Raw genomic sequence first — 72,089 nt, forward strand, 5'->3', positions numbered from 1 at the left:
AAATATGCATCTAAGAGAGGTTTATCCTCAATATTATAGAAGAATGGCAGTCTCATTAAATCTTTCTCAGGAGGAGGAATTGCGGATAAGAGATGGCTAGCTCCTCCTCCGTGTTACGGACACACCCATCACTATATACTCCCCACTTTTCAAGCCGGTGTATTATTAGTGAATTTCATGTCCCCTGGGTCCATGTTTCCATGTCCCTGGTGTGGCTTAATCTTACATTTTATTAAATCTTTAAAAATCTTCTTAACCCACCACGAAAATTATAAAAAAAAAAATTCCCCTTTCTTCTACATTTCTTACCTCAAGATGAGGTAAAGTAATTAAATTGCATAAATTCTTATTTTAATTCTGGACATTTAGTAATATACTGACTTTATGACTATAACGAGTAATGAGTAATAAATCTTTTTCAAAATATTATTTTTTAGCTCACCTGAGCCGAAGGCTCAAGTGAGTTTTTCTGATTGAAATTTTTCCGTTGTTTTTCGTCGTTGTCGTAGTCGTTGTTGTAGTCGTCGTTGTCGTAAACTTTTCACATTTTCATCTTCTTCTCAAGAACCACTGGGCCAATTTCAACCAAACTTGCCACAAAGTATTCTTGGGTAAAGGGGATTCAAATTTGTTCAAATTAAGGCCCACGCCTTCTTCCAAGGGGAGATAATTATGAATTCATGAAAAATTAATGGCATCATTTAAAAATCTTCTTCTCAAAAACCACTGTGCTTGAAAATATGAAACTTATATGCAAGCATCCTCAGGTAGTGTAGATTCAAGTTTGTTCAAATCATGACCCCCGGGGGTAGAGTAGGGCCACAATCAGGGATGGGGTCAATTACATAGGAAAGTAATTAATTAAATTATAATTACTTGCCCAAAACCTTCAATTAAATTACCATTACCATTACAAGGATTTCGAAATGTAATTAATTAAATTACAATTACTTTGCAAATGTAATTAATTAAATTACAAATTACATTAAGAAAAAACATATAAAAATAAACAATGATAAATAGTCATGAACGTTCATTCATATTCATACAGATTCAGTTAATACTTTTTTTTACATTAAGTAAACATTGTTTAGATGTTAATGAAATTTTAAAATATTGTGTCCCCAAACCTACATCTATCAGGTTTAAAGATTTTTCTGCCACAATGAAGATATTTTACACTGGAGCATTTGTGACAGGAATGAATAATTACTGACTAATATAGCAAGTTTCAGGGCTTAATTGACCCTTTTTGGTACAGGGCCCTGTACCCTTCTAATTGTGAATTTTTAATCGAAAAAGTGGCAGAATTGGGAAATGTTGTTGACTTATATTTATTTATTGATTAAAGAGTTAAATAGTGGACTTGTTCCCCATATACACATGATATATATCTTTAAAAATGATTAAAATTTCAAAACATGTTATTTCTCTATATAAACAGCATCAAAAATTGAATTTGGTCATCAGTTGGGAATTGTTACCTGAATTTTGGGAAAAAAGAGCCAATTTTCAACTGGGACATGGTCCTTTTACAGGACCTGGATGCTGTTTTCCATTAATTCATGATTCCGTTTTTAAGCTTTCTGATATATTTATAAATACAAAACAATGGATGCGCTTTGCCTTGTTTCCTGCTTTTTCATCATCCTAAGCTATACATCTCAAAATGTTATAGTATTTGACATATTGTGTGTTAAACTACTGTCTTCCCACAATTTTCTTTTTAAATAGAAAAATTGGTGTTATAACACCAAATTATTTATTTTAAAAAAGATTTGAGGGAAGACGTAGTCAATGTATGTGTATAAAACTATCAATAAGTAAAGTCAAAATGTGTGTAAAATCTTTATTTAAGTTAAGTGTCAATATGTACATAACCCTAAGGCACTAATTAGCACCTGTTAATCACTTCTTACACAAGCTGTAGGTATGGCAAACAAAGGATTAGAAGCCATTTGACTAGATATTTTAAGTGTCAATTCATAAACAACTTAATTGAAATTATAGATTTTATTTAATGTGATTCGAACCTGTCGTGAAATAATTGGAAAATTAAAAGATAGGTACCCTCAGATAGAGGACAAGTTTGTGGTTTAGGAATCATCAAATTTGATATATGCTAATGCGTTCGTTTCCATGGCAACAACCTCTGAATATGCCCTTGTTTAAAATTCAAAAAGCTGTGAAAAAAATCCCATTGCCATTAAAGAAAATAACAAAAAACTCAAAAATTATTATCAGAATTCATTTACTTGGAAATATATAATAGGGTAGCAGATTAACTTCATTTTGTCATTCTTTATACATAGATATTACAATCAAACAGCACTCTACGGCAGTCTGAATTTCCCCTGTCTTCTTAAAAATTGTCCATTTTTTCTTCACCTTGACAACAAAAACGGTTATAAAATCCCACTAAAAATAATTGGATATTTTTTTTTACTCCATTTTAGAAAAGACATGTATAGCTAAGTAACAAAGGGGAAAAATTGGTATGTTCATGAGTCAGATAAAAAGATATGCTAATCCGAATTTTCTCAGACCTTTTTTAAAAAATTACCATGAAGCACATATGTCTGCAACGGAGACTACAAAATCAATCAAAAGTAATCAATTTTCAATTCAATTAGTCAATTAGTTGAAAACAAACTTGAAATCAAACTTTTGAAGGACAATTAATGTAAAATTTCAAGAATTTTGAAATTTACATTCCGAATTTCCTATGTTTTTTTTTTCAAAACTTAAACTTTCAAATTGATTGTTGGCGAATAAAACAGATCATCTAATATCATGATATATATATATATATAATTTTTTAAGGTGTGATATGTATACCTAATTTAGAAAATAATTCTGGCATGTATACACAGTTAAGGTGAAAAAAGTGCATATTACTCATCTGAATTTCCTCTGACTTTTTTTAAATAACAAACTTATGATGTACAATATTTGCCTAAATTACAAAAAAAAAAAATCCCTGTGACTAATCTTTCCTAAAATTCAAAATATGTAGGAATATGGAACATAATGCTATATATGTATATATATGCCATAAATTTCTGTAAATTAAAAATCTCACTGAAAGATTTACATCCAAATTTCCTCTCTATGAACACACACAAAAAAAAATAATTTTTAAGGTTAAAAAAAAATAGAAAAAAGCATGAGAAAAAATGACAATATCAGTGCTAACTTTTGCAAGCTCTAGCTGAAAATAGCATAAAAGAACACACCATATGGAGAAAACAGACATTAGTACAACATTAGTATAGCATAAGTATCTCAAAAGAGTATATAATTCATGCTGCAGTTCTGTTCATACAGAATGGTTTTTAATCTCAAGGGAGGTTCTGCACAGTTTTTTTCATATTCCAATTAAACTAGCTTCTTTTATGTGATCTCTAACATGAATGTTTCTTTCCTTTTCTTTTTTTCCAACTTGAATCTTTTGACTTGCTGTGGCTTTCAATTGGTAAAATTCTGAGGAACATGTAGGTCTTTTGTAGCAGCTAGAGCAAACATTTCAATCATGGGTGGCAAGTGGTGGAAACAAAAATCCATATGGTCCTTAGCCTGAAAAAAAATTCTTCAGGTATAGCCTTACTGACAGGTGGACTAGGATTATACTATTAAATACATGTAATCATGTAACATCTATTATAAAGTTGCCCACAACGGGGAATCAAAGTTTTACATAAGAAAACATAGGAAAAATCTTTAAAAATCTTCTTCTCAAGAACAGCAAAGCCATGATTGGTCAAATTTAAATGGAAGCATCCTCAGGTAGTGTAAGTTCAAGTTTGTTCAAATCATGACCCCTGGGTGAAGGTTGGGGCCACAACGGGTGATCAAAGTTTTACATAGGAATATATAGGGAACATCTTTAAAAATCTTCTTCTCAAGAACAGCAAAGCCATGATTAGTCATATTTAAAGGGAAGCATCATCAGGTAATGTAGATTCAAATTTGTACAAATCATGATCCCCCCCCCCCCCCCGAACCAGTTTTATATTTAAACTTTTCAAGACTGAACTGATTTCTGCTTTTTCCTAGCCAGAGTGCTCAGGTGAGCGATGTGGCCCCTGGGCCTCTTGTTTAGAGATCCATTGGAGGTTGTTGAAAAAAATGAAAATAATTAATAATAATAATAATAATAAATACATAAATAAATAAAAATTGAGAATTTAACACCTTTAATTTTATTTTAGACAAAACAAGAGTAAATACCGCCTTTCAATCATAAAAGCTTTTGGCATATCCAATTTTTGAAAGTGAAAGTCAGTATCTTGACAAACTTAAATGAAAGTATCAGTTTTGGCCTGTGGACTTCTTAAGCAATTAATGCAATTACTTTTACATCATTTTTCATAAAAGTCTTTTATTAAAAGTTCAAATAAATATCAATTCGCTTACATTCTAGAGTGGGATTTTGACTTAATGGACTAAGTAATAATGAAACCATTACAGTTTACTTGTATTATTGATGAAACTATACAAATTGAAATCGTCTTATCGAGTATAAGTTGTACATCATTTATAAATATGAAATTTTTATTGTGTATGCTGGATAAATATAACCAATGCCTTATTAAGATATTGTCTAAATATTAAGTGTGAGTTGCTTAAAAAGTCACTGCTATGATGTACGTGCTGAAATTGTCATGAATATCTATATATATATGACAAATTTGTTTTTGAAATATTTTTTAGTAATTTAGGAATCCGGATATTTTGCCAAGTTTAGTCTATGATATGTGAACGAGTTCTCCAGACATCCTGAACATCTGTTTAATTAAATGTGTCAATTCTAAAAAGGGAATTAAAATATCTATTTGATAATAAATCATTGCAGGTAACATTATTCTTAATCTTTCATAAATAAATCCTTTCCTTGATTAAACATGCAGATTTTATACACTAACAAAAGAAAGCCGTTTATCCTCATAAATCCTTCAATACTAGTATTTGATTCTTAATCATTTCAAGAAAAAATTCAAAGTCAATGATATCAAAGTCATTGATTCAAAAGCAGTGTTTTTTTTTTTAAATTACTTTAAAACATAATACAAATATATCAACAAAATTATTAAGAAAAAAATCTTAGAATCACAAACAAGCATAAATGTCCATTTGAAAATTCCAAAGAATTACTGTTTCCAAAGGTACTTTGACTAATGTCATAATAATAAACCAGAAGTCCTTCATTATGACATATATATTAGTCAAAGTACATGTACCTTACTATATATATAGAGAGAGAGAGAGTTCTTGAGCCCGATTTGAATATTCATTATTTTTGTCCTTATATGGAATTACCTAGGCAGTTATGACAGTTTTCTTCATTTTCCTTAACAAATTCAACCAAAATAACTGCATAAAACTCCCAAACATTTGAAGATTAAGGAAAACTGCTTATAACTGCTCCAAGTCATGATAAGTTTTATTGCAACATCTGTCAGTTGCTGGAATGCCAAAAAACTGTATAAACTCTGGTACTGGAGTAAAACTGGGAAGGCTTTTAAATATTTTCTTTTTACAGTTTACAAAATAAACTAAGAAACTGTCTTGACACACAGGCTCACATCGTCAAAAGTGAGTAAATTTGGGATGGACTATTTAACGTGTAACAGGAAAGGAGAAAATGGATCGGGAATGGAACCCTGGACCCCTGCACCACTAGTCAGGTGCTCTACCGACTGAGTTACCCAGGCCAATATCCACGGCCTAAACCATTACACTCCTCGCTCCTTAAATTGCCTTCGCCCTCAAAGATACAACCCAAGTTCTTATTTGCCCCTGGCAGAACTTCACATGCAAGTCCTGAGGTGGTCAACGGCACCAAATTTATAACAGGAAAGGAGAAAATGATTAGAACCCGGGACCCCTGCATCACTAGGCAGGTGCTCTACCGACTGAGCTACCGAGGCCGATATCCATGACCCAATCCATCACAAACTAACTACTTCATTGATCCTTTAGACCCAAGACCTAGACAAAATCATTTTAAAAAATATACTGGAAACTGTCTTATAAGATACAACCAGAAGTCTACTTATAACGAAAGAGGAGAAAAGAAGCACTTGGGCTTGAACCAAATAGAATAAATGATGGAATAGATAAATAGAAAATGATGCTTGGTTTAGTCTCTTTTGTGGCAAGATTTATTGCAATCAGACTAAAACTGTAGGAGGAGTAGCCTTCTGAAAGTATTTGACAGAATGTTCTTCTTCTAGTTACCAGTGCAACACGGATTATCGTAATAATAAAAACAATATGCCAAGTTATATTGAAATCGGACCACAACTGTAGGAGGAGTGGTATTTTGAGAGTATTTCACAGCAATGTCTATTTTTAGTGACCATGGCAACACCGTTGATCAAAATCAAAAACCCATAAGGGTGAATTAAAAAAAAATGACCACCAAACTGAATTTTTTTGGCAAAATTCAACTACATATAACATATTTTTCACTTATATCATCATATTGCAAATGCATTCTAGTTTAAAATCCTGAAGTGGCAATAGAATAGACAATTGGATTAAAAAGTTTCAGAATTTTTATTAGTAAAATTTCTTTTGAAAAAAGAAAATATCATTACACCTTAAAAGATTTTCTAAAATACATAATCACAAGAAATTATAGTTTTTTATGCTTCAAAATGGTAAAAGGGGTATAAATGATTAAATCTAGACCTTGAATGAGTATCTTCTCTTGTACATGTGACAAAAAATTGGCTTTTTGATTGTTATTTTACATTATTTTTTCAATTCTGGTTTGAAAAGTTTTAATATGAAAAAAATATGAAGCAATAAAATTCCCCAAATTTCACTTTTTGGTCTGTTCAAGTCAATTCTTTAAATCTAAGCCAAAAAAGAGTTGTTATATACGAGTTCTCTGACAAAAAATACTAGATTTTGAAGTGACCCTATGTTACATTATTGTGTTGCACTCCTGACATCTGATATGGATTTTATTTAACATTGTTTTAAAAATTATAACACACAATAACCCATTCTTACTTTGTATATCAATTTGTCGTGTTGATTTTTTTCATCGTTTACAGCAGGTTTTTCATATTTTGAAGACCTTAAAACATGATTATTTGCAAAGTGTAATATAAATAAATTTTATTTAAAATATATGTGAAATGATGAAAACTATTCCCTGAATTGACTGTAAAATTTCTGTAATTTGTTGATAGACATAGTGTTTTGAACATCAAATAGTATCAAGCATTTTTTTTTCAACTTATTTTTTAGTAAAGATAGTTAAAAAGCATTGGTAATTATAAAGCAGTTTTGTTGCACTCCTGACTGCAGTAAAATTGAAAATTAAAACCATAGAACACAAAAATTCATAAAGTGTTGGCAACATCAAGTGATAATGATATTGTGCAATATTTATAGTCCAATACTTCATAATTAAAACAGATGAAAGTATTTAAAATTCGCATTTTATCTGGAATTATACCCTATTTTATACCAAGAAACTAGCTTAAATGTATATTTAAAAGATAAAATATATTTTATAGCATATTTTCCTTTAGAGAACAAACACAGTAACACACCAGAAAAATTCTACTCATCACTTTTTCTTTATTTTTATTCTTATTGGATGATTTATAATTCTAACATATTTGTTGCACTCCTGACCAAAAGTATTGGGGCCTTTAAAGTAGAATTGTGAAGTGAAAATCACATAAGAACTTGTTCTGTTGTTTCAGTGAAGTTGAGGAGGAATTACTTTAATTTTATGATAATGTTTTAGTGTGTTTATTTTGAACGTTCATTAAAAAAATCACAAAAAAGATAAAAACACATCTGAATTGATAGAATTGAAAAAGGAAGGATTTTAATAATAAAACTGTCCATAATTTAGCATTAAATTATACAAAAAGATCATTGTTAATTAATGAATACTTCTAAGCATGAATAGAAGTCTTTTCGTCACACAATTTGAATTTTTAAAAAAAAATGTGTTGCACTCCTGACCATAGAAATATGGATCTGAAGCACAGACAGATCCTGTAATTGATAAATCTATATGGTAAAAATTTTCTTTGTGTCTTTATTTTCCAAAATAAAAATCAGAAAATCATATAATGATAATAGTTTTTTCATGCTTGGGAGCAAAACATCAAATGTTGCACTCCTGACATTTTTGGGTATGCACATATACTTGACTCTCATTAATGCTGCTTGTGATTTATATAACATTTTTAAGTTTTAAAATGTATATCAGTTATTATTTCACACTTCCAAAATTCTTTTTTGTCTTAATTTTCTATCAGAATTTTACAATTGATGTTTTTTTGGCAACACTACATTTTTTTCTGTTGCACTCCTGACATGGTATAACATTTTTTTAAACATCAGCCATGACCACAACCTGATTAAACAAAAGTTATGACAGTCCACATTCAAAGCTCAATACTTTGAATATTATCAGGAAAGTCTTTACTTTCAACATGAAGCATTATTTTTTATTTCACAGATCTCCAAAAAATATTGAAATTTCAAAATGTCACAAAAAGGTGTTGCACTCCTGACAATTTTAGCATCATTTTTAGGCATAACTTTTTTGTTAATTGAGATATCAACGAGATATTTGGCAGGTATTTAGACACTATCTAAAGACATATGCTGAGACATAGAAATCTATTTTCATTGCCTGTATTTTTAGTGTGGGTTGATAAATATGTGTTTGGTCATTTTTTTTAATTCACCCATAAACAGAATTATGCATCAGTGCATTCTACTTGTGTGCCAAGTTATACTGAAATCAGACCAAAACTGTTGGAGTGACGTTATGAAAGTATTTCACAGAAAGTTCTATTTTTAGTAACCATGGCAACACTGTTCATCGAAATCAAAAACCCGTAGACAGAATTATGTATCTTAGTGTATTCTACTTGTTGCCAAGTTATACTAAAATCAGACCAAAACTGTTGGAGTGACGTTTTGAAAGTATTTCACAGAAATTTCTATTTTTAGTAACCATGGTAACACCGCTCATCGAAATCAAAAACTTGATATACAGAATAATGTATCTTGGTGTAGTCTAGTTATAGTCTAGTATACCAAGTTATATCAAAATCAGTCCAAAACTGTAGGAGGAGTGGCAATATGAAATATTGTTTACAGATGGACAGACAGCTAGACAGACAACTTACAAATGCATAAGATCTTCTGATCTCTGACCAGTAGAGCTAAAAAATAAAGTTGCAAACATTCAGTTAATCTCTTGGAAATTTTGGTTCTAATTTATTAAAAAAGAAAATTTCTATTTTAAACAAATCATTTAAAATAAGACAATGTAACACATAAAATTTTTATTTCAAATCACTTTTTACATTAAGAGACATCAAGAAACATGGAATGTTATGGTAAACAGATTAAAAAATCAAAGAAGAAAAAATAATGGAGAATTCAATACCTGGAATGTACTTTTTAGACAAAACAAGGGCAAATATTGCTTGCCAACACAAAACTTTAGAATACATGTATCCAAGTCTGTATCATATGACAAATTTAAGAAGAAATATATCACTTGAAGAACTTCTTGGGCAATTAATTGTTCATAAATTCCTTTGTTATACTTAAAAGTATAATAGTCAATTGATATACATTACAGAAGTGGATTTTCATAACTATATGTATATAGACATCATCATAAAAATTAAACTGGAGTTTTAGACAATAGTTCTTGAAGGTTTAATTCAGACGCACAACTGAACATACAATATACATATATGTCATCAATTAAGGCAAAATTTCAATGCAAGCATGCTAGATCAGAGAAAAAAAATCAGAAAAAAACTACAAAATACCACATTTCCATTTAGGCCAAACAAAAAAATATGTGTGGTTCCGGTTACACCTCCAAAAAAAAAATTAGGGTAGGTAGGTAGGAATTTTTTTTTTTTTTTTTTTTTTTTTTTTTTTTTTTACAAAATGATTTTCTATTTTTTTTTCTAAATAACACCTATCACTGCTTTGCAAATGGCATTTAGATGTGGTGTGATAATATATTAGTCAACATTGGTAGGGGGCACCCTAGTTACATGTATGAATATCAAAAAAAAATTTTAAAATCAAAAATAATAAAAACACAAATAAAATTCAGGAAAAAATATGAAAATTGCCAAAAAAAGTTTAGGGTCGGGGGTATAAAATAGGGACGGTAGGGTAACCGGAACCATGCATATTTTTTTATTTGGCCTTATGAAACTAGTACAAACAAACAATTACTATCAGTAATACTGTACGAAACAAACTTGTCTACTTATGTACCAAGTTTTATTAAATTTGGATTAAATTTCAAGGAGGAGAAGCATTTTGAAAGGATTTGACAGAAATTTCTATTTATAATATATATTCAAGACAAAACAAGATTAAATCTGATTTTAAAAATTGTGCATCTTTGTGTATTCTACTTGTGTATCAGGTTTTATCATATTCAGATCAAAACTATAGAAAATATCATGTTTAAAAAAGATGTTTTCAATGGACACCTCATCTCTGGTCTTCAAACAAAAGAGTTAAAAATACATTCAAGGCAACAATAAACAAAGGAAAGTTGGTTTATAGTACATGTCTATGATTTTCTGTTTCCTGCTGAATAAACAAGACTGATAAGAAAAAAATACTGATATTATTCTCAGTTGTCAGTAAACCAGAGCCCACAACCATTACTAGTAAATTAATGCTATTACACAACAACAAAATGCATGCCTTTATCACTAGTTAATGAAAAAGAATAAAACACACATTCATTAACATTCCTTATAATTGCTTGCAACTAAAACATGCAATATGAAAAAATACAATATGAAATAATGATTCTAAATAATTACAATAAGGTGTTTTATTTTCATTTCTGTATTTTGCTAAATAATTTTTAATGCATGCCATATTTCTAAGAGCACCTTTATCTTTAAGATGAATGAAAAGAAATAATTCAAGGTGTGTTTCCCCGCTAAACAATGTTCAGACAGAATGGTTTGGCCCCAATATTGTTAACGTGGAATGTTTAAGAATATTAAGACATGGAATATTAACTTTCAAAATTAACTTCAGGTTTATCACCCCTCTCTTCACTTGTGTAAATTTTTGCTTTAAAGCTAATGATTTTCTAAAAGAAATTGAATTTATATTTAAAACACAAACAATTTCAACATATCTTTCAGTGCAAAATTAAACAGAAATGGCCTTTTAAGTTGACAATATTATAAAAAACTAGAAATATGTCCATAGGACATGAATGCCCCGCCGAGGGTATATTAGTAATGCAACATTTTAACACAAATTGAGAAAAGTGAGGTCAAGGTCAAAGGAAAGGTCAAGGTGAAAAAATATTGATGCAGTTGAATAGCTTACATTAGTATGTATCAGCATATGAAGTTTGACACAAATTTAAGAAAAGTGAGGTCAAGGTCGAATGAAAGGTCAAGGTCAAAAATTGTTTATGCAGTTGAAAAGGTTACATCAGTAAGTATTAGCATATGAAATTTGATAAAAATATTATGAATGGTTTTAAAACTGAGCTAAACACTAATTTAAGAAAAGTGAGGTCAAGGTCAAAGGAAAGGTCAAAGTCAAAAAATATTGATGCAGTTGAATAGCTCTCATCAGTATGTATCAGCATACAAAGTTTGACACTAATTTAAGAAAAGTGATGTCAAGGTCAAAGGAAAGGTCAAGGTCAAAAAATGTTGATGCAGTTGAATAACTCTCATCAGTATGTATCAGCAAAAAATGAAGTTTGATAACATTATCTTGAATGGTATCTTTAAAACTGAGCTAAAAACCAGGGTTCTCATTAACGCAAGAATCTGCGTCCTAGACGCAGCAAAATTACTTGGGACGCAAGGTTCTTAAAAACGATGCGTCCTCGTTAGCGAGAAAATTCGGGTGATTTCGAAAACGGGGAATTTAGATGTTAGGATTTGTCAAAGAAATATTTAATCGAAACCTTCCTGTAACTATCATAAAGTTTATCCAAGAAACAACTTTTTTTATACTTACTTCTCTTTTTTTTTAAAACAGGGATTGGTCATAAGATATTTCATGTTTATTAGTCCATAGTCATAATAGTGTCGCATGCCAAACTCCGACAGCTGTAAACACACTGCAGTTTTTTTTTAAAAACACTTTTGAATCTTGAGTGTTATCTACATGTAGAAACCATAATTACTGCTTGTATACACAATGCGGCTTGATTACCTCGTGAATTTCACCCAGTGCAGACGACCGACAGGATTAGTTACGCCTCATTGCACATGACACCTGTGATTGTATACAGTCAACTTCTGGGTACTTGATTTTTTAGCTTTATAAACACCAAGTTATTTTTATGGCAATTGATTACGCGTGTATTTTAGAATATAGCTTGAATGCATTACCAGTTTATATACTTGAATATGTTAATACTGCGTAAACAAACTGATAAAATGATAAAGATTTTTATTTATGTTTGGATGGAAGGATACTGCAATAATTTAGTTGGGACTCAACATAATTTTTCTGGGACGCATCAAATTTAGCTGGGACGCAACCTTCTCAGAAACCTTGAGTCCTGGGACTCAAGTTAGCAAAATCCTAGTGAGAACCCTGGCTAAAAACGTATTTAAGAAAAGTGAAGTCAAGGTCAAAGGAAAGGTCAAGGTAAAAAATATTGATGCAGTTGAATAGCTCTCATCAGTATGTATCAGCATATGAAGTTTGTTAAAAATATCTTGAATGGTTTCATTAAAACTGAGCTAAACACTAATTTAAGAAAAGTGAGGTCAAGGTCAAAAGAAAGGTCAAGGTGAAAAAATATTGATGCAGTTGAATAACTTACATCAGTATGTATCAACATATGAAGTTTGATTACACTATCTTGAATGGTATCTTTAAAACTGAGCTAAACACTAATTTAAGAAAAGTGAGGTCAAGGTCAAAAAATGTTGATGCAGTTGAATAGTTTACATCAGTATGTATCAACATATGAAGTTTGATTACACTATCTTGAATGGTATCTTTAAAACTGAGCTAAACACTAATTTAAGAAAAGTGAGGTCAAGGTCAAAGGAAGGTCAAGGTCAAAAATTGTTGATGCAGTTCCATAGCTCTCATCAATATCTATCAGCACATGAAGTTTGATAAAAATATCTTGGATAGTTTCTTTGAAACTGAGCTTTGAACAGAGCTAAACGCAAAGTGTGACGGAAGGACAGACGGAAGGACGGAAGGACAGAAGGACGGAAGGACGGAAGACGGACATGACAAACACTATATGCCCTGGCCATATTCATGGCGGGGCATAAAAATCATAGTCATTTATCCAAGTTGTAGTTATCTCTCTTATCAGAGAGTCCATGAGCCAAAAGTAGTAGAACATGTAAATATGCAAGTTAAAAAAAAAAATTCATATTTCTCCACCAATTAATAACATGAAGTTTCCAAACATATTTTCTTTTAAGCTAATATTTCAATACAGTTTGATCACCATGTATGATTTATACCTCCATAAATTCATGAAATAATTATTAATACATATGTTAATGAATTGCTGCACAATGATTACAAAAAAACTCAGAAATATCTTACGAGACTGAAGCTCTAGATCTACTGCCTAAAGTTTATAATTATCTACAAGAAAATTGCACTTGGACTTTAAAACCATTTGTTTTCAAGTTTTGTTTTGTTTTCTCTTCTTTTTTCTGAGTTTTGTATATTTTACTTTCACGATTTAATTATTTTTGTTTTCTAAATTTGTACAAGGTTTTATTTAAACCAAAAGCCAGGTGAAGCAGTTTTTGGAAATAATTTAAGAACTATTTATTGTTAAAGTAACAAAATTAAGAAACAATGTTCATTTAAAAACGAATAATTGATGACAATTATGCACTTTGACATACCCTGACAAACACTTTACCAATGCATAAACACCCATAGTTTTCAACCAGAAAACCTTTAAAAAGAAAAAAAAATAACACAATGGTTAATGTGAATCAGCAAGCTGAAAAAGTACGTTACGTTTAAATGCTATGCCCTAGTACATGTATTTCTAATTACTTCATCATGGGATTTTTTCAATCCAAGAAAAAACTTTTCAGACAACACTGATATTTACGCTTTTAAAATTTTCAATCAATTCATTTGATGCCAAAATTTACTTCAATGTTTTATCACTTGTAAAACCTTCAATCATTTGATAAGGAATGTACAACAAATAATGATGCATTGCACCATAAACAGTTATTAATAAATAAACAAACTTCACAACTTTTAAAAATAAATCTCAAAATAATTAACAATGCATAAAAAAGAATACTTAAGCTTACTAACAAATTATAAATATATCAAAAAGCAAAGTCATATTTGTAAATAGAACCCTCTGGTAAAATATACACATTAGTACCAATCTGTGAAAGGCACAAATTACAAATCATTAAATGCATGACTCTATCAAAAAAATAATACAAGCATGCTTTACATCTCATATTGCACCACTGAGATCAATAACAAAAAATTTAACCAGAAACAAAAACCATAATGGGCTTTTGTAGCTTTCTTAAAACCACCTTAAGCAATACCACTGGGAATTTCAACAAACATTTCAAACATTAGCAAACATTTTGTTAATGTCATAGCAGAATGCTATAAATAGGTTTTTGTCTTGAAGTAGAGGACTGGGATGGCTGATCATGATTTAGACCACCCTCATTTTCATTGACAGTGCTCTCTGGTGTTGAAGAAGATTCCACTTGAGACTGGGTTCTCGATTCCCTGGCTGCATTGCTGTCTTGACTAGAAACTGGTACAGATACAGATTCATGGATATATGGCATGGATTTAACTTTTAAGACACTTGGATTTGGTTCAGCTTTATCAGATGATAAGCTTGAGTTATTGTTTTTGTTTACTTTTTCAGTTTCTAGACTTTTGACATTGCATGGCTTTAAGCCCATTTTATTTAAGATGATTTCACCAGAACGACTGTTTGTGTCATTAGACTGTATTCCAAGAAATTTCTTCAGATCCTCATCTGAATCGTCTTGATAAGGTTGAACTGAGCCATGTTGTTCTCTTTGTTTCAAATTTCCTGATCTGTCCATACCTTGAATACTATTGCCATTAGTGAACTCCGACACTGATCTGGTAAGGTATGGCAAGAGAGATAAAGGATGAGGATCCTTTCTCTTCACATCTAGTTTCTTCCTATTCTTCTCTATTGACTTAATACCCTTTCTGTCTTCATTAAAGAAACTACCGTCTTTTTCTGAATTCTCAGACTTTTCCTTTTCTTGGACATTGGTGTTTGAAACTGGTGATAAACCAGGCAACATTGCCGGCAGAGATAATTGCTCAGAATTTTTCAGCTTTGGAGATGACTGGGCATATGGTTTTGTTTGGGAAAATGAAGAAAATGGGTCATGAGATGTTTTAATAGAAAGTGGAGTAACTGTATCCTTGTTGTATTCTGATCCTGTTTTTCTTGATTCCACTGCTTCCATTGATACCCCAGGTGAAACAGACTGTGTATTTGAAGCTCCATTAAAAGGAGGGTGTGAACTTGATTTTTTCCTTCTAAGTACAACTTGACTCAAGTCAATTTTCAATGGTTGTACTGGTTTTCTTTCAGCAGGTTTTGCTAGTTCTTGACTTTCATTCAATGGAGATTGTAAAGAACTCATTTCTACAGTAAATATTCTTGGTGGTTTTGGAGGGGCAAATCCAGCAGGCAAAGAAACAGTTGAAGCTTTGGAGAGCCGACGGGGATCAATTTCTCCTGGGAAAAATGGTTTTGGATAACAGAAATCATTACTTTTAGATTCAGGAGCTTCACTAGGTTTTCTTGTATTTTTTAATGAATTTTCTCTTTGCAAAGCTCTTTCTACACTGTACTTAGAGTCATCATTATGCTTTGGTATCATTTGCTCAATAATTTTATCTCCTTCACGCGAAAATTCACAGTAAGATACCCCTTGGGGATCTTGCTCTGTAAAGAAGTAATCCTGCATGAATTTTTCTCTCAGTGGATCAAGCAAATGGGTTTGTGGTAATGGTACAGTTCCCAGTGTGTAACTTCTCTCCCTTTGCATTGGGTTTTGTGGCTCATCAAAATAAGAAACAGGCCTAATGCTCCCCTTGTTTGACTGCATTTCCTCAGATCTAAATGTTGAAGATGAATGTAAATCAGAATTAAAAGTCAGTGAATCGCTATGTCTGTCAAAGTTATCAAGATCATTGATTTCTTCCTCTGTGTTACTTCTCAATGATGACTCAGAAATATGTGTCCTTTCTACAGTATTCATCACAGTTTCTTCATATGGAGGTAACTCATCATCATCTTCAATAGACACTGGCTGATTATGGGTATCTGTGATTGGGATGAAATTTGGAGAAGGGTCACATGATCTTCTGTTATCATTTATCACTACATCCTCCAATAAGTCAAATTCAGAAACAGATGCTCTTGGGACAATCATTACTTCTGGAACAGGGTCATCAATAAAACTTGTGTCACCAGATTCCAGAGCCAACTTATTCTGAACTTGTGTCAGTAATCCTTGTGTTTCATGATCATAACGGGAACCCTGTAGTGGTAAGGGTGGTCGTTGTCTCCTCCTTGATGATCTTATAGATTCATTAGCATTTGCAATTCCTCTGTGGCCACGAACTGATGAATTTCTACTGTTATTTCTACTAAAATTTTGTGCTTCAACAACATTAGCACCTGCTACAGGCATATTTCCAAACCTGCGTCCTCTTACTTTTTGTTCAGAATCTGTAAATGTTTGATGATGTGTGCATGTTGTTGGAGTATGATTTTGATTGGATACATGATGTTCTCTTGAATTGCTCTTTTGTCTTTTGTTCTTTGCTTTTTTTCTCCCTGAACCAGAAACTAATGGAGCTTGACTGGAGGAGCTTGCTCTTTCATTACCACGCTGGAAAGGGCTAGATCCATACAGCAAATTTTTCTGATTAGCTTTTTCTCGTTTCCGACCAATGCATATGTGCCTAGTACAAATAATAGCTAAAATCAAAGCGAGAACGAATTGCAATCCTGCTGTTCCCGAGAGAATGGCATGAATCAACTTAGTCATTCCTTCATTAATATCTTTATACAAATCGCCATTGGAATAAAACCCACTACTGAAATCCAGACCAGCTGCTGACATTACACCCTGACCTACAGACACCAAACAACAGAAGAATGCCACAATCGTGAAAGACATAACAGTATGCACACCTTTGCTGTATGCCGCTCCTGCTCCATATAGACCTGTTACAACAGCCATGCCGCCACCCCATGCACCTGCAGCAATGTAACTGCCCCATATTACTTCAATGAACCCAAAGACAGAGGCTGCAACGCTACATACCCCAACAAAAATCAAGACAATTGAAATCCCTGTTATGGGATATTGGGGTAGATTGAATAAGAGATGAACCCTTAGGGACATGATAATTTTGTTAGTTCATTCCCTCTTATTGTTGTTCCAAAGTTCTGATCTCCAGATAATTTTGTTGCACATAATTGTGTGGCTTCGATTTTGGTCAGTCTTCTGCTATTACCTATGTCACTTCTTTGTTGAGAGATTCCGAAACTGCAGCGGTGCTGCATTTACGTCTAGAGAATAAAACAAGCCTCTGAATTGTCATTAGCTATTAAAACAACATATCGAATATATCATTCTGACTATAAATACTAGGAATAAATAAAGAAAGTATGTTAACTCACCTGTCCTGAGGTAAACATTTTTTAAAGTTTAATCAATTTTGAATTTTGATCCCGATAGAAATTCTTCACTTCTGAAATTTGCTTTGAAAAGAATGAGTGTAGCTCTTGCTCCTAGAAAATGATCGATTTCTGTTCAAAATGAGAATTTTAAATTTTTACGTATCAAGAAAACATTTATTTACAACATAACGTTTAGCATAAATTATTGGTTGATCCCGATGTTGAAAATTACCGGAAGTCATTTTAGCATGGCTCTCACAGATCCAAACGACGTCTGCAAAATTGCTTATGATGGAAATTTGCCGCTGCTACAACTGAAAATAAGGGAAAACAGAGATCTCGCTACAAAGAAAGATGAAGTATGATGTTTGAATATTTCAATTCCTAGTTTTTCTTACGATGTCATTAAAGCATTAGGCGCCTAGTTGCTGTCAGACTCAAAAATGCTGTGTCACAGTTACAGCAGTGTTTATCTGATTGATTGAATATAAATGAAGGTAAATTGAAAATTTACAATGCACTTTGGAACATTTGTTTCATTTTATGCGACATGACACTGAAGGATATTTTTTTTGTTCTAAAATCTTCTGTTACTCTGTGTTTGTTTGGGGGGGGGGGGGGAGTACTCAAATATGCTGATGGTCAGATAGCTCAGGTGGTAGAGCACCTTACTAATTATTCAGGTAGCCCAGGTTCCAATCCTGGTCTGGTCTATTGCATTTTTCTCCTTTACTGTTACAGATTAAAACAGGCACTTGTTTTGGTACTAATTTTTTTAAACCCATAGTATAAAGACAATGGTAATAAACAGTTTGCCAACACATTTCCTCTGAAAGTGTAAATGAGTGCGATTCTGAGGAGGGAGGGGTACTCCATATATTTCAGAGCTGGATACTTTGTGTTATATTATACTATGGGTTAAAAAATTTAGTACTGAAACAAGTGCCTGTGAGTGTTATTCACAAGAACAATAGAAATCTAAATCAAATGTATACCGAGTCTGCTTCAAGTTTATTTTCAGTCTTTGTCCAGGTCATAGCCAGTTCTGCATCACGTTTGGGCATGTCGTCTTTCTATATATACTCCTGTAATTAGCATCGCAATGCAAATTAGTTTTAAGGTATTTATATGAATGTTGTCTATCTATATATACTAGGGATGTCAATTTTGTCAATAATTCATATTCGAATATTCAATGAAAGTATTCGAATATATTCGATAAAAGAAATAAAATCTGTTTTATCTTATTATAAATATGCATCATGAAAGGTTAAGCCTAGGTATACTTATATTCGAAGTAAAATTGTATGAAGACTTTTGTAGGTGTACAATAAGAGATTCCATTTGACAATTGTCAATGTTTAAAAATAAATAATTGATTTAAATGTAGAAAAGTATAATTTTAACAAATGAAACAAGTGCATTAATAGTAGCTCCAACTGAGGAACCAGTCGTCTTACCAAAGGCAAGATAGTGGCGTGAAGTTATACTGTTCAGATTTCAATACGTGTAATAAATTACATTCGTCAATTATCTGCCTAATAAGAGATATGATTATAATCTTTGATACAATGTAAACAAATATTTCCATAGACAATTTTTCTAGGTAATTAACTAATTTCCCGATAATAAATGTAAAATTCAGGATTATTTACAACTCGAGATAATCAAGTAATTTACACATGTATTCTGAAATTAAGCCCTTTACAATATTAATTACAGACTAATTCTATCAGACATCCATTCAATGATCAATTAATTTATACTCTTCATGTCTTTTAGATGTTCTAAGATTTCATTTTGTTTTCCTCGATTCTAGATCTGATCATATCTAACTAAAAAAACTTTGAAAGAACGTTTTGTATTATACGTAAAGCTTTATTGTACAATTCTTTAGCACCTTACTCAAAACAAAATACATGTAATTTAGTAGATCTATAAGATAAGAAAGTAGTGAAAGAAATCAGGCGATCGAAATTGATCGCTAGTAAATTAAACAAGGATAATTCCAGCACCGCTCTAATCAAAATTTATCAATCACAGTACTTCTTTTTATGAAATCTGAAAAACACTGAATATTTGAATCTTAAATTCATATTCGAATATCAACTCATCGAATGAATATTTGAATATTCGAATATTCATTGCCATCCCTAATATATACTCTAAATTTGCATCACAATGCGTATTAGTTTTGGGCATTTCACAGATTGAGATGTGCAATTTTTAACTAAGGGGTGGCCATATATTTTATTGAAATGGTTCAATTGCTAATGGAAATTTAAAAAAAAATCAACAATTTAAAATCATTGAATATTGATATACATGTATTAAGAACTTCTAACACTTCTGACATTACATAAAAAACGTTAAAAATTATAAGCATCGTGATGCTAATAACAGGATTATGCCCATGTTTGTAACTATTTAGAAAAAATCTTGAAATGTTGAACATGTTTAAGTGATTTCATCATGCAACACTATTTTTGTATTAGAATAACAGAAGAATACAAAGCCACTGTAATTTTGATTCAAAGCAGGTTTTGTTTACCTGTCAGTGCTGTCATACTCCTTTGATAAAGTACACTTCAACAATTTGCTCAATTATTTTAAAGAATGTAGTATCGGCAAGAAATAACTTGTTTTCAACACTCAGATCAATTAAGTTTTAGCACAAAAATATAAGTGCATATCAATCAGCTGTAACATCCCTAAATATTTCCTTGAAGTGATATTGTATTATTATAATTACAAAAAAAATTATAATGTTATCAATCTGATTAAAATCAGATCCTTTGATCTGCTCACATAGATAGCTACACATGTGTAGCGATCTATGTGAGCAGATCAAAGGATTTTAATCAGATTGTAATGTTATAAGCCACTGTAATTTGTATTCAAAGCAGGTTTTGTTTACCTGTGAATTAAAGAGTTTTTAGAATAATCACAATAATCAGACTTTAATAATTAGGGCCTCGCAAGGATTTGCGGGTGCCCTATAGTAATCACTCTGTCTGTCTGTCCATCTGTCTGTCCGTCTGTCATTCTTCCGTCCACAAATTTTCTGTTTTTTTCGAATAACTTTTTTTGTAGTTGACCAATTACATGTAAGTTCAAATTTGGTATGTTGGTTGAAGAGGTAGTAAGACATATTTTGATGCTAAGTTTGGTTCTCTATGTCATCCAGTTTGGAGCTGGGGTGGTGGGGTAGATTCCCTAACTTTACATTAGAATAAATGCCAGGGCAAAGAGAGATAACTGCTTAGAATGTTCCTATTGTACGGTATATACTCGCCTATAAGTCGGTTTTTTGGGAGTTAAACTTTGATTCTAAATTCTTTGTCCGACTTATAGTCGAGTTACAAGAAGATTGCAATTTTAGAGGGTCAAGCCCTCTAATATAAGCTTAAAAAGTACAACCGACTTATAGGCGGACCGACTTATTTTCAAGTATATACGGTAAACTATGAAAGCTGCAACTAGTCCCATGGGATTAATTAACTTTCCTCTCGAAGAAAATCCAAAGCATTATCTGTTTCTGTCAAATCGAGATTAATTAACACTTCTGTCTACAAATGAAGTTTGATTTGAAGTTAAGGTCAATTCTGAACGATGTTTACATTCTCTGAAATGTGGATTTAAATAATGTTCATACTTTATTTTGGTAAAATACACAATGAGTTATGATTTTATTAAATTCTAAAAAACAAGATATACATAAAGATATGCTTTTTTTTTAAAAAATTTTTTAGCTCACCTGAGCTGAAAGCTCAAGTGAGCTTTTCTGATCACCCGTTTTCCGTCATCCGTCTGTCTGTAAACTTTTCACATTTTCAACTTCTTCTCAAGAACCACTGGTCCAATTTTAACCAAACTTGGTACAAAGTATCCTTGGGTGAAGGGGAGTTTAAATTATTAAAATAAAGGGCCAAGTCCCCTTTCAAGGGGAGATAATCAAGAAAAGACAAAAATAGGGTGGGGTCATTAAAAAATCTTCTTCTCAAGAACCACTGGGCCAAAAAAGCTGAAACTTATGTGGAAGCATTCTGGGATAGTGTAGATTTTAAATTGTTCAAATCATGACCCCCGGGGGTAGGGCGGAGCCACAATAGGGAATCCAAGTTTTACATTGAAATATATAGGAAAAATCTTTAAAAATCTTCTTCTCAAGAACAACTGGGCCAGAAAAACTGAAACTTATATAGAAGCATTCTGGGGTAGTGTAAATTCTAAATTGTTCAAATCATGACCCCTGGGGGTAGAGCGGGGCCACAATAGGGAATCCAAATTTTACATTGAAATATATAGGAAAAATCTTTAAAAATCTTCTTCTCAAGAACAACTGGGCCAGAAAAGCTGAAACTTATGTGGAAGCATCCTGGGGTAGTGTAGATGCTAAATTGTAAAAACCATGACCCCTGGGGGTAGGGCGGGGCCACAATAAGTATTACAAGGGGGGAAATCTGGTAAAGAACAGCATGGCCAATGTTACTCAGGTGAGCGATGTGGCCCATGGGCCTCTTGTTGTTTTTGTTTATTTATTCATTTTTTTTTTTGCTGCCGCATTTAAATTCAAGAATACTATTAAATTTAACAGGTAGTCTGATAATAAACTCATTCTATCATTACTGAAAAAGTTCTTATTGTAAACTTGGAAGTAAAGGATCAGAAAGCAGTACAATTAATCCCCTGGGATTAATTATCTTGTCTGGGACAGAAAATTTTCCAGGCTTATCTTTATTTGTCACTTTAAGATAAATTAACCTTTGTCTGCAACTGATGGTTTTTTTTTTGTTTTGTTTTTTTTTAGCTCACCTGAGCCAAAGGCTCAAGTGAGCTTTTCTGATCAAAATTTGTCGGTTGTCTGTCGTCGTCGTCGTTGGCGTCGTCGTAAACTTTTCAAGCACAACAAAGCCATTTGTTAAAACAAATTATATATTGACATGGAAGCATCATCAGGTAGTTTAAAATTCAAGCCCCCCCCCCCCACCCCCCCCGTAATCTTATCAATACTGAACTGATTTGTGCTTTTGCCTTGCCAATGTGCTCAGGTGAGCGATGTGACCCATGGGCCTCTTGTTTTCGGATATTATTTTGCTATAGATGTTTTTAGATAAATCGTGGATTTTTAGGTTTACTAAGTTTACTTAGGTGACATATTGCTATCTGTTTTTGTCCATTGTTGTGTGATGTGCATTAACATTTAAACATTTTCAGCTTCTTCTCTGGAACCACTGAACCAATTTCAACCAAATTTGACATATAGCACTAATGGATGAAGGGGAGTAAAAATTATGAAATTCATGGCCTCTGTCTCCATGGGGCCTGAAGCCGGGGGGGGGGGGGGGCTTAAACATCAAAATTAATGCTATCTTTTAAAATCTTCTTTTTTTACTCCTGGACATCAAGCAGTCAAACTATTGACATGATTATAATGAAAACTGAGCCCTCTACCAAAATTGTGAAATTCATGGTCCCAGGGTCAGGGGCTCTGGTGCTAGTGTGGGGCTCTGTTGAATGTAGGGTGAAAATGCATTATTTCTTTAAAAATCTTATCCTCTGCTCCTTGGTATTAAGCAAACAAACTAAATGCATAGTTATGATGAGGAAGTGTGCCTCTTCCAAAATTGTGAAAGATGTGGCCCCAGGGTCAGGAGTTTTGGTGTTAGTATAATACTCAGGTGACTGTTAAGGCCCGTGTCACTCTGACACATTTAGTTTATAATCATTTGAAGTCAACAAATTAACTCTGTAAAAAAAGCAAATTAACTCTGTTTAAAAATACAACAACCATATCTGCAACAAAAAAATAATGAATTAAGACTGTTATCAAAAGTTGTATTAAGATTTATTGTAATTACTCATGTAATCCTGCTTTATAGTCAACAAAGTGGTTTTACTTTTATATATTAGACAAGTAGAATGCCATTACATTGGGCAGCATCAACAGGGAAAGATGATGTTGTAGATTACCTTCTCAGTCTCAATGTTCCAGTAGATGCTAGAGATGAGGTAATTACACATAATTATGTAATAAACAATTCCTTAATGGTTTCTTGTGTTTTGTAAAATCTCAGCTAAACTTTAAATTCATTTTTATGTATTTCTTATCTTATTTTTGTGCCGAGTTCTTTATTATTATTTTTCTAGTCAAACTGGACACCTCTTATGATAGCTTCCTCTGCTGGTCATGAACAAATAGTATCACAGCTCATTGCTAAAGGAGCCCAAGTGAATGCAGTCAATAATACAGGACAGTGTTCACTACACTATGCTGCCTCCAAAGACAGATATGAAGTAAGACTTTACATGCACTTATATTAAGCTGAATTTTTTTTTTAATAAAATGTCTGATCTACAAATGTACCTAATTGTTTGTTTGTTTTATGTTCCTCAAGAATGTTTTTTCACTCATTTTTGGAGCTATCCACCAATTACTGTGGAAGGCTGCAAATTAGACAATGTGATCTAGTGTTAACAAAGACAAAAAACACTTTTTAAAAAATTCTTTTCTTGGAGAAATTGTGTCTTTCTGTTCTGAAATGAGAAACTAATCTGCCACAAAATGTTTGGTATTTGACAGAAATGATAACATTAGTAAACAAAAAAATTAAAACAGATGCAATTTTTGTGCATTTTAGATTGCAGAAAAGTTACTGGAGCATGGAGCAGATGTGAATATATTTGACCAGTATGGACACATACCATTACATAGAGCTGCATCAAAGGGACATTTAAAATTAGTAAAGCTTCTCCTCCAGTACATTGTGGATGTTAATCACAGAGACACAGAAGGAAATACACCACTGTAATTGTCCAGAAATTATTTGCTTAAATTCTGAACTTATAACTCTTGCCAATTTAAAGTCATAAATTTGAAATAACAAGATGAATGTTGAGGACTCCTGCTTTTTATCAAAGTTCAGATATTTTAAGGCATGCATAATGAAATAAAGTGATATATCGTATCCTTTATTTACAGGCATTTAGCATGTGAAGAGGAAAGAGTTCAGGTAGCAAAACTTCTTATCCAGCATGGAGCAAAAGTAGAACTTCTTAATAAGGTATGGCATCATAATTAGAGGGTGTATTGTATACATATGTTGCAATTATAAAATTCACTCCTATAGAAAGTATTACGTGATGTAGAAATAATTTCACATAACTACCTCTTACTTCTCTTAAATCGGATAAAATGTGTGGGGTCAGGGATTAATCTAGGGTATATTACTGATATTCAGTATTTTTTCCAAAGAGAAAATTTCCCCTGAATATCCCATTTTCTCCCTTTTGATGAGTAAAAAATTCCCCTCACAATGATAAAAAGCTCTTTTTTTCCCTTCATAAAAACTGGGAAATTTATTAAAGTAAAAATTTTCATCAAATGTGAAATATGGTTTGACTTTGCTATTTTATGCACTCTAAATGGTCATAAAAATGCTGAAATTCAATTGGGCTCCCCAGCAGGGCCCACCCTGCACCCGCTGGGGGTCTGGAGTCGCCCCATACCTCGATCTGGCTGATTTTCCCAATTTCTCCAGAAAGGGTAGTTTCCCCCAAAAAAACCTAGATTAATCCCTGGTGATAAGGTTGAAATGTCACATAGTTTGGTATCTTCATGTGTACAATAAATATCGAAAGATGCTCAAGTTTGTTTGGCACAAAAAATGCTTAAGTTTGATTGGCTCGAAAGATGCTTTAGTTTGTTTGGCTGGTGTAATCGTATTCAAATTGGCTTCTTTCACAGAAGGGAAAGGGAGTGTGGTTAAGTTTATAATTTCACTTTTTGTTTTATTGTATAATTATTGTAAATTATTTACTGAAGAGGTATTATGTGAGTTGGCATATAAGGCACTTCAAATAAATTTCCCATCAAAATCTCCAAGAACTGGTCAGGTTCTGGGGCCATAAAACTTAGATGACCTCACTTTTGATCTCAGTCTCACTTTTCCACTATTAATTCTTTTGGTAAAAGTGAGACTGAGATCAAAAGTGAGCTCGTCTAAATTTTAAGACCCCGGAGCCTGTTGAGTTATGAGCATCATCGGTAACCCACAGGTGATTCACATCGATTCTCTCTTGTGGACTTAAAACCATGGTTTGCGACGATGAGTTATGAGTAGCAATTCATTGTTCCTATTTCAGTATGTACCTGATACTTACTTCTTACTTAACTCTTACACAATTTTATATCTTGTAATTAGCATATATATGGTAATAGATAAAACTGAAAATTACAGATATAGCTTTTGATATTACATATTGATTTTTGTTTTAGGATGAAAAGTCACCACTTGATTTGGCACCACCCAGTTTAAAAAGATCATTACAAAGCATTGCTTCATGAAGGTCTTTTGAGCCATCTGAAATCTGAATGGACACTGCTCAAACCTTTATGCTGATATTATGGTAGTGTTCATTGTGAAATTGTTCCTACTTGTACTGCTTTTAAATAGAAGACAAGAGCAAGAAATGAAATGAAAATGGCAAATATTTCATATAGTTACATTTGTACATGTTCAATATACATAAAACTTGAGGACAACTGAAAGTTAATAATAATGGATAAGTACATGAAAGAGAACAGCTGCATAAAGAGACATATTATGCACAATTTTTGGTACATGTACATATTTTTCTGAAATAAACTGATAAAATGTGGCTCTTTTGTTTTATGAACATGCTCTGCTTGTAAGTCAGTTACAGTAAAACACACTTATAACAAAATGCCAGGGACAGGTCACAGATGATTTTGATTTGTAATAAACGTAATTCTTTTTATCCCATGTTTACCCCTTTATCCCATGGATATGACTCATTGGATATTTTTTTCATATCCCACAGTTAAGTGCAGTTGTGACGTCACAATGGTTTTTGCGTTAGTGTGATGAAGTAAAATAAAGTGGAGTCCTATATAAAACAGTGTAAAACATTGGTTGTGAAGTATTAAACATGGGATAAAAAGAATCTCCCATGATTTGTAATTGGATATGACTTTTATCCAACTCGTTGTGTATTTTTATCCCCTCGCCAAGGCTTGGGGATAAAAAACACAACTCGTTGGATAAAAATTATATCCAACTACAAATCATGGGAGATCTTTTTTTATATCTGTTAGTATCATAATACAGTTTTTAAAGTCACAGGGAATGAAAATCACTTCGCTGTAATTTGGTGTCAATTCGATCATTATAAGCGTGTTCTCTATACGTGTGTTTTACTGTAAATGGACAAAGTTAATTGTACAAAAGCATGACTTTGCCCTCAAAGGAAGCTTGATTGATGATTTGTGCACACTTCGATTGTGTTTTAATGACAAAGTTGCAGTTGCTTTTTTAATAGCTCACCAAAGCATAAGGCTCACTTGAGCTTTCCTGGTCAAAATTTTCTTTAGTATTGTCATCATAAGTGATGTAAATTTCTCATATTTTAGTCTTGATGAATAATCTTCTCCACAACCAATGGGCAAATTTTCAACTAAACTTGGTACAAAGAAGAAATGAAGGCCATATGCCCCATTGCAAGAAGAGATAATTAAGAAAAGACAAATCATTTAAAATCACAAGAATCACTGGGCCAGAAAAGATATAAAGTGGGAATCCAATAATATTGATGTGCAAACATTCTTATTGGATTCCAGTTTGTTTAAACTATGGACTCTGGGGTTAGGGTGAGGCTAAAATTGGAAGTCAAATATAAAACAAATTTTTAAAAAAAAAAAATACATGTACTGTAGTATAGGAAAATTTTAATAATATCCTATCCAGAAAAGCAAGGAAGCTTTTAGTCATATTAATATTCAGAATTCCCATGTATGACTCCTTGAGGCTAGAGTCAACATTTTTCATGAATATGGAAGAATCTGAAGAACAGCAGGTCTAAGGTGCAGATGAGTGTTGTCCACTGGCCTCTTTTTGATATTTAATTTTGTTAAGTAGCTCAATGTTTAGGCCAAGAGACAACAATCAACTAATGATTGATCTCCAAGATTAAATAGCTTTGAAATTCAGTTTGTGATCACCAACTGAGTGGATTCAAATCTATGTGTCGAAGACATTACTTCGTACTTTGAACTGTTCAAGAAGACGGTACTTCAAAATGTATCAAAAGACTAATCTTCATAATATTAATAATCTTTTTTAAAAAAATACATTAAAAGATGTATTGATTCACATACATGGACATATATATACTGTTTAGCAGTTTATATTAGGGAGATGATAATTTTTGCTATATATAGGTCACCTGAGTCATCTGTTTTTGTGCTGTCCATCATGGGATAATTAATATTTGATCATTGCCATCTTCCTCTCTGGAACTGCATGCAGAACCAATTTTCAACTAATTTTGGCATAAAGCATCTATAGCTGAATGAGAACAAAATTGTGAATTAAATCATGACCCCTGCCCCCCTTTAGGCCTGAGAGGTAGGGCAAAACCATCAAAATTAATGCAATCATAAAAAAATCTTTCTCTTCACTCCTGGCTCCAGGGCCATAAAACTTAGACGAGCTCACTTTTGATCTCAGTCTCACTTTTACCAAGGGAATTAATAGCAGAAAAGTGAGACTGAGATCAAAAGTGAGATCATCCAAGTTTTATGGCCCTGACCACTGGAAAGCAATTAAGCAGTCAAACTGTTGTTATGGTTGTAATAAGATTAAGCCCTCTGCTAAAATTGTGAAATTCATGACCCCAGGGTTAGGGGCTCTGGTGTTAGGGTTGGGCTCTATAGATCATATAGTAAAAATGCTTAAATTCTTCAAAAATCTTCTTCTTTTCCATATATATAATTAGCAGACAAACTAAAAGCATGGTTATAATAAACAAGAGTACACCTTATAAAATTGGTGGCCCATGGGTCAGGGGTATTGCAATAAAGGTGGGGCTCTATTCATCATATAGTGAAAATGCATTTATTCTTTGAAAATCTTTTCCTGGCTCTTAAGAATTTATCAGACAATCTAAGTGCATGGTTGTAATGAGCAAGAGTGCCTCTTCCAAAACTGTAAAATTCAGGGGCTCTGGTGTTAGGTTAAGCTTTATATATTGGTCATAATATATAGTGTATAAATGCATTAAATCTTTTAAAATTTTCACTGCTCTTTTTAAAGTATTTAGCATACAAATTAAGTGCATGTTTATAAGGAGCAAGAGTACCTCTTCCAATATCATGAAATTCATGTCCCTCTGGAGCAAGGGTATTGGAATTAAGGTGGGGCATCATTGATCATTTCATGAAAATGCATTAATTCTTTCGAAAATCTTCTCTTCCCTTGAGCATTAATTATTATATTATTAGAAGTATACATTTATTAACTGGGTTCGAGAGGAACATTCATGTTGTTGGACCCAAGAACCAAACTGTTTGGATTGAGGGGTTGACAAAAAGTATTTTGCCCCAGAATAGCTGTCAATAAATGTGTTGTTATATTTTATTTGTTTATTTTTTGCTGGCTTCCATTATCAAAATTTTCTTTATGTGCACTGCGGAAAAACTATTCTCATAAGATTTAGCTGATCCTGCCCACAGTGTGTGATTTAAGCGGTCTAATATCTCATCGACATGCAGGTCTTATATCTCACTCTCTGGTCAAACATCACTTTTTAATGACTGCTCAGTTAAACATTGGAAATGTTATGCTTTTTTTAAGTAAAGATTTATATAGGAACCAATTTTTGAAGGTATAACATTAGTATTTAGCATAGAAACTCTTCCAAAATTATGAAATTTATGGCCCCTGGGGCAGGGGTTCTGGTGTTGGGGCATGGCTCTAATAGTAATATAGTGAAAATTATACATTTATTCTTTGAACATCTTTTTCTCTGCTCTTCGGTATTTAGCAGAGAAATTAACTGCATAGTTATGATGAGAAAAAGTGCTTTTCCAAAATTGTGAAATTATGGCCCCCGGGACATACATGTAGGTTCTGGAATTACATGTAAGTATAGGGGCTCTATTATGATCATGCATGGGAATAAGAGAAGTTATTCCCCTTTGTTATTCACTAAATGATAATTAGTGTTGTAACGGGAGAGGAGAAAAATGCAGCAGACCAGACCGGGATTCGAACCCGGGCCCCCTGAATCTCCAGTCAGGTGCTCTACCAACTGAGCTATCTGGCCACCGGCGATCGAATCCCATCTGACCGCCACATTCCTCCCTTCTTAAAGGTCTTTGGCCCCCCAAAGACTCCAACCCAGGCTCATCCCTGGCAGGCCTCCTCTCCCGTTACATTTTGTGCCATGACCAGGATGTGACAGGTGAAAGACCTGCCAGGGAAGAGCCTGGGTTGGTGTCTTCGGGGCCGAAGACCTTTAAGGAGGGAGGAATGTGGCGGTCAGACGGGTTCGATCACCGGTGGCCAGATAGCTCAGTTGGTAGAGCACCTGACTGGAGATTCAGGGGGCCCGGGTTCAAATCCCGGCTGGTCCGCTGCATTTTTCTCCTCTCCCGTTACATTTCGTGACCAGGATTCGAACCTGGGTTGTTACGGCCACAACGCGAAGTACTAACCACTATACGATCACGGCCACGAAATGTAACGGGAGAGGAGAAAAATGCAGCGGACCAGCCGGGATTCGAACCCGGGCCCCCTGAATCTCCAGTCAGGTGCTCTACCAACTGAGCTATCTGGCCACCGGCGATCGAATCCGTCTGACCGCCACATTCCTCCCTCCTTAAAAGTCTTTGGCCCCCCAAAGACTCCAACCCAGGCTCATCCCTGGCAGGTCTTTCACCTGTCACTTCCAGGGCATGGCACGGCACCAAATGTAACGGGAGAGGAGAAAAATGCAGCGGACCAGACCAGGATTCGAACCCGGGCCCCCTGAATCTCCAGTCAGGTGCTCTACCAACTGAGCTATCTGGCCACCGGCGATCGAACCCATCTGACCGCCACATTCCTCCCTCCTTAAAGGTCTTCGGCCCCAAAGACACCAACCCAGGCTCTTCCCTGGCAGGTCTTTCACCTGTCACATCCTGGTCACGGCACCAAATGTAACGGGAGAGGAGAAAAATGCAGCGGACCAGCCGGGATTCAAATCCGGGCCCCCTGAATCTCCAGTCAGGTGCTCTACCAACTGAGCTATCTGGCCACCGGCGATCGAACCCGTCTGACCGCCACACTGTAATCAATGTGAGTGATGTATTTGATAAGTAAAAAATAAAAGAATTAAAATTTTTAATATATGAGATGAAAAGTACTTTCATTACTTCTAATAGTTTTTTAAATAATAAGATGAATAAATACGAGATTAATTTTTTTTTATGTACATACATTTTTAAAATTATATAGGCTTAAATATTTATCAAAGGCCAAGAGAGACCATGGCATTGGGGTTTGTGCTAGGTGTACTCTGACTATTATGTATTAAACGTTAGCACATGTTATGTTTGGTTACTAACTGTGCAGATAGCACTAGTATGTATATACAGGGAAGTTTTTGAGTTGTTGCTGATTACCAGACTAGCTTTTTTATTGTTGATGCCTGATCATCTGTTTTTTCTTGTTTTTTAGTGTCAGTTTATTTTGTGTTATTACAGTAAAGCCTGCTAATACAGCGAATATATGAATGTATATATAATGAATATAATGATACTTATAGCAAAATAATTTTCATTCCTCCTGGATTTAAAACATATTGTGAACCTAACAGATATAATGAATTATGTTTATAAGCAAATTCATCTGTCCTTGGCAATTTGTTTTACTGTATATAATTGGATTCATTTAAACTAGAAGTCTCTGATGAGACTGTAGCTCTACTGGTTTGAACTTATAACAAACGAAGAGAAAGTTGCACTTAGACTTGAAACATTGCAACAGCAATAAATAGAATAATGATCCTTGGTTTAGTCTCTGTTTTAGGCAAGATTTATTGCAATCACAATAAAACTGTAGGAGGAGTAGCCTTTTAAAAGAATTTTACAGAAATTTCACTTTTAGTAACCATTGCAACATCATTCATCAAAATAAAAAAAAAATAATTAAGACAATTATGTATCTCAATGTAGTCTACTTGCATGTTAAGTTATATTAAAATCAGATCAAACTGTAGGAAGAGAAGTGTTTTGAAAGTATTTCAAAGAAATTTCTATTTTTAGTAACCATGGCATGAATATCTCCATTGTTGCATCATACTACCATACTTGGCATCAAGACTTTAGTGCAAACTGTTTTGCTTCAAAATGACAGTTGAATAGCGTAACTTGTGGAAACTCATCAGAAAAATAATGTAAATATAAGAAATGAATTTAATTTTTGAAAATTCATGAGGTACATGAACTACAACGCTTCACGCCAGCATATTTATCATGAAGTGCTAACGCGCTTCATCAAATACGCCAGCCTGAAGCGTCGTAGTTCATGTCCTCATGAATTTCCAAAAATTAAATTCATTTCTTAAATGTTTTTTAGTTTAGTCTACTTGTGTGCCAAGTTATATTGAAATCAGATCAAAACTGCAGGAAAAGCATTTTGAACAATTGTTTACAGACAGACGTACGGACGACATACACCTAAACTACTATCGCATAAGCTCTTCTGGTCTCTGACCAGTAGAGCTAAAAATAGAGGGTTGTATTCTTCTCAGACAGAAGATCGACAGACCAGACAAATGAGATTTAATGTCCTCACACTTTTGCTAAAGTGGAGAGGGGATAATGAAAGACGACACAGTTTCATTAAGACAATGTTCTTTATTTTAATATGTTATATTTACAGATCTATAAGTTGTATATAAAAAAAATCTGGACAAGCAGACTTGCATGCATTTTACATTTTTTTTAAAATTGGGTGAATTTAAAAAAAAACAATCAGTAAGGAAAATATTATTCATTCACATATCCTAAAATAAAGTTAACATATTGTAGTAATAATTGGCACTACAGCAACACGCTTAAATGCACAATATGGTGGAAGTAGTAAATAAAAAATAATGGAATTGAAGGCAACAAAATAAAGAAAAGAAAGAAGGCATAAAGGTAACTGAATGTGCAGCTTGGTCTCTTTTAATTTCCAGAGATGTTTTTATATCACAGACTTTTGTTTGTCGCTGTCATTTGTTATGTTGTTGGCAGAAATATTGCTGCTTATTAAAATATATTGGAAAGTCAAAATGACAATGAAATAATAAAGTAAGGCATCTGCTTTTCAGGAACACTTCCAAACAATAATGGCCATATTTCCTCCAAAAAACATATATAGTAAGTTTTTCACTTCATGTGTGATTTCAAAACCATATCCTTCTCCAACAACTGCATGCCAAGAAGCACCAAACTTTTTATCCATTGTCTCCTTTATCATACGTGCTGCATTCTGAAATATTAGTGGGAGTCAAAGGCATCAATATACAACTATATGTACTTTTAAGCAAAATGATGAACATAACTAAACTAATTAGATTATTATTGTACGAGTAAAATGTTAACAAAGTTATGTACTGTGTAAGTTTCATGAAGATATTCTACTAGAATAGGCTGAGGGAAATGTGCAGATCTATACATATAATGATGCTCACATTGACACAATATATGTTACTGGATGCATAAATAGATGAATGTTGTGCTAAAGCAAATATAGCTTTAATTCTTGTCATGGGAACTTAACTTTTTTTCACTTTCACTTTTAACTGAGTAAATATATCTGAAAAATGTCATCAAAATGATTACAAAATCAAATGCATATACCATACACATGCTTACAACTGGAGATTATGTTCTTCATAAGCATAAATTTCAAACAAAGATGTATCATTAATCAATCTTTTATCCATGTTAATATTCACAGGTCAACTGGACCATTGGAGTGATTTTTATGAATAGTTAGACTGGCAGCACTGTAATTGAACTAATTTGGTTTTTAAGGAGATTTGCAAAACAGTATTTTACTAATAAATTTTAACAGTTTGTTGTTTGATAATGCTGTTATTGCTCTTATTGTTAACTTATGTAACGATGTCTCATATTTAAAGATTGCTACGGTTGCTTTTTTTTTTTTTTTTTTTTTTTAAAAAAAACAAGGTAAAAAGAAGCAGGAACAGTCAGTTCTTCTATATTGCAGCAATGAGGAATGTAATGTTACTGTGGTGAGGGCCTTTCCCAACAAAATTAGATTGTATTTACTAATTCAAGTCTGACAAAATTAGATTGTTTTTACAAATTTAAGTGTGACATTTTCCATTATCATGTACATGTACATTAAATGCAGATGATAGAACAATAAAGGTATTAGCATTTGTGCTTTACCTCATTGTTTGATGCAAATTTTTCACATGCTGTTACACACAATTCCATTGCCTCTGTTTTCATTTCGTCATTCATGTCTGAGTGCTGAAAAATTAAACAACATTGTCAGTCCACACTTCTGATTTCAATTGATTTATTAAGTACCTAAAAAGCACAACTTCATTATAAAATGTACAAAATCTGAGAAATGATTACCAAACAGAAAATATCAAAATTTCATTAAACACATGTGATAAGAAATTTGCTTTGTAGCTTTGGAAACAAAATGTTGGTAATCCGAAATTCCTCTAATGAATGTTTTTACAATTATTATTGAAAGAGAAAAAATAGTATTCCCTTTAACATAGTATAATTTATTAAATCAATATGAGAGCAATGGAGATTTTTACACAACTTACTAAACCTTTGTTCCATCCATTGTTTTCATTTTTTTTTATTATGAAGACTTATTTTTCAATTATTGAATGTATTCATCGTTTATCTCAGAAAACCAGTTTTTGAGTCGAAATGCAAAACTTACTCGAATTAACGGGTATGTGTGAACTCTCTTTGATTCTGGTTCTTTCTTCTGTTCTTCTTGTTCTGCCATATTTTTCTGTATATAAATAAATCTACCTGCAAAGTATTTTCAGCTTTCACAGACAACCCGTAACCAAGTACTTGCCCGCATGCGCGAAGTTTCAAAAATCTATATCCGGTGTGTCTAATAGGAAAATGGCAGTGGCATAAGATGCAGAAAAAATTATCCCGATTAGTTAACTTTATGTTAAATACCCTTAGAGTGTGATCCTATTCAACTCCTAGTGTTCCTGATGTCTCCTATTTGGATAGATTCCTTGAAAAAGGCCACTTTTCTGTAATCTCCGAATTGGTTTGTAGGATTTCTTTCAGATTAAGAAATAAAGGGGGAAGGGGGGGGGGATTCTGTGGATTATGTCTAATGAAATGATATATTGCTTATCAAGCTAGGCAGTTTTTAATCAATATTTTCAAACAAAAATTACTGCAATATCTGATCTTAAAAAGAACCAAATAAATATAAAAGAATAATAATGTTAACACTCTAATACCAATAAACATGATACACATTCTTTTTTGTATATGTATATTAATTTAATATGTCTTATAAGCATCTATTACAGATAACCCCCTATCTGCTATAATCTCCTGTATTTAGTTTCTTTCTTATGTCGACATTTTGCTGTTATCAATTTTAACTTTCGTGTACTCTTTACTTGTATGCCCCAAATTGGTCTCAATAAATCTTATTTTTTATTACATTTTCAACAGTGAAGTACTGTGATTTATTTATTGAATAAAAGTGATGTTCTCTCACAGTGTGAAAGAATACCAATATGAGATTCTCTCACTGTGTGAAAGGATATCAAAGTAAGTAAAAAATAATTTCTGGCCTGTCATAAGATAGAGATAGCAACTAAACATCTTGATAGAGCTAAAACTGCAATTTTCTTCCCAAATATGACGCTAAAATCCATGCTTTGTAATGTTTTCAATCTCACAACTGCTAAGCTATGACGTCTCAACCGCTCAACTATGACGTCAAGCCTAGCTATGACACTGTGTTAGGAAAAGACAGAGGCAAAGGGAAAATCAACGAAAATGTAATAAACAGAAAATTCAATGTTTTGTAGCTTCGCACTCGTGAAAATATCAAAAAATCCTGTCCCACTCGTGAAATAAATTCCATATTCATCTACAAAACATTGAATATCCTCTATATACACGCAGTCTGGCAATGTGAATTCGTAAGTAACATTGCCGTTTTCTTTCCTATATGCATCAATCATAGTTTAATTTTAGTAGTGTTTTTACTAAAATATATATATTTATAAAACCAGATTATTGTTATTTTTGTGTCTAATGCATGAACATTTTTCAGGCCCGTAGAACGCGGGGGGTGGGGGGGGGGTGTTTCTTAGTATAGTATTTTGCTATAGTAAATTTTCCTTTAGATGCTGGTTGGCCCCTCCCACTTTTTGTTGCTCGTCGAGCACTGGCAAATTCCAGGATTTGGACAGTTAATTATAGTTTTTTTTTTTTTTTTTTTTTTTTTTTTTTTTTTTTTGCCTTTTCAGATTATTTTTGGGAAGTTGCCCCCCATCCCACTTATTGGTCAGTCAGAAGTTCTGTCCTTACTCTTTTCAAATATAGAGATTTTACACTTACCTGCCCTTGATTGAACATTTGGTATGCGTGAGAGGTGGAGCTAACATTGCAAGAATGGGTCTAAAATTAGACTAGATATTTAAAAAAAAATACGAGATCACTCTTTCCCATTCCCTCTTTATTCTGATGGCACAAGTACACTATTTACAAAGGCTTCAAAAACTAAAATTATAACAATATGTGCACGTCCATGTAAGTAAAGAATCTTTTAAATCCTAACAATGTCCTAGTTAGCACAAAACATGCTGCTTTACAAGTCATGTGACGGAATTTAGTATTCACAGAGTTACCTGAGGTAAGAAATCACGTGGTGGATTATTATATTCAACATGTCACAGTCCTTGGTTACAATAGAGAGAGCGAATGTGAGAAGAAGCAGTTTTTTCTTGTTAAACCATGAGAGCATGTTTGTCTATTAATCTTCGTCATACATTTTGAAAATTTCATGTTTAATTCTGACAGGAAAATCACTTTCGATATTCATAAAAGAAATGGTCCTAAACTTGCTGATTGTATTCCGTCCATGATCACTCTTTCCCATTCGTCTTCTTAGACACAAAGCATCCTTCTACATCTTTTCAGTTTGATAATACACAAACTGTAAAATTCCCTTCCTCTAAAGCACTCAAGGGAAAATGCCATACTTTTTACAGCAGCTTTGGACACCTCCTGTACACTCTATGCTAAATCTCATTTGGTCCTGGTCTTGAGCATCATCTTGCTTTCTTCACTACATATTTCACCACATCCTCCTACTATGTTGGCTCCTTCGCATCCATCAACTTCTTCAAAAAGATCTCTACTAATCTCCCCTGGCTAAAGACTTAGCGCTTCTTAGCATTGCGGATATGCTTCATGCAAATTCATCAATCTCTTCCTTGGGTCAGTAAAGTATCACTGGCCTTTCCTCACCCAGAGCCCTCTGATAAAGTTGAATGGATCATCGACCAACTGCATGTGCCCCGTTCCTCTCCCTCCGCTTCCTCTTCTGTCTCAATTTTTCTGCACTCCCTTAGCTTTGAAAACTTTAACCTGATTCATCGGCCAAGTTTATCACTGCTTTCTCCCCGTCAATTGCTCTCACACACTCTTCTGTTTACTTCATTCAGTTGCTGGCAGCATTCCCTTATCCCCCTTTCCCTTCTTTTCGGAGTATGGGTTGTGATCTGCCCCTTAGGAGACAATTACCTGAACATATTGAGTTACATACGGGAATAAGTTCATATGAGCTGGTAAAATAAGACTGAAATTGTTTTTTGGATTTTTTACGCAAGATAGCTACAGCACAGTCGATAAAAATTACTCAGTCGTGAAAATTCACTTTGACTAACGTTGCTTATCTCCCTTAGCATATGACGTCAGTAAGGCCCAATCACTGTTCAAAGCTATGCAATGTTTACAAACTATCATGTCATTTTGCAGCTTAATTTTAAAGAATATCATAATCATGGCTAAAATCTAGTATAAATATACGATCTTCAAACAAGCAAGTATTTCTTTTTAAAAATTCCATTGCATATTTGCAAGATGTTTGCATGTTTTATCAATCAAAATGTGATCATTTTCATCGTTTGACACTTCGATCTATTGAAAGATAAAGCAATCGGAAGAGAGAAAGAAGGGAGAGTGAGAATGAATTCATTTTTCATAACCAGGGCAGTTGTTTTTATGAAATTATTTATTTACAACCTAGTTTTACTTTCACACAGAGTCCAACACTGTCAGTATGACACTTTTCTTGACAAACGATACGTACCTGCTGCGTTAAGTATCACATGACTTAAAAAAAAACAAGAAAAAAATTTCTTGTGTTACTGTTTTATATAGTTAAATCAATTCTTATCATTTGACACTGTCTTAATATTCACTTACTCATGTACAACATCACCACCAATACCCGATCTCTGGCGCCCCCCCCCCCCCCTCACATCCCCCTTGTTATTTCTTATTTCTTTCTTTTTGTAATTGAAAGTTCATGAAATAATCGTGTCGTTTTTAAACACACTGCAGATGGGTGAAAAAAAAAACTCTGGCAAGAACTATACGTAAACTTGTATATATGGGAGTTAGTACAAACGACGTTTTAAAAAAAGCAGCTCTAACATGTGGAAATATTTCTATGAAGAATAAGGATTCTACCAAATGTAGATATTGAATGAATTAGAAATCGACATTTTTTTTTAATTTAGTAAAATTTAATACATAAAATACGAAAAAGGTAGGTATCTTTCCAGTCAATTTGTTAAAATTTTTATCAAAGATCAGTACTTATCATCGTATACAAACCTGTTTATTTTTCCAGTGTGTATTATATTATATTATTTTTTCTGTAAAGGATATAATTTCAAATGTTTTATCATCTGTTAAAAAGAAAATTAATATTAAAATTGTAGTCTCGCAAATGATAGATGGATTTGCAAATTGATCACGGACTGTACTCAGTCTGATTAAAACCAGCCCCTTCTCCTTTCACTCGTCGTCGTATTAAACAGGGAAATATTTTTTTTGTTTCTAAAGGTTTGATGCAGAGTAAGTAATCGAAGTTGTAGCGTAATTTTATATAGGATATCCATCAGGATCATCCTCCGATAAAAAGCCCCCGTTCTGAGTTGCCGTGCCTTATTAACGACTCGTAAAACTGAATTGACTGAACTACGAAATCAGATAACTCACCTGAAAACATAGACACATTTATATTTACAAAAATAGCTTAAATTAACTAGATAAAAATATGGTAGAAATACATTAGTCTAATGCTCTGTTTACATCAGTGGGCTCTTGTGACGTCATAAAACCACAAAATCAAGAACGATAAGCGGGTAAGAAAAGTAACAAGTGGAAAAGTTTTCACCTTTATTTTTCAGTAGAACAAAGACCAAAAAATATTACTACTCGTAATTTAACATTCTTTCATATATAGCTTTAGGTTTAAAAAGTGAAATCCTAATGTTAAGAATCGTTTCCTATGACCTTTAACCTTCCTTCCTTAATTCTACAATGCTCTCTCCCTTATGTTGTACTTGATGGTTTATACCCTCAATCTTCCCCTCTTCCCTTGATTGCAAACTCGCAAATTTTGCTGACAACTTCTGAAAACTGCTCCACACTGCCTTGTTTTTCCTTTTGGCCTCGGTGTCCTAAGCTTATTTTACTAATTTGTTTTGACTTCTGTGGCTTGACTTGGTTGGCTTCCTTGTGAAATAATTTTCACCAATTTGCCGATGATGTCACGGATGACTCAGACACGAAGAGGCTCCTAGCATTGTGGATTGTTTCCAGGCTCCAATCCCCCTGCCCTCACAAGCAGCTGCTGTCCACTCTGTCTGGGTTTCCTCTCTTGTAGAAAAAAATGTATGTTCAACGGGTAGATCAGGTGCAGGTAAACACAATTTTGTGGAAGTATCTAATTTGTCCAATGTAGATAAAAAAAAATCAGTTATGTTCACTGGGGAGGTCGGGTACAGGTGAATATAACTTTTTATGATTTCGAGAATAAAACTACGCTTTTTCCTAATTTATTTGTAATTCATCATATAAAATATCAAATTAGGTTAAAAACATACTCAATGAAGGATTTTTTTTTAAATAGTGTCTACTTAAATGTAATTGATAAACAGATTTCATCGTTAGTAATTGGATTCGTGCAAAATTTCAGAGATACCAGGCATAATCAGAAGAATGTTTGCAACATATGCCAGATAACCTTGTACAGCTTTAATCTATATAAGTTCAACTTCATAATTAATATTATATTAAACAACAACATACGACAAATACACACTTTCAGGGTAAGTAATACCACTATTTATAAAAATGATTTTTCAAATTCTGACAAATGATTTTTTACGTTTACAATTACTTACGTTTACAAATTGTTATCCGTAATTATTAAAGATGTGCACTGTCCATTGTCATGATCGGACAAACGGAGAAACCCATAAACAATTCAGTATGAAAAGTAGAGGTATTTTGAGCATTGAGCTTACAAAATGATAACCCCCACTCCCATATGTGTATAATGGCAAAGTGCATTTCTTGGCAGTATGAAATTAAGATTCTGTTAAAGTTCCATTGAATTTCATTCGGGGGTTTAGTAGGAGTAGCGTTAACAAAATGGGTACCCTTTTATCGGGTATAATGGCATCGTGTTTTTTTTGGTGTTTTTGCTATGGGAAACCAAAAAAATGTCCAATTAATGCCTAAAATGGACTTTTGCGAGAAGCACTGACTTTTACAGTTGACTGTTTACTTTGACATTTAAACCTGTGTCATGTATGGAGGTACAGAATTGATAATATTTCTAGTGGTCATAGGTATGGTGTTAGGGGCACTAACATGTGAAGGCCGGATGTTAAGGGTAGGGTGGTTGTCGTTTTCTTCAAGGGCAATTTATTTGTGCTTTGAAATAACCCGTTATTTTTCGTTTAATTAAATGTTGACCTAAATATTTATATCGTAGAAGAGCTTCCGTACATTGTCCTAGTGTAAAAGTAAGCAGTCAACTGTAAAAGTCAGCGCTCCTCGCAAAAGTCCAATAGGAGATGCATAATATCATTTTGTAAAAATTCTGTGAAAGTCTCATTCAATTTTATTTAGTGGTATAGAAGGAGTTGAGGATAAGAGATAGTGCCCAAATTGTTAAATAAAGAATGACAGTGTCCATGTGTGTTTTGCTATGTGAAACACCATACATGAATATTTTTCCGGTGGAAACGTAAAATAGGTGGTGCAAATAACACTGTAATAAAGGTTCTGTGAAAATTTTACTTGAACATTTCAGTGTTCCAATATCATAACATGTATTTACAGTTACATTATTTCATGCAATTATCATATGACCGATCAAATCTTTAAGACAATATAATAATGATCTAATGATCTGCATGGACTCTTCTATAGTAATATGCAAGATCAATAAATCAATCAACTTTCTCAATCATTTAATATTTCAATCAATTTGCAATCAATCAAAGTTTCAATCAATCGATCAATGTGTTAATCGATCAAAATTTCAATCAATCAGCTGAAAATTTCTTTTCTGTTAAATCGTTGAAAAGGATGTGTATTTAACGCATGTTTAATGGGCCAGAAAAAGGAGAACTACTGACATAATTTAGTTAAGATTACAATAGTTGTTGTTCTTGAATTATTAGATCTATTCATCTTTTTAACATGACTTAAGTCGATTTATCTGCAAGTAAGCTCAGTGCTTTTAGTCATTGATAAGAAAATCCTCGGGTAAAGAAGTTCAATTACTAAGTAATATCAAAAACATTTAAAACCTTCTAAATGAAAAAAAGAATTATCTTGCTGTTGCTTTAATTGACATATATTTTACAATTATGGAATCTTTCGATGGTGAATATGGTTTGTTAGTTGTTACTCACCAGAAAAATATCAATATTGACCGAGGCGAAGCTGATTGGCAAACTTACAATTAAACTTTATGATAAACGTCGACTTTTCTATTGTCAACTTGTTTATATTTATGTAGCAATATAACGTTTTTACCTGCATATGGAATTTATGTCTCCCATTTGATTCGATATGTTCTACATACAAACAATTTCTAATCAAGGGCTGGTTATTGACAAATAAGTTGATGATACAAGGGTGTTAACAAATCTCGTGTAAAGTTTACTTTTCGTAAATTCTATGATAGTTACAATGCCCTTGTTTGCAAATACAATTTTTCGAATGTTGACCGACTTTCATACACATTGTTAGATCATTATTATGTCTCCTTCATTTTCATCAAATGTAGTAAAAGTAACGCTATTATGAAAGGGTTTATGTTTCATTCAAAAGTCAAAACGTTTACGGAATCTTCGCTTGAAAACCCGGGGTTACTTAGTGAAGGAGGTTCTGTCCGTTATTCTTGGGGTTAGCCATCGATTATTCGACTCGTGCACCACTGAATGCGATTTAATGAAATGAAATATGAAGATAAAGAACAGTATTCAAGCTCAAAGTCCATTTAAACAATACATATCGGAAGCAGAACAAATACGGACCTCCAAAAACATCAGAGGTGGGATCAGGTGCCATGGAGGATTGAGCAGAGCAAATACGGACCTCCAAAAACATCAGAGGTGGGATCAGGTGCCATGGAGAATTGAGCAGAGCAAATACGGACCTCCAAAAACATCAGTGGTGGGATCAGGTGCCATCGAGGACTGAGCATCCCCTACCGACCGGTCACACCCGCTGTGTGCTCCTTGTCATGACCGGTAAATAACGGAAAATATCCGTCGACAATCCAGTGTGTAAATAATGGCTTAACAACTAGTACGAAAAACGTCAGTCAGCATATGACTTATGATAGATTCTATTTGCTGACAAGGTCATTGTACCGACCATAGAACTTACGAAATGACGACTTTAAACGAGACTGTTATTATTTCATCAACTTGTTTGTCAATAATTTACCTCGTTTTAGAAATTGTTTATACGTAGAGCAAGTTCTTGCGTATCGAATCAACTGAGAGATATACACCCTATATGCAGGTGTTAAAGGTATATTGCTGCATACGTAAGGGAAGCTGACGATTGAAAAGTTAAAGTCATCACGTTTATTATAAAGCTTGGCTGTTAGATTACCATTAACGTCTTTTTCTAGTAAAATATCCAAATTTGAAACAGATGTGTCAGACTCTGTGGTATCTTTTATTTCAAGTTCACTGGGATAAATCGTGTCGACATATGAATGGAAATAACTATTGTTAATCGATATATCTAAATGTCGAGATGAAGGCCACAGCAAGAAATGTCTTTTTCTCATGTATAAGATTTTGAACAAATTTTGCTCCATTTGAATATAAAAATAGGTCTGCTAATAACGGGGCGCAATTGGTACCCATGGGAATTCCAACAGATTGTTGGAAGACCCTGGTCTCCCAATCAAAAACTCGAGCATCTTTTTAATGTCAACTTCAGAGTACTTGTGTGTACAATCAGAATGTTTTTTAACAAAATAATTTTGCAAATGACCAATGACAAGGTAAGTAAATTTACGAGTTCCATTTTTATTGAAAAAGCACCTGTCAGTGATATCAAAAAGCCTGGACTTTAATTTATCGTGGGGAATAGTTGTATATAAAGTTGAAAAGTCGTTTTTATGTTGTTGATTTTGGTAAAGTTTTGTGATTTCAAATTTTCGAAAAGTTCCTTGGAATTTTTAAGTATCCACATCTGATTTACACCACTTCTCGAATATATTGTTGCACAGTACTCATGAAGTTTTTCCTTCACTACTGTTAATACTTAAGTGAGGAGTAAAGAAAGAGACTTTGTAGAACATTAACTGGAACCCACTATGTATCTTTGTTTGTAAGGATTGAATCTTTGCTTGAAACCCCGGGGTTACCTAGTGAAGAAGTTTCTGTCCGTTACTCCTGGGGTTAGCCATCGCTTATTCGCCTCATACACCACTAAATGCAATTTAATGAAACTTTCACTAATTATTCATTACATAGTGGCATTGTGCATCTCCTATATTTATTTTTTTTCCATCGGACACATACGGCATAACATGGATACTGCCATTCTAATTAGTATAATATTTTGGGATACTTATCTTTAATCTTTAACTCCTCTTATACCAGTGAGTAAAAGCTAATGATACTTCAATGATACTTTCATAGAATTTTCATTATATAGTGGCCTTTTGCACACACACCCTCCCCCCATTGTACATTTTGATCAGACAGATTTTTACATTACAAAACATGATCAATGTCATTCTTCCTATAATATTGGGGATATCCATATCTTATCTGCAACTCCTCATTTACCACTGAAAAAAATCATTAACTAAAGTCTTTCACAGAACCTTCATTACATACATGTACACGTAGTGCCATTGTACACCTTTTAATTAATGTTTTGATGACAGATATGGGGTGTCCCATAGCAAAACAAACACTGTTATTCTATCTATAAAAATGAAGATACCCATATCTTTTCCAAAGCCCTTCCGTTATCACTGAATAAAATTAAATAAGACGGTTTAGTTAGATTTTTCTGAGTCCTGAGGACCTTCTTCCTCAAAAAACAAAAAAATGTAATATGTCAACAAAAGCATTTTTGTGAAAATTCATACATGTGTACAAACACACCATGTTCAATTTTATCTAAGTGACAAAGCTAGACCACTGTACAATCGTAAGTACATTTTACATATGTTATTGTATGTTTCAACTTCCGGGGAAATGGTAAATCAGTGTATGCTTGATAATTACAGATATATAAGGACCTTTTTGACACCATGAAGGCGAACAATTTCATTCTTGCTTTCCTGGTTGCCTCAGTGCTTACAACTGTTTCATCAACCGAGTCCACCTGTCCAAGTCACTGCTACACCGCCAGTTCTACGTGTATCAACAACTGCTACAACACCATATCGAATATCGTCAACAACATCGGGAAACGTGACGTCCTGGGAGAACATTTACGTCAAAGAAGATACAGTTGTTATGATATGTGTCAAGCCATGTACAAAGCCTGCTGTGGAAGTGGCTAAACGAAATTACGCACTTTTAGTTATAATTTCGTTGTCTAAGAGATGTTTTAAAATATCTATTCAATAAACATCAGGTTACGTATGATTGATTGAGGTTTATTTCTGGTATAAAATATGTGTAATAATGAAACGATTATTATTAATTATTGAAAAGAGAGTGAGCTCGATAGAAAGAATCTAAAGAGAGAACAAACATTTGGGCATAACACTAGATTGATTAATGATAGCATTAATTAAATGTAGATCTATTATATTATTGAAAAGCATAGCTAAGAAGTATATGAAGAACGCTATATTCATGTACTTTAATTTCTTAACATCAGAATAGAAGGACAATCTATATACAACAATTCTTATCAGACCTGTGTATTGCAGTTCTACATAGGTCTCCCCAAATCATCTATTAACAATTTCGTTCCTCATTTCTTTTAGTCAGTCTATTTCTGTCGTTCGTTTTCCATATATACTAAGTATACACAGGGGAGAACTTGTGCTACTCACAATATTGACTGCATGGAAAACTTTTCATTGTATATTTTATGATGATATAAGCTCAGGACTGTTATACGTTATGTTGTAAATTTTGAGTTACTAGTAACTGGCTGGAAGTATTATATTTAAAATAACATGAGAACATTTTAAATTTTGAATTCACTTTCATGGGTTAATTCAAAATTTAAAACATGACACTTTCCCGAAGTAGTGAATATAAGTTCAGAAAAGACAAATCAATAACGGGCTATCAAAATCGATGACGCTGTAAATTTTTGTATGTGTCTAGTGTTTAAATGTATTTTAGTTCTTATGAATTATATCCTAAACGTAAAAATTTGATGAAGATAGTCACTTATTTGATACATATAACAGGTGTTTATTCTTAAGTTTGAATACTGACAAGATATTACTTTTTGGCACTAAGCCACCTCGATATAAGAGGTCGAAATGTTTTATTCCTTTGAGTAAATTTTGTAATATTTGAAGATCATTTTATCTAACTACCACTTGGGGTTGTTGACTGTATGTTTTCGGAATTGCTAACACAAGAAAAAAGACATGTCTTTCAATCTAAATATATATAGCACTTGAAATACATCAATGAGATAAGCACAATCAATAATTCAAAAAAATATACTTATATTGTTATGTGTATTGCATGATTGTTCATTGCCATGGAGACGTGTGCTCAAGATAGAAAATATTGGGGCGGGGGTTGAACAAAGGCTTTGTACGTAATTTTGTTATTTGTTATTCTACTTCAGATAGATAAGGAATGATGGCTTTTGTGATTTTCGAATAATAAGTCTTATCAGTAATCAACACATTACGATATCGAACAATAAAGATTGATTCTAACATGATGGATGAAAATTTCTTGAAAAGAAAATACAGAAAGTTTCATATTGTAACGACAAATAATAACTGTATTTGAAAATATGTTTTTGTTTCTTCTAGTTCCTTGAATCTTAACCCTCTGACATTTTTTTCAGATACTCTTTAAAGATAACATAGAACTCGATAAAAACTAGGTATCGAACTGTGCTCTCATATGAGTATAATCGCTAAGTCCATGTTTTGCTATAAGAAAGCCTAAATATTTGTAAGATCAAAACGCAAAAATAGAAGGTGTACAATGGCACGATGTTATAAAGATTCTGGAGAGTCTCATTAAATTTTATTCAATGATATAGGATAAGGGATGGGTACCCCCAATGTTATAGATAATGGCACTGTCAATGTTTTGCTACGGGAAACCAACTATAAATTTCCGTCAGATCAAAACACAAAATGGGAGATGCACAATGGCACTACGAAATAAAGATTCTGAGAAGTCTTCTTAAGTTTTATTTAGTGGTATATAAGGAGTTACTGATAATACATAGGTGCCCCCAATAGGAGTGTCTGTGTTTTGTCATGAGAAATACCCAATATGTGTCTGATCAAAATGTAGACAACATCAGAGATGGGATCAGGTTCCACAGAGGAGTAAACATCCCCTGTACTTATAATTCCTCGTTTAATTTCAGAACATTTGATTAACAAGTAGCTCTATACTCAGTTAATTTTTTTAACCTAAATATAACAAAGGCAGGAAAGGTATGTGGTATTTATCATCGTAATTTTAAAAATTGATGTTGTTTGAGATATCGAGATAAGTATTATTGCCAAAAAATGATTGATAATTATGCTATGATTCTTAATTTTTGAATCATAAGTTTAAATATATTTTTGTGATCATATTACTCGATCAGTATGTACTGATCCCAGCTGACAAAGCTGGTAAAAACATAGTTTTTGTTTATAAGGCTCATTATTTGAATTGTATTTTAGAGGAACTAGGATTTAATTCTACAGGTGGAAATCCAACTTACACCAATAGCGCTCCCTTTCTAAGGAGGAAATTCTTCAAAATCATATGTCCGTTTTAGACATTTTTAATATTGCCAACAATAGAATGAATTTGAATTAGCATACTTTTACTCCTATACTGGATTCCTAAACTTCATAAAAATCCTTACAAACAAAGATATATAGCGGGTTCCAGTAAATGTTCTACCAAGCCTCTTTCTTTACTCTTCACCAATATATTTATTGTATTAATGAAGGAGAAACTTCAGGAGTACTGTACAACAGTATATTCGAGAAGTGGTGTAAATCAGATGTGGATACTTAAAAACTCCAAAGAACTTTTAGAAAATTTGAAATTCACAATTTTTTTTTAAATCAATGACATCAAAACGTACGACTTTTCAACAATTTATACATCCTTTCCCCACGATAAATTGAAGTCCAGATTTTATGACATCATAGACAGCTGCTTTTTCAATAAAAATATAAAAATGGAACTCGTAAATATACTTACCTTGTCATTGGTCATTTGCAAAATCATTTTGTTAAAATGCACTCTGATTGTACACACAAGTACTCTGAAGTTGATATTAAAAAGATGACTGAGTTTCTGCAATATGCAATATCTATGTAGTTTTTGGAGATTAGGTTTTCCAACCATCTGTTGGAATTCCCATGGGTACCAATTGCGCCCCGTTGATAGCAGACCTATTTTTGTACTAATATGAAACAGAATTTATTCAAAAACTTCTACATGAGAAGAAGAAAACACTTGCTTCGGCCTTCAGCTCAAGATTTCGATATATCGACCACGTATTATCAATTAACAATAGTTACTTTCAGTCATATGTCGACTCTATATATCCCAGTGAGCTTGAAATAAAAGATACCACAAATTCTGACACATCTGTTTCATATTTAGATATTTTACTAGAAAAAGACCTTAATGGTAACCTAACAACAAAGCTTTATGACAAACGTGATGATTTCAACTTTTCAATTGTCAACTTCCCTTACTTATGTAGCAATATACCCTTATCACCTCCATATGGGATTTATGTCTCTCAGTTGATTCGATACGCAAGAGCATGCTCAACGTTTGAACAATTTCTAAAACGAGGCAAGCTATTGACAAACAAGTTGATGAAAGTAGGATATCAACAGTTTTGTTTGAAGTCATCATTTCGCAAGTTTTACGGTCGATACAATGACCTTATCAGCACATACAACCTACCATTGAGTCCAATGCTGACTGATGTTTTTCATACTAATTGTTAGGGCATTATTCATACACTGAATTGTCGACGGATTTTTGCGAGGTTTTTTTCGATTATGACAAGGAGCACACGGCAGATGTGACCTGTCAGCAGGGGATGCTCACTCCTCCATGGCACCTGATCCCACCTCTAAATTTTGAGTTCCGTGTTTGCTCTTCTCCAAATTTGTATCGTTTCATTGGACTTTCGAGATTGAACACTGTTCGTTATCTTCATGTTTCACTGTGAATTGCTTCATCATTATACTTAAACAGAAAAAAATTCCCAGTTCAATTACGACTGAGTTTAGCAGTCGAATGTCATGGAATGTCGATTGAATTTCCTGTTTATCTGAGAAGTTCTTATCGGTGACGAAGTGCGGAATTTTTGATAGATAATGCATGCGTATGACGAATTTTGGATGTCGCAATCATCCTTCCTAAATAGTATTTAATCCTGTTTTCATACAGGAAAGATAAATTCATAAACTGGTCTTCAAAGGTAAAGTCAATTGTTTTTGTCAACCAAATAATACTTTATGTAGATTACTTAAAAATGTAACAGTTATATATACAATGATATACATGTAATAAGTAAACATAAAATGTGTAATGATCAGAAAAAACAAAACTCCTAAACAAAACAAAAAAAAATGTTTACAATGCATTTAAATCGGAAAATAAGATTCTTGAATGATGATATTTATTATTTCAAGCTGCATTATATTTTGAATAATACACATACATGCATGCTTTATTATTGTAATAAAAGAATTTGTGGAATATTTGATTATACATTTATTGATAATTCCTTCAACTCGAAAGAATTCCATGGAAAATCGAATATTTTTATTTACAATTTTTTTTTCTTTTTTTTTTAGTTCACAGATTAAAAGATACTCTTCTATTACCATGAACACGTCCTACTTCATCCATTTATTTTTGGTTGCCTCAGTGTTTACCACTGTCCTATCAACAGAGTCAACCTGTCCAAGTCACTGCTACACCGCCAGTTCTACGTGTATCAATAACTGCTACAACACCATATCGAATATCATCAACAACATCGGTAAACGTGACGTCTTAAATGCAAGTTTACGTCAAAGAAGATACAGTTGTTATGATACGTGTCAAGCCATGTACAAAGCCTGCTGTGGAAGAAGCTAAACACATGAGACAATTTTTAGAAGCCATTTTGCTCAACTTTATTTTCTGACCTATGTTTTTTTATAAAAGTACATAATTTAAGTTTTTATGTTGTCATTTTAAAAAGAATCACTGGAGGATAACTCAAAGGAAATTAAAAACAAAAATAAAACATTACCAGCTTTCTGTGTAAGACTATTAATCACCTCGTAGAGAAGCTCACACTGTAGCTGGTTAAATTTTTAGACTTTGAAACGTTGGATGGTGTTATTTATATGGTAAATCAAAGTCATTCGCTTCTTAAAAAAATACACACTGGTCAAGAATGAATTTTTCTGTCTGTAATCAGCATCAGAATTTCGAAAATCAACATTAACGTTAACTTTTTGGTCACTGTAGCAAGGCAAAAGTTAAACAATAATAGCTGCAAATTTAAAGTATGACACTTGTATTCAGTTATAACTCAGAAATCATATATATACATGTAATGTTCACTGCTCAAATAAATTTACACTGATAGATGAAATATATGAAGATAACGAACAGTATTCAGGCTCAAAAGTCCATCAAACAATACAAAATAGGAGCAGAGCAAACACGGACCTCCAAACATCAGAGGTGGGATCAGGTGCCATGGAGGAGTGAGCATCCCCTGCCGACCGGTCACACCCGCCGTGTGCTACTTGTCATGATCGAGAAATAACGGAAAAATCCGTCGACAATTCAGTGTAAATAAATCAAATTGTAGCAGCGGTCCATGACATGGAACATATCAAAACTCAGCATGCTCAATATTCAAAACCTAGTGTCAACTTTTTATATTTACTTGGAGTTGTAAAAGTATTCTCCAAGGAAAATATAAAAAGTAAAATTGTGTTCACCTTGCAAAAAAAATTGAAACAATCCCACCTCTGATGTTTGGAGGTCCGTGTTTGCTCTGCTCCTATTTTGTATTGTTTGATGGACTTTTGAGCCTGAATACTGTTCGTTACTTCATATATTTCATTTTAACCACCGAACATGTATTGCTGCTGGTGGACAGTCTGTCCCCGAGGATACTTCGGTACCTATTCATTCATGAGTGCACAGAATAACGAAATGATACTGGCAGGCGCGTCGCCCAGTATAAAAAGGCGTCACTCTTTTGAGTCTATAAGGGACACAAACTCAGAAGTTCATTCGGTGCCCCTCGGATAATCCTCAGGGATATTAAACATATGTCATATGTACAGTCTTCAGATTCCCAGTTTTGGTATAAAACCAATAATTCATACAAAAAATTGAAAAAATGTAAGGTTTCCATTAGAGATATATTCGAGGATTCCTTTTCCGATCCCATGTCTTCTATTTCAAAATGTTCTGCGAAAAATTGTAAAACATGTGACATTTTGATAACTAACACTTCTTTCTCCAGTAATCTTACTGGACAGAGCTTCTGTACCAAAACTTGGGAAAATCTGAACTGTAAATCTTCAAATGTTGTCTACGGAATAGAATGTAGTCTTTGTGGACCTGTTTATGTTGGTGAAACCAAGGGATCACTCAATAAAAGAATATCAGGTCATAGATTTCAGATAAATAATGGGGGTCAGCAACTTTTATACAAGCATTTTAATTTACCTGATCATTCTATTTTGTCAATGAAAGTTAGAATTCTAGAAAAGATTTACCACCACACAAACAGCCCATCACTGAGTACACCTTTCCGTAGACAACGAGAAGAATTTTGAATTAGAAAGCTAGGGACAGCCTTTCCCTATGGATGTAATGACAATGTCGATAGTGTTGGAAATCTTTCCAGTCCACAGTGTAACAATGTAAATGTGATGAGACTTTGTAACCATACACAGAGACGTAAGCGTAGTCATGGGCATCGGTCTTATAATAATCCTTTAATACACGATGTCTCATTTGATTCATTACTACCTTACGTAAATCAACAGTTAGGTCTACATCATATTCGCACCACACTTTACTCTGTCCCTTTGAAACTTTTAAATAGTCTTCTTGAAAAGGTCAAGGAAAGTCCATTTTTTGATTCCTCGACACCAGAATATAGGCTCGGATCTGTGATTATGGATATTGCAAATCATAGGCTTTTTAAACCCCCACGTTTTACTGAGGAAAATGCAGCTAAAACAACCCGTTTTTTCCTTAAACTTCAATGCCAACAAAGGAATTGACGCGGTTACTATAAGTAATATTCTTAATCACAAAAGGGTCCAGTCTTGTATTCCACCATATTTCAAGTTAAAGACTACACCTTGTATTTCCTACAAATATACATCGACTATTGCTCCCAAACTTTTTAATTACAAGAAAACTTTACATGGCCTGGATATCGAATATCTGAAACATAATCCTCCATCGTGTTCATGTTCTTCTTCACCCTATAACTATAGTCCTGCTGGACACGTTATTACTGGTGACGTTAATATAGTTAATAATGAGGACCTTAGATCACTAATTTTAAGGAGGCTGGGGGGTCAACAAATTAACCACCAGATTTAACTTAATTTTTTAGATATGATATTTTAAGCTGTCAACTATCATTTTGCAAAGAAAAATTTCAAAAATTTTAAAATTTGATCATTTTATATATCTTCATATGGAGCTCTTCTTCTAAAGGAGATCAATATAGTCTAAAAATGGCCACAACCCCCCAGCCTCTTTAAAAGGTCCTAAATATAGGGAACCCCGATCCTTCAACTGGCGTCGGAATTTCATAAATATTATGGATTCTGTAGAGGACTACGCCAGGCGATGGGCCAGACATGAAAAAGAAGACCTTGACACTTTGTCAGAATGGATTAAATGTATCAGATGTATGTTAAAATCGCGCATAAAAAGATTGAGGGACAATATGAGAACCATCTAGCCTTCTGTATTCAATAACCCAGAAGTGAAAAAGAATTAGATAGATTACATGATCAGTACGTACTGGTCCCTGCTGACAAAGCAGGTGAGAACATTGTCTTTGTTTGTAAGGCTCATTATATTAAATGTATTTTAGAGGAACTTGGATTTAATTCTACAAGTGGTAATCCAACTTATACTCATAGTTCCCTTTCTAAAGAAGAAATTCTTTAAAATCATATGTCAGTTTTGAATATTTTTAATATTCCAAACAACTAAAATGAATTTGAATTACCATATTTATATTGGATTCTGAAACTTCATAAAAATCCTTACAAACAAAGATACATAGCGGGTTCCAGTAAATGTTCAACCAAGCCTCTTTCTTTACTCCTCACTAAGATATTAACAGTAGTGAAGGAGAAACTTCAAGAGTACTGTGCAACAATATATTCGAGAAGTGGTGTAAATCAGATGTGGATACTTAAAAATTCCAAGGAACTTTTCGAAAATTTGAAATCACAAGATTTTACTAAAATCAACAGCTTAAAAACTTACGACTTTTCAACTTTATACACAACCATTCCCCACGATAAATTAAAGTCCAGGCTTTTTGATATTATTGACAGATGCTTTTTCAATAAAAATGGAACTCGTAAATTTACTTACCTTGTCATTGGTCATTTGCAAAATTATTTTGTTAAAAAACATTCTGATTGTACACACAAGTACTCTGAAGTTGACATTAAAAAGATGCTTAAGTTTCTAATTGACAAAATCTATGTGGTTTTTGGAGACCAGTTCTTCCAACAATCTATTGGAATACCAATGGGTACCAATTGCGCCCCGTTACTAGCAGACCTTTTTTTGTATTCATATGAAGCAGAATTTGTCCAAAATCTTGTGCGTGAAAAGAAGAAAACACTTGCTGTGGCCTTCAACTCGACATTTAGATATATCGACGACGTATTGTCAATTAACAATGGCTATTTCCATTCTTATGTCGATACGATATATCCTTGTGAGCTTGAGATAAAAGGTACTACAGAGTCTGACACATCTATCTGTTTCATATTTGGATATTTTACTTGAAAAAGACGTTAATGGTAATCTAACAACCAAGCTTTATGATAAACGTGATGACTTTAACTTTCCAAAGAACTTGCGGAATGATGACTTTAAACGAGACAGCTGATATTCTTGTTTCATCAACTTGTTTGTCAATAATTTACCTCGTTTTAGAAATTGTACATACGTAGAACATGCTCTTGCGTATCGAATCAACTGAGAGATATAAACCCCGTATGCAGGTGATGAAGGTATATTGCTGCATAAGTCAGGGAAATTGACGATTGAAAAGTTAAAGTCATCACGTTTATCATAAAGCTTGGTTGTTAGATTACCATTAACGTCTTTTTCAAGTAAAATATCCAAATTTAAAACAGATGTGTCAGACTCTGTAGTATCTTTTATCTCAAGCTCACAAGGATATATCGTATCGACTTAAGAATGGAAATAGCCATTGTCAATTGACAATACGTCGTCGATATATCTAAATGTCGAGTTGAAGGCCACAGCAAGTGTTTTCTTCTTATCACGTATAAGATTTTGGACAAATTTTGCTTCATATGAATACAAAAAAAGGTCTGCTAGTAACAGGGCGCAATTGGTACCCATGGGAATTCCAATAGATTGTTGGAAGACCTGGTCTTCAAAAACCACATAGATACTGTCAATCAGAAACTCAAGCATCTTTTTCAAGCATCTTTTTAATGTCAACTTCAGAGTACTTGTGTGTACAATCAGAATGTTTTTAACAAAATAATTTTGCAAATGACCAATGACTATGTGTTCCGAAGCCCAAGCGCATACTTCTAAAAATTAAGAAATCGCTGATTTAAAATTTAAAGATAATCAAAGAATGCAATTACTTTACGGTTTTTAAGTTTTGTGAAAAATGAAGAAGTTGAAGATAACGAACAGTGAACGATGTAAAAAAAAAAAAATGTATAAACAATACACATCTGTGAATAAAAAATATCTGTGAATATAAAACACGGTCACCCGGACACCAAGATGCTGACCAATAATTCTCCAAATATATAGATATGTGCCATTGTGTAATGGTGAAATTGTTTTAGACAAATGAGTCTGAACAATGTAATTTTTTTTTTCATTTGTAAATTCAATTTAACATACATTTCCATTAAAATATGCGTATCTACTTTAACAATTAATAACGAATCTTTTGCAACTCCTTATGGTGTTTTGTTATATTATATTGATTGATTTATACATGTACAATAATAAATGTAAGACAACATAACACAATTTATTTGCAAATTAGAATAAAAGTTTTCTTTTTTACCCCAAGTGTTATATATTATAATACACATTCTACTTCTAGAGTGAATGGAAACTTTCGTTCTCCTCATGCTCTTAATTGCCTTCTTGTCTTCACGACGTCTCTAACAGTAGAATGGTCCTGTTTAGGTTACTGCTTCATACACCTGAACCATCAGTCTGCTACATAAGCCTATCAAACAATCTCAATAACATTGAAAACATGTAGTCGTAGATGCCAGATCGCCGCAGCATAGAAGATACAGCTGTAACAATATGTTTCAATCTTGAAACAAATTTTAATAGCAATATACTCGTACATATTTTCAGGATAATGAAAAATATGCGGAACAGTCAACGTGTTCTTTCAGTGTTGCATAATAAATTTTTATGTTCTTTTATCTGATTTGTGTTTAAAAAAAAAGCATATGAAAGATTTCTATCAAACAGAATCAAAGAATATAGATATACAGTTTTTAAAAAGTTACGTTTAAGCAATAAGTACTCAATACTTTCTACGTAACTTCTCAATATTTTTATCTGTATATTGTAGGAAATAGACAATTAATTTCAATGCAAAATATTTTAGGTCAGTGGAAGATTTTTATCAGTGCCCAAGTGTGTGTTAGTTCAGATGTGAATGAATGGAACAATAACCTAGCATATATTTGATTAACATTGTACTTAACTAATTAGGTTGATCGTAAATATTTATTTCTCATTAAGTGTACATTCATCGATAAAATAGTAAAAGAGCTCATTTGTAATTAATATAATTAATTTTCAAACAAATCAATAAATCTTTTCAGTTTTCAAGTAGTTATCAATTTTACAAAAAAAGAAACGGATTGATAAGATCTCATTTAACACAAAAACATAGAACGTCAAGGACCAAAAATGTTTATTTATTTAAATATCACCTTATTTGTGCGGTTGCTTGTCGTTGATTTTATGCTGGCATTCGGATGCAAAACGAACGTTGTTTTCGAGCACGACAAGAAAATAGTGTCAGATACACTGTATCAGATCCCCGGTATTGGTTTAAACATGTGTGCTGCTGAGTGTATGGCTAACACGGAGTGTCTGTCCGTTAACTACAATACGAAGTATTTCATATGTTACCTGAATAAAGAGGACTCCAGCATAGAAAATGCAAAGCACTATTCTTCTGTGACCAAGAGCCAGCTTCAGATTGTATGCAAGGTATGAGAAGAGGGAGGGAGCATAGATTACTGTATATATCTGAAACATTTTGACGTTCACTAATCTTTTCTGAAATAGAAATGGTGCATAATTTGTCTACAAGGGTAAATTGTTATCGCATTGAATATGGAGATAACAACAGTATTCAAGCTCAAAAGTCAAATTAAAACAATACAAATCAGGAGCAGAGCAAACACGGACCTCTAAAACATCAGAGATAGGATCAGGTGCCATGGAGAAGTGAGCATCCCCTGCCAACTGGTCACACCCGTCGTGTGCTCATTGCCATGATCGGAAAAAACAGAAAAAAATCCGTAGACAATTCAGTGTTCAAATAATAACCTAATAATTAGTATGAAAAACTCCAGTCAGCATTTGTCTTAATGATAGATTGTATTTGCTGACATGGTCATTGTATCGACCATAGAATTTGCAAAATGAGGACTTCAACAAGACTGATGATATTCTTGTTTCATCAGCTTGTTTGACAATAGCTTGCATTGTTAAAGAAATTGTTCGTACGTTAAGCATGCCCTTGCGTATCGAATCAACTGAGAGACAAACCTCATATACAGGTGATAAGGGTATATTGAAAAGTTGAAATTATCACGTTTATCATAAAGCTTGGTTGTCAGTTTACCATTAACGTCTTTTTCCTGTAAAATACCCAAATATGAAACAGATGTTTCAGACTCTGTGGTATCTTTTATTTCAATCTCACTGGGATATATCGAGTCGACATATGAATGTTCCAAGTAACTATTGTTAATTGATAATACATCGTCGATATATCTAAATGTCGAGTTGAAGGCCACAAGTGTTTTCTTCTTTTCATGTATAAGATTTTGAATAAATTCTGCTTCATATGAGTAACAAAATATGTCTGCTAATAACGGGGCGCTATTGGTACCTATGTAAATCCTAACAGATTGTTGGAAGACCTCGTTTCCAAAACTACATAGATACTGTCAACAAAAACACAAGCATCTTTTAAATGTCAACTTCAGAGTACTTGAAAAAGCAGCTTTTTATGATGTCAAAAAGCCTGGACTTTAATTTATCAAGGGGAATGGATGTATAAAGTGATGAAAAGTCTTACGTTTTGATGTTATGGATTTTGGTAAAATTTTGTGATTTCAAATTTTCAAGATTCCTTGGAATTTTTAAGTATCCACATCTGATTTACACAACTTTTCAAATATATTGTGATGCAGTACTCATGAAGTTCTCCTTCACTGCTGTTAATATTTTAGTGAGGAGTAAAGAATGAGGCTTAGTAGAAAATTTACTGGAACTCGCTATGTATCTTTGTTTGTAAGAATTTTTATGAAATTTAAGAATCCGGTAGGTATGGTACATATAGAATGATCGGGTAAATAAGTGCTGGCTCCCATTGTTATAATTTGAAATCTATGTCCCGATATTCTTTTATTAAGTGAACCCTTTGTTTCACCAACAAAAATAAGCCCACAAAGATTCATTCTATTCCGTAGACAACATGAAATAGGGAACAATCTTGTAATTTAATGAAATCAGAAACAAAACATTTGTTATTTTGTAAAACCAAGAAAAATTTTGTTATAAAGAGTATTGGTAGGATAAACTGGGAACCATTATGCTTCCAAACGAAATACTAGTACTTTAAATAATTTTGTAAACAAAAAATGCGAACACTTTGTTAGTATAATAAAAGTGTAACCAGAAACAATTTTGTAATTAACCCAAACCAATAATGGTATTGTTATTATATTATATTAAACTAAACCGAGAACAATCACGTACATTTTGTCATCAAGTGAAAATGGGAACATTATCACAAGAATAATAAAACTGGAATCATCATAAAAATATACAGTGTATTGTGTAGCGTCATGCACATGCCTATCTGTAAATAATAGAGAGGTTGAGATTTCATACGTGTACGGGTACGTCTAGTAGGGGAATTCCCTAAATTCTTGCGTATTACGTCATCAGTTTTTGTGTTGATAAGCTTTCTACACGTTCTTACAACTTGTAAAAAAGCATCTACATGTAGGTGTAAACTTGTAGCTTTTTCAATTAAAAAAACTAGTCAATTTATGTGTGAAACTGTTATTGTTGTTAATTATTTAGGATGTTAAATTTTATGGACACTTATTTTAACCATGTTTTGTTCACTAACTAAAGTCAAACTAATGTCACAAAACTACTAAATAGTTGAAACAGAGACACCGATTACAGTCTACACGTTCATGTTACACGTCATTAAATCTCAGCAGACAAATTACAAAAAACGCGTACGTGTACGTCAAAGTTTGTGCACACGTACAAGTTTAAAATCTCAACCTCTCTATTGAATAATACAATGTCATATTTTTCCAGGATTGTTTGAAATCTTGCGATCTGTCATGTCCTCCAAGAAACAAATGTATAAAGTCCACTTCCGGTGTATCTACCTGTATCCCGTTAGGTGAGTACGAATACTAACAATTACAGAACTACCAAACAGGGCTTGCAACATGTTCTCTCTACATAATATTCACGTTTCTGTTGTTTAGTATTTATTTATTTTGTACATATGACCGATCCTGTTTATTTTGTAGACTGCGGGCCTCTTCCTTTGCTTGATAAAGGTAAAAAAGACAAAGGCCAGGACAGCACAATGATTGGCTCTGAAGTTACCTTTTCCTGTGATAAAGGTTACGCGCCAGACGGTCCATTAACTATAACATGTTCAGCCAACGGCCACTGGACACTGATTGGACGCTGTTTAAGTAAGTTGCACTGCAATAAAACCGAATTTATTGTTTATCTATTGAATATCTAAATTTCCTTTATATTTTACTCTGATAGGAAAATAGCTCGAACGGATACAAATGATTACTAAATATATATATAGATATTTTACTGCGTGCTTGAAATGCATATTTCATTGCCATGCAATATACTCAAATTTTTTTTTTACAATTCTTAAAGCATCATTTGATATTATTATTGAAGGGTGTGGCCATATTCCAGAGTTACAAAATGCAGAAACAAAGGATAAGAATCGGGCATACAATGCCGTTGTAACGTATACATGCATCGAATGTTATGAGAATGTTGGAGATATTTCGATCACTTGTCTCGCAAATGAAACATGGAGTCCAATAATGGGTTTTTGTAGAGGTAAGTACTAAGATACGTTTTTTTTTTTTAATGAACGCATTTTATTTTATTTTCAAATACTAGTAAGCGTGACAAAAGAAATTTTATCAGAAAATAAATTACAATACAGTGAAAACTGTATTATACGATACCTGTGCAATCCATTTTGCTGTGAATTGAAAAAGAGAGACTGCCTGTCACACATAAAAACTAGCAGGAACAAACCCTCTCCCCCCTTTTTTCATAAAAATTCCTGGATCCTTTCCTGCACCTACGTAATTGTACGCTAAGTATACTTCCTAATGAGTTCAAACATGAATTTTATCGAAAAATTCAATTCCACAACGAATGAAGGTTTCTGAAAACTATAACTGATCGGGGGCCGTGTTCCTTGCTAATTGGTCGATTTATAATTTATTTGTTTCGCCGGAATATCGATCTAGGGCATTTCAAAGTTTGACTGTCCGATTTGAAAGTAGCATCTTTTCGTCTTTTCTTAAATAATTTTATTTTGTAAAATAAAAAAAAATTAACATGACTACATGTATTTGCAATTTTTTTATCTAACAAAAAAAAATATATGTCAGGAAAGACTTTAGGAAGAGGGGGCGGCACATTTAGGATTTATGGGATTTTTTCAGACATGTTAGTTACGTGCAACAGTCACCCTCCATCTATTTCCAATGCAGTTCTTAACTCTGGTTACGATAATTTCTGTGGTGCAACTGCAACGTATACTTGTGACGAAGGATACAAAGGGAACCCGAGCTCAGAATGTATGGCTGATGGAGCATGGCACATACACGGACTATGCAAGGGTATCACAATGTACTAGTATCTTTTTCACTATATTCTCAAAATAAATGTATATGCATATATGTATTTTCGTAATTAAGAAGATCGCTCCGTGAACGGAAGGTCGTAGGTTCAATCCCGGCTGCGACTGACCTATGTCGATAAAAAAAAATAAGTAGCAACTATTCCTCCGCCAAGCGCTCGGCACTTTGAAATGAAAGTTGCGGGTCTTTCGGATGAGTCCTTAAAACCGAGGCCCCGCATCACAGCAGGCGTTGGCACGATAAAGATCTCTCATTACTCAATTGCCCCGAATGCCGAGTAAAAGATCTAAATTTGAAGCCCTTAACCGGTATATGGTGACGTCTATATATGAGCGAAAAATTCTTGAATAAGATCTATAACAACATGCAATTAATCAATCTTAAGTCAGAAAATGTTCTATATATCTAAACAAAAATTAATCACATTCTGATACTTTTTAAATTCGGATCACTTGGTATTATACAGTTCAAAACAGGAAGTTGTTTAACCTTTGCAACAGATACTTTTTGATAATACTAGACTTTGACCCGTGCGTGCACGGGATGACATTGTTATAAATGCATCCATGTGCATATCGGACATTCATATATTGTAAGGTACTTTTGAAATAAACAATGAATGTGAATATAATTCTTTTTTTTTCTCTTTTTTTTTTGCAAAAACGGCGTAGCGCAGAATGGGTTTGACCCCCCAGTTAGCTATAAATCAAGTCATGAGTTCGAATCACGCCGGAGCTTACATAAATTTCACCTTTCCAAACAAATTTAATAAAAGAAACTATTGATATTTATTGAAAATATGACAACAACAAAGTGCTGAGCACTGCTGATACATATCAAGCAAAGTAATGAAAATGAAAATGAAGAAATGTGTTTAGCTGGTATTTTTACACAATTAGTTATTAAACTAAAGGTGTAAAAATTTTGGTAATAATTTTAACACTGCAGGTCTCAACATGTTCAAAATATGACCTCAACAATAAAAGAGTTATTAAGCACTGCTAATACATATAGTTTATATATACTCAGGTAATAGACATGTATATAATCTGTAAAAGCAGAAATGAAAATGGACAAATGTGCTATACTGGTATTTCTACACAACTTAGCAGATGTGAAGCAGAACAGATTATCTTGCAAATAATCCCCCCCCCCCCACCCAAAAAAAAAACATACTGGTTGTTCAAGAGATCATAATAAAAATTAAGAATATCAAATGTACATTATATATGATATAAGAAAATGCTCTCATGACTGTCTGTTTTGATAAAAATTAATGTAATATCCTTGAATTAGTATTATTTTGAATCGATTCGATTAAAACAAAAACCTCGGTTTTTGAATAATTTTGATTCGATTTTTGGAAACAATATGTTTGCTTCAGTTGTGTTTAAACCTGTTATAGTTATTGAAAATTCGAAATAAACAGTAACCAATTTGAAAGTTTTTTCATCTTTTATGATTCAACAAATGTAATGTGTTTTACTTTTTAGCTCACCTGAGCTGAAAGCTCAAGTGAGCTTTCTGATCACATTTTGTCTGTCGTCAGTCTGTCTAGCTGTCTGTCTATCTGTAAACTTTTCACATTTTCGACTTCTTCTCCAAAACCACTAAGCCAATTTCAACCAAACTTGGCACAAAGCAATTCCTTATGTGAAGGGGATTCAAAATTGTTAAAATGAGGGACCACGCCCTTTGCCAAGGGAGATAATTAAAAAATATTGAAATTTTTTGGTAAATCTTTAAAAATTTTCTTCTCAAGAACCATTTGACCAGGGAAGTTGAAACTTAAATGGAAGCATCCTCAGGTAGTGTAGATTCTAAATTGTTAAAATCATGACACCCAGGGATAGGGTGGGACCTCCATGGGGGTTTCGAAAATTTACATAGTAATATATAGGGAAAATCTTTAAAATCCTTCTTCTCAAGAACCTTTTGGCCAGGAATGTTGAAACTTACGTGGAAGCAATCTCAATTTCGTTTAAATCTTATCATGACCTTTCATGACCCCTGGGGGTACGGTGGGGCCACCATGGGGGAGGGGTATCCATGGGAGTATTTATAGGAAATTTTATGAATTTTCTTTTCCAAAACTACTTGACCAGAGAGGTTTTCTGAAATGTAAATTCATATAATGTGCATTCAGATTTGATGATGACGATCACAGCTGGTCATGATAGGGTACAACCACAATGGGAGAGGGGGGAACAGAATATTTACTGTAAATTTTACATATGAAAATCTTTGGAGAAAAATCTCAAAGTTAGAATATATATCAAAAACTCAATATAAAAAACTAAATTTGTTCAGATATTTCTGATTTGTTAAAGCTGTTTTGGTTAGAGTAATTGACCATATTTGCTCAGGTGAGCGGTGTGGCCCATGGGCCTCTTGTTTATACTAAGTATAAAATATATGGGAAGCATAAATTATCATTATCTTAGATAAGCCAAGCAAGGGTATTCTAAGTAGGAAAGTAGGAATTTGAAGGTACTTCTTGCTGCAATAATGAAGCCTTTTCCTGGGGGTGGGGTACAACTCTTTTTGGATCATACAATATCATTTTCCATTTTTTAATTGAAATCATACAATGTAATCAGGAACATTTTAAAATAAATGTTTCTAATGTTATTATTCAGAGCATAAATTTTTCCAAAATATCACGGGCGGATACAGGATTTGTGATTAGGGGGGGCGTGGATAACTTCGTTTAGGCAGGGGGTCTGGGGGCCGCCTTAAGGCCCCCAGTAGGTCCAGGGCGAAGCCCTGGTGGGGGCCCAGGGGGCGAAGCCCCCGGAAGCTCCTGGGTTTTCGTGTATTTTAAGAGTAAAACCAGGCACAATAATAGTGGTATTGGTTAGTTTATATGTACCAAAGTTTGGCATTATTAATACTAGTCATATCATACTTTGAATAGAGGGGGCCCAGGGGGCGAAGCCCCCGGAAGCTCCTGGGTTTTCGTGTATTTTAAGAGTAAAACCAGGCACAAAAATAGTGGTATTGGTTAGTTATATACCACAGTATGGCATTATTAATATTAGTCATATCATACTTTGAAAATTTTAGGGGGGGGGGGCGTGCGCCCCCCACGCCCCCCCCCCTTAAATCCGCCAGTGAATATTTAGTAAAGTTTGAGTTTAGCGCAAATTTTAAAGTTTACTGACCTTTACCGATTTTATTTTGGGACAGCCAATGAGAATTTGGGAGCGGATCTTGAACTGAATATGGGAATATTTCCTACTTCATACGTAAATAATGCAGCAAAAATAAAATACATACCTCATAAACATTTATATATCTGTTTAGTGATAACAAAAATTAATCTACTGCAGTATTAAACGTTTTCAATCAAAAGTCATTTCATCACATGAGAACTGTCATGGCTGCTGAAGAAGACAACTTGTTTTCACGCTGGTGTATTTTTTCTTGTGGCGATTTAATAAAACATAAGTTTGTTTGCTACGATTAAATATAATTCATTCCATCATTGAATAAATATTTTTACGATCTTAATTTTGTCCCACCTCATAGTTTTGAGATTTACTATGCATGGATTAAATTTTACAAACAATCGATATTTTAGCAGCATTGAAAGAATGAACTGTACGGGCCGCAAGAGCTGACTTCAGACTACCTATCAAGCGTAGTTACCACGACAACCTTTACATATTTAGAAGAACAGGCTGTCCCTTCTATATAACGTACCGAAGATCAATAACAATAATTTACATATTTCACCCACTTTTTTTTTTAAAGTTAAAGAAATTTTTGGAGGTGAAGTTATAAATCTCAGCAGTGAAGGTAATAGTAAACATGGCGAACAAATTCAAGTTGCAATCATTTAGACACATTTCAAATTGAAAATATCGGTTATATTGAGGTTATTTAATTATTTCGATTTATTTCAAAGTTAAGAAATGAAAATAATGTTATTGTAATTTTTGGCGGAAAAAGAATGCCTACTTCACTAAGATGTGATTCTAGCTGGAGTTGTAACACCTCCCCCCCCCCCCTTTCCCCTCAAAAAAGCATAAAAGAAAGGAAGGATAAAATAAAATCGGGTAGCTACATTAACATTGCTCCTACGATCTTGAGCTTTTTGCCTCCGTTGAGATGACCAGAGACATAAATAACATATATTATTATACCTCTACTCTTATTACTCTATATAAAATTAATACCATAAAACTGTCTATTTCCCCGAGAAAATACTATTTCTCCCATCTGAGGACTACTCCCTGAAAAATCAGAGCTACTACCTGGGACTACTCCCTCATGAATATTTATTATTAATTTTAACCAATTAAAATGAACAGTGGGCGGAGCGTTCAAGGAATCTCGAGTCCGTGACGTAATGTTATTAGCAATGTAACTATGACGTCAAAACATTTCGACATGCGATGTCAAAATCATACTTGAATTTCTAAGCAAAAAGAGGACAACGCTAATCCTTCGAAATATTAGTAAAATTTATTATTATTATTATTTTTTTAATAATTTTAATTTTTCCGTATTGATGCATTACATATTTAACAAAATCGGAATCGCACGCATTTATTATTATTTTTAATATATTCGATCAGTGCATATTATCTATTCAAGATATATTACTAAAGTCAGGTACTCTTCACACAATTGCTCCGAAGAAAATAGTTCCATTCATGATCAGTAGATAAAACATTACAACAAATATTAAGAATAATGATGTATATTTAATACGTTAAAGAAAACAAAATTAACATTAAAAGATTTTAAGAAAATCACTTTTTCCCCAGAAAAGCAAATAAAAAGTTTTCATATTCCTACGCTCGCTGCCTCCTCAGTCTTTTTCACGAAAATATATAGGTCACACTTCGATTGATAATTATAAATCTTTTCACCAATTATATTACTGTCATGATTATTGTTCGTTAATTGCCGTATATTTTCTTTTGAGTTAGAATGTTAATCATTAACTGTGTGTTTTTTCTCTCTTTTTTTAAATAACGGAATGGTTATTATGGTTAAACACTTTTCGGCAAAGCAACGTGATTTTCCGAGCTCGGAAAGATCTTCGCACGTGTGTAGACCTAGGCTATTTGGTCTTGCAAGAACAGGTGTGTGCACCGTTCCCTATAAGTGACGCTTAGATCAGTAGACTGGGTATCAGTACTTTCTACAGACATAAAGAAGTTTAGAACTATACACCAGTTTCATAACAAGTGCAGGTTTTTACTCAAGGTGAAGCCGTAGACTGGGCTAGAGGGGCTGAGTTATGGTCATCGATCTAACACGAAAATGTACTATTTTTGTAAATAAAAACATTTCTAGAAACAAAAATGAAGTTTATCTTCAAAACGTCTGTATATTCAAAATCAGTATATGGTGGAGGAATATTCAGTGATGCTCCATAGCCGCAACCGATCTCGCGCTTTCCTTTGCGTTTAACAACGGCCGTCAATGCATCAATGGACGAGTTCATTGATTAATCTAAAAGGTGACAGGTTGGACCATCTTTAACATCTGCCTATACCTTGAGTGATAGTACTTTTTAATAGCACAAAATTAAAAAATAAATTAAAATCTATCCTTGATAGATCTAAAGTTTTGTTATTTATGAAAATGGGCTATCTTTGATAATTCATAACGGCTTGGACTTGTTTTGATTTTTTTTTTTACAGAAGTTTCTATCATTGGAAAGTTAGATGGTACACATGTAGCACAGGCCCATAGTACGCGGGATTTTTTGGGAGCCCCCCCCCCCCCTTTCACTTTGAAAACGTTGCTATAGGCCTGTAACATGCTATTTGGATTAAATATTCCTGAAAATGAGTGAGGTGTTAAATACATTTTCAAAATTATACGATTAATTATATTTAGTTTATGTTCTATGTGAAATTAAAACTATTTTTATGCATGTGCAACTTTGTGATAAAGTCACTACATGCATGTAACGTTATATATGTACATTCAGTTTGTTTCCTACTATATGCATATTTTATTCAACAAAAGATGTAGAAACTCAGTAGCCTAAATATTATGTCATTTTAGGATATTTATGTATATGGCACTTTTATAGTTGACTTTCTACAGCTTGAGTATCTCTGACGTTTTGTCAGTAAATACTTGTTTTTTTTTTTTTATTAGAAATCATCTGAACACAATGAAAATTCGAATAAATTAAAAGTCGAATATCTTGGATATGGGGTAACCCATATCTATTCTTGTTATAAATGCCCTTATATTGTTTTAAAAATGTCTAAGTCTCTATAGTTAATCTCCTTTGTTTGTTTCGGTATAATAAAACAGTTATGGAATGGGTACTCGGGAAATAGCAAATTTATGGTTCCCCGAGGGAGGAAACTATTTCCCTCGGGGAACCATAAATTTGCTATTTCCCTCATACCCATTCCATAACTGTATATTATATAGTCTATAAATAGTCCCTATATAATCAATACAAACGCAAACAGTTCATATTATTATACCTCTACTCTTATTACTCTATATAAAATTAATACCATAAAACTGTTTATTTCCCCGAGAAGATACTTTTTCCCCCATCTGAGGACTACTCCCTGATGCGATGTCAAAATCATACTGGAATTTCTAAGCAAAAAGAGGACAACGATAATCCTTCGAAATGTCAGTGAAATTATTGTTTTTTTAATTAATTTTTTTTTCGGTATTGATGCATCATATATTTAACAAAATTGGATTCACATGCATTTTTGATTATTTATATAAATGCCTCTATATTGTTTTAAAAATGTCTGTCTCTAGTTAATAAATCTCCTTTGTTTGTTTCGGTATAATAAAACAGTTATGGAATGGGTACTCGGGAAATATCAAATTTATGGTTCCCCTCGGCAGGAAACTATTTCCCTCGGCGGCTTCGTCGCCTCGGGAAATAGTTTCCTCCCTCGGGGAACCATAAATTTGCTATTTCCCTCATACCCATTCCATAACTGTATAATACTACATATTCACTGGATTTGAAGCCGTATTCACCGGAGGGTCAGTGCGCGTGCCGCGGCATTGTGACGTCACAATCAATACCTAAAACAACATTGAAAACAATGGTTGTAACGGCCGCAGCCAGCTGTATATCTGAGCAGGAAAAATTTTAGTCAAATTTCTCGTAGGATTATTTTACAAACATTTCGATGTCTTACACACAGCAAAAGGAAAACACAGAAGTTAGAAGTTATAATCTGGACATTTTTTTTTTCTACGACAAAAATTCGTTAATGAAAATGGAGTCGTCATGCAGCCTTCAATGTCTTATTCATTCAAATCCTGACTATATAATAAAGCAATTGTTGACTCTTTCGGTGGTGAATATGGTTTGTTACCTACGATCATGAGCTTTTTGCCTCCGTTGAGATGACCAGAGACATAAATAACATATAATAAATGTGTCTTCGAGATGGCGAATGATTACCCACGTGGCACAATATCACATTTGCATGGATAAACTCAGAAACATTAATACAAATACGTGTAAATTTTCATTGGAAATTTGACATATATTTTGTTCATATATATTTATGATTTCTTATTAGAGAAAATTATAAAATAACAAATATATATCTACTTAGTACAAATTACATTTGTCTTCGCTGATTTGAACACCGTGATTTAGCGTGAATGTAATACGCACGCGCAAGATTGTAAAATCCAAAAAATCCAGATGATTTCCGGAATTTTTTGAGGAATTTTCGTTGATTATTGATTAGCGAAGCTTAATTGAGAAAAAATAAAAACAAATCGGTATCTCTTCAAGTACCAATGATGTTTAAAATATATAAAACAAACGACAGGTAACTCTTCCGATTTATCAGTATTAAAGGCCAAAAATTCGAGTCTATTATTTTAATATAGTAGTATAGATTTTTAAGCCTACTGTACAAGTGACTATGTAGAGGAGGAGCATAGAAAGGGAGAAGACATCCAATTTTGCTGGCGGGTGTTTACAAGTACCAAGACCTACGATGACGCCATGGCAGCATGTGAGAAGCATTCCTTAAACGGGAGACTACTCATGATCAACTCTAATCAAAAAAGGAACAGAGTGAGTTCGGCCTTAATGGAACGCTTTGGAACGCCAAGTAAGGTTTTTCCTAATGTATTTTGTATGAGGTGGAAGCTAGTTGTCACAAACCAGCAGCTAATAATCCAGTAAAATCTTAGCTGTCAAGTTCACCGCTCTTCATCATTTAAATAACACTGTAGGTCATTATTCAATGTTATTATTTTAGTCATTTATTGATCTTTAGATATTGGTTTTAAAAGTGACCAATATATTAAGAAGATACGAGTACTCTCTTACTTTTCATTATTCTCCCCCTTGGTGGTAGCTATTTGGAAAATCTCAAAAAAAGCTCAACATTATTTGGCTATTTTTATTATGAGCAAACGCGAGTTGCTTTAAGCACTTGTACTTGAAATTCTTCAAATATAGTATAATATACCAAATTTTTGCTAAACCTTATTTTCGCGAGACACTTGTTTTGGTATATTTTGTAAGCAAGAAAGAGTTTGGTTATTGTTCAGTAAAGATAAAGTTCTCGCGAATAGACATTAATCAGCAATACTTAAGGATTTTATTGTGGTATACGTTAAAAAATGCTTATTTGACTTTTTCACAGATAAAACTCTTAATTTCTGGGTAAATGGAAGATACACTGCATACGGAAACTACCACATATTCAGTAATGGTGGACTATATAGATACCACTTGATGGACGAACAACCAGATCGCAGCGGCAACTGTTTAGCGGTTTCGTCGGCGGGTGCTTATAAATGGAATGATCTCCATTGTAAGAAAGAGTTCCCCTTCATCTGTGAAGCTGCTATATACTAATCAACAATGGATGAATTTACTGCAACTAGTAATTCATCAACAATATATCCACCAGAAACAAATCTATCTGAAGTGAAGAAGTGAAAAAATGTCTTAACTTACGAACCAAATCGTAATACGAGATTCGTTTTTAATTTTGTTGTGTATTAATGAAAAAAAATTAAAGATATAATCCAGAAAATTCAGAGTAGAAATGTGAGAAAGCAAAACCAACTCACCAGTATTGTCAGTCAATGCTCAGTGATGTGTGCAGAGTTTAACAAATTAAACACACCCGATGAAACGTAAACATAAGCAATAACAGAGTCCTGCTTACAAATCAGTTTACGTTCCACCGGGTGTGTTCAATTTGTTGACGCCCGAAAACTATAATTCGAGGACCCAATTGGAAATAAGCCTTTATGGCTTTCATGGGTCATCCTCGGGAAAATGGCTATACACAGTGTCTATATTTATGTTCTTTTACACATATCGATATAATTTTTTTTAGTCTAGTCTCTTGATAAATAAACAAGTGGCCTGCAATGAATGCCAATATTACATGTATTAATGAAAAATGGAATCAGCTTGGTGATGATCTGGACTTCATCCTAGATTCTGAACTTCAAAGAGGCGCAAAAAAAAGGTCAAATCAAGGTCTTTCGGAAATCGTGGCAAGTGAACGCTTTGGTTTTGAGGAAGTGAGGGAGCACTTAAGAAAACTTGAGCGGAAACTGCAGCAAGAGGCAAACATTGAGAGAGGACAACCATTCAGATGCTTGCTTAGCATAGCATACCTTCCTGGACACGGTGTTTAAGTTTCTGGTAGCAGTGGCCGGGGGTGACTGTTTGTCCTGAATAAGGGCAACTCGGTGCATATGATCTCTGGTTGTCATAGGCTGACCACTAGTATAACAGTATAAAAGGGATTGCCATCTTGACTGATATTAAGCGCCTGAATATGGCGGTGTCTGTTCGATGACGATGGCGAACACCCACTTTATTTTGTAAATATTAGACTGACCATCAATTGTGGTTTCCCCTTAGCAAGGGGGGGGGCATATTTGTATATATTTGAGGGCCAATCATTTCATACAATCATTTTAAAAAGAAAATTATTTTTTTCTGTTATTAATAGCAAATTTCAAACTCTGAATCATCTTACTTTAAATAATTTTTTTTACTTTTTCTCTGGAGGAAAAAAAAACTCTTATAAAATAATCAAGAGCTAGTATCAGTCTTTCACTGCTGAAACATATTCTAAAAGAGACGTACTATAAGATCCTTTTTAAGGTTCATCACTCCTCAGTTCACTCATATTTAATTTTTCCTTTACACTTATGATTTTCAAAAAAAAAAAAAATTTATTTTTGAAATGCACACCATATCAGCATACCACGCGGGGCTGAATTTGTCAGAGATAGTATATTTTAACTTGACAATTTCAAAGAGGAGTGATAGTCATATCAGAGTACTGATGAACCTTAAAACTTAACCTGGCCCCTGGACCATAAAACTTAGACGAGCTCACTTTTGATCTCAGTCTCGCTTTTCCACTATACATGTATATTCCTTTTTGTAAAAGTGAGACTGAGATCAAAAGTTAACTCATCTAAGTTTTATTGCCGCGGAGCCTGGTGTAGCATTCCTCATTCAGCGCATATTCGATAAAAATAATCATGCATTTACTATTTACACACATATATTTAGACACTTTATCTTTAACTATTATATTTACATTTTACTTTATCATTTCCTGAAATTTTGAAAAATGAACTATTGTTGAACTTTTAAGAGACCAAGACATTATTAACCTAGGTACAATTTAACTCGATACCGCCTACTCTCACGTGACGACGATAGTAAACCAAAAGTAAAATAAAACTTGCAGAAGTAAAGAGGAGACATCATCCGAAGGTAAGATAATATTATAGAAGAGACTAATGAAAATAAAAATGTCATATCCCTTAAGAAATCTGTGCATCAAATGAATATTGTGAGCTGAACTGTTGGGTTGTCATGCACAGTCGCGAGGCTAGATGATTTATCACGATTATCAAGTAGGCTTAATTTGTCTGTCATACAAATAAGGCCATTGGTTTAACTCGGGGGGGGGGGGGAGGGGTTCGGATTAGTAAGTAATGGGTGACATAGTGCAGTTAAGTTGACAGTGCATCAGTCGATGTCGAGAGTTTTTTATCCTATACTATAGCCTTGTCGGTAACGGGATGTTTCGCACCTAAGCATGGTTCGCGCTGCGATGTTTCGCACCAATTCCGTTTCGCGCTCAGATGGTTCGCCCCACATTGTTGTACAAATATGTGCTAGCCTACTGAAGTTCGTTTAACAAAATTTTAGATTTTAAACATTTTATATGGTGTAAATTTTGATGTAAATTTTGAAATTTTTTGAAACATTTTTTTTAATTCAAGATTATATTTGTAGCAGAGACATAATTATTTATGTCTGTGTTTGAAGTATACATAGCATATGATTATGTATTATTTTAACACCATGCTAATTATAATACCGCCATCTAATTAAGTAATTATTGCTGGTTTGACTACCAACACGTCAATTAATAAATTCTCACCTTTCGATCTACAACTAATTACAATTAAATCCTCATGGAATATCCGTAATCTTTGGCAGTGCATACATGTATTATTATGCATTTCAACACACAACATCTATATATGTATATCTTATAATTGATAAACAATTTTTTAAAATGGATAAAAATGTCATGGAATATTTAAAATAAATCGTGAGATGTTTCGCACCTAAATCGGCGCGAATCATCCAGGCGCAAACCATCTCAGTGTGAAACAGAATGGGCACGAAACATCCCGGATTCGCCTTGTCCTACCAAAAATTAATTAAAATAAGGGTCTTCAGACGTTATTATTGAGGGGGCACAAGCATAAAGTAGCTATGTCGGCAAAATTATTGGGGGGACATATAACCCCCCCCCATTTCCGACAGTGCATCAGTCGATGTCTCGAGTTTTTTATCGTATACTACATGTATAGCCTTGTCCTACCAAAAATTAATTAACAAGGGAAAAGGAAAAATAAGGGTCTTCAGACGTTATTATTGAGGGGGCACAAGCATAAAGTAGCTATGTCGGCAAAATTATTGGGGGAACATATACCCCCCCCATTTCCTACAGTCATGAACTGAGCTGACTGGAGCATGACCTTGTCCCTTTATCATATGTTTATATTCCCATTTTCCACTGTTACATTTGGTGCTGTGCTATGCCCTGGAAGTAACATGTGAAATACCTTTCAAGGATGAAGGAATATCTGCCAATTGAATAGTGAATATGTGGTCTGTGGAGGCAAACACATTTAATGAAAGATGAATGCAGTGATGGAAGGAAGATAGCTAAGTTGGCAGAGTCCAGGAGGGTCCACTGGTACAAATCCTGGTCTGGTCCACCAACATTTCT

At 33.5% G+C, this 72,089-nt stretch overlaps 5 protein-coding genes and 1 non-coding gene across 6 annotated transcripts in view; 3 read left to right on the forward strand and 3 right to left on the reverse strand.

Annotated features, from left to right (window-relative positions):
• Positions 1-14,636: 14,636 nt before the first annotated feature.
• On the reverse strand, positions 14,637-17,505 carry LOC133200102 (immunoglobulin A1 protease-like). The gene has a single exon (XM_061335838.1). The coding sequence runs from the start codon at positions 17,460-17,462 to the stop codon at positions 14,637-14,639; it is 2,826 nt and encodes a 941-aa protein (XP_061191822.1). The 5' UTR covers positions 17,463-17,505.
• Positions 17,506-17,953: 448 nt separating this feature from the next.
• Positions 17,954-26,401, forward strand: LOC133200254 (26S proteasome non-ATPase regulatory subunit 10-like). Its single transcript, XM_061336067.1, has 6 exons — positions 17,954-18,099; positions 23,654-23,752; positions 23,891-24,037; positions 24,382-24,548; positions 24,723-24,804; positions 26,019-26,401. The coding sequence occupies exons 1-6, from the start codon at positions 17,959-17,961 to the stop codon at positions 26,085-26,087; spliced, it is 705 nt and encodes a 234-aa protein (XP_061192051.1). The 5' UTR covers positions 17,954-17,958; the 3' UTR covers positions 26,088-26,401.
• Positions 26,402-29,793: 3,392 nt separating this feature from the next.
• Trnas-gga (transfer RNA serine (anticodon GGA)) lies at positions 29,794-29,866 on the reverse strand. The gene has a single exon. It is a non-coding gene; the product is annotated as a tRNA-Ser (tRNA).
• A 2,606-nt stretch (positions 29,867-32,472) lies between these two features.
• On the reverse strand, positions 32,473-34,650 carry LOC133200255 (dynein axonemal light chain 4-like). The gene is made up of 3 exons (XM_061336068.1): positions 34,510-34,650; positions 33,990-34,073; positions 32,473-33,060 (listed from the first exon to the last, which is right to left on the reverse strand). Exons 1-3 carry the CDS (start codon positions 34,576-34,578, stop codon positions 32,896-32,898), a joined length of 318 nt encoding a protein of 105 aa, XP_061192052.1. The 5' UTR covers positions 34,579-34,650; the 3' UTR covers positions 32,473-32,895.
• A 20,944-nt stretch (positions 34,651-55,594) lies between these two features.
• On the forward strand, positions 55,595-68,656 carry LOC133200103 (sushi, von Willebrand factor type A, EGF and pentraxin domain-containing protein 1-like). The gene is made up of 6 exons (XM_061335840.1): positions 55,595-55,846; positions 58,208-58,295; positions 58,429-58,599; positions 58,826-58,993; positions 67,716-67,901; positions 68,442-68,656. The coding sequence occupies exons 1-6, from the start codon at positions 55,595-55,597 to the stop codon at positions 68,654-68,656; spliced, it is 1,080 nt and encodes a 359-aa protein (XP_061191824.1).
• A 1,832-nt stretch (positions 68,657-70,488) lies between these two features.
• LOC133200197 (85/88 kDa calcium-independent phospholipase A2-like) overlaps positions 70,489-72,089 on the forward strand; it is a 19,888-nt gene continuing 18,287 nt past the window's right edge. Inside the window, exon 1 of the mRNA XM_061336001.1 lies at positions 70,489-70,552. The gene's annotated coding sequence lies outside the window, so the exon portion shown is untranslated. The remainder of the gene's footprint in view (positions 70,553-72,089) is intronic.

Source organism: Saccostrea echinata, unplaced genomic scaffold, assembly GCF_033153115.1.
Source record: "Saccostrea echinata isolate AGI-Se365-2 ecotype Australia unplaced genomic scaffold, CSIRO_AGI_Sech_v1 ptg000037l, whole genome shotgun sequence".
NCBI classification, from domain to species: Eukaryota; Metazoa; Mollusca; class Bivalvia; order Ostreida; family Ostreidae; genus Saccostrea; species Saccostrea echinata.

What these genes read in the sequence shown, in the direction of transcription:
- LOC133200102 (XM_061335838.1), bottom strand. Translation starts at nt 17,462, where the DNA reads ATGTCCCTAAGGGTTCATCTCTTATTCAATCTACCCCAATATCCCATA.
- LOC133200254 (XM_061336067.1), top strand. Translation starts at nt 17,959, where the DNA reads ATGTTGAAAATTACCGGAAGTCATTTTAGCATGGCTCTCACAGATCCA. An exon ending in CAGTAGATGCTAGAGATGAG is followed by an intron (nt 23,753 to 23,890) that starts GTAATTACACAT and finishes TTATTTTTCTAG; the next exon opens with TCAAACTGGACACCTCTTAT. An exon ending in AAGTAGAACTTCTTAATAAG is followed by an intron (nt 24,805 to 26,018) that starts GTATGGCATCAT and finishes TTTTTGTTTTAG; the next exon opens with GATGAAAAGTCACCACTTGA.
- LOC133200255 (XM_061336068.1), bottom strand. Translation starts at nt 34,578, where the DNA reads ATGGCAGAACAAGAAGAACAGAAGAAAGAACCAGAATCAAAGAGAGTT. An exon ending in ACACATACCCGTTAATTCGA is followed by an intron (nt 34,074 to 34,509) that starts GTAAGTTTTGCA and finishes TTAATTTTTCAG; the next exon opens with CACTCAGACATGAATGACGA. An exon ending in AATTTGCATCAAACAATGAG is followed by an intron (nt 33,061 to 33,989) that starts GTAAAGCACAAA and finishes CTAATATTTCAG; the next exon opens with AATGCAGCACGTATGATAAA.
- LOC133200103 (XM_061335840.1), top strand. Translation starts at nt 55,595, where the DNA reads ATGCTGGCATTCGGATGCAAAACGAACGTTGTTTTCGAGCACGACAAG. An exon ending in ACTGATTGGACGCTGTTTAA is followed by an intron (nt 58,600 to 58,825) that starts GTAAGTTGCACT and finishes TTATTATTGAAG; the next exon opens with GGTGTGGCCATATTCCAGAG. An exon ending in GGAACGCTTTGGAACGCCAA is followed by an intron (nt 67,902 to 68,441) that starts GTAAGGTTTTTC and finishes ACTTTTTCACAG; the next exon opens with ATAAAACTCTTAATTTCTGG.